Raw genomic sequence first — 72,089 nt, forward strand, 5'->3', positions numbered from 1 at the left:
GCTCATTCTCTCTGCCCACTGCAACAGATTCTCCCTCCGCACGCTGCTACTTGCTCGAGATGACGGTGTCAATCAATGAAGAAGTTATGATGGTGGTTGTTTGTGACAGGTTGGGCACGTTTAAGTGGGAGCAATGCCCTGCGCTCAAGCTCATTCCTTGCGAATTGCTTGTCTGGGATCATCCCATTGCCTCTATTCAAATTCTGGTTCTCTTGAAAATTTCTGAGCCTTCAATAAGGAAGCTCTGGCTGGCCCTTCAAGGATAGCTTCTCTGGCTCATTCCTTTCCATGGGAGGGCTCTGGGTCTGAGTCTGAATATTTTCGAGTGGGTTTGTTATTTTGTTTTCCCTGTCCTGGGCGCCAACTCTCATGGAATGAGTCTGCGTATTTCTCTTACTGCCTATGTCCCTTTGTTCCTCAACTCTGCCTTCTGTTTAGTCTTCAATTTGGGAGAGAGGGGGATTTGCCTGGGCAATCCATCTGGTATTCTCAAGCATTCTCTTGGGCCCACGCACATCAGCTGCTCTGAGCTCCAAGCGCGCTGCAACTTTACCATTACCCCCTCTTTAATGGCTCATTTACGACAGAGAATGGGGTGCCACAGAGGGCAACCCCGGCGCGCTCCAACTGGTTCCTCCTCGGACTCGCCCGCCCCCACTAGTGAAATCTTCACTAATCGTTATCCAGGAACCCGAAGTGGGCGAGGGAGAAGGCAGGCTTCCAGCCATTATCGTGGGCCTCCATCCTCGACAGGCTCAGCCATCTTCACATTCAATAGCTCCCTGCACCGGCCACGGATAACTGCTCATATTTCTGTGTTCTTTTATGAAACCACTCATCTGGAAGGCTCTGGCTCCCATCCGGAGGGCTTGGGAGCGGTTGCTGGTCCCTCCTCTACGATTCACTTTGGCATTGGAGTAGCGCCGCTGCAGGCGCAGGAAGACCCAGGATGCTGAGATGGTGCCAGCAGATCTCGGACACTCCAATCAGGTAGCTGCTCCTGTTGATGACGTGCCAGAGTTCGGTTGGTGCCAGATCATGGAGGAAACGCCTGCTGACTAGTTTGTTCTCACTGACGTGGGTTTGCCTTTTGGTTTTTGTAATGGTTCATTTCAGTCATGTTGACTACAATTCTGATGTAGAAAGGCAAAGGTTTGCCTATGTTTTTGCTGTTTTGGGTTCATGTGGTTTTCCAGATAAGCTGCATCCTGATCCCATGCGTGGGCTCTGCTACTGGTTTCACATCTGCTTTCTTGGAATTTTGGCTCTTTCCAGAGCTCTGTAATGACTACGGTCCCTATGTAAATATTTTTCTTTTTTTTTAATAGATTTAGGCTTACTCAGAAAAAAATATAAAAAATATAAAAATAAAAATAAAAATAAAATAAAATAAAATATTAATATTAATTAAATCTTATGATTAATATTAATATATAATAATAATAATTACTATTAAAGTTATTAATAATAATAATTATTACTATTATTATTAAAATTAATATTAATAAATGTTAATATTAAATAATTATTATTATTATTATTATTATTATTATTATTATTAAATATTAAATATTAAATATTAGTATACTCATAATATTAATATGTTAAGTATTATTATACTTTTTTATATAAATATTTATATACTAATACTTCATATTCGCATTTAATATATATTAGTATGTGAATATTAATAAATATTATATTAAACATTGATATATTGTATTAATATTCGCATTTAATATTTAATATATATTAGTATGTGAATATTAATAAATATTTAATATATATTATATTAAACATTAATATATTGTATTAATATTAAATAGTAAAAATATATTAATATTAATAATATAATTAATAATAATTATAATCTTTCATAGTGATATAATAATAATATAATAATATTATTATTATTATTGATGTTTATAATAAAGTTTAACAATTAAAATTTATATTAATTATTATTAAAATTAACAATAATAATAAAGTTATTAAGGTTAATGATAATAATATTAAAGATTAGAATGATCAAATATGATCAACCAATGTATTTTATGATTGAATGTGGTAAACCATTGTCAAAATGCACAATCATAATCTATGATAGAAAAGTATGGTGTGAAACAATGGGTAATTGTGTTTAGCCATGGAAAATGTAGGTCAACCATGGTCAATCAAGATCAATCATAGTCACACAATTGTCAACCATAGACATATAATTGTCAACCATACTTAAAACATAGTTTGTGATGTTTAGACCTGGTGAACATGGACAAATATAGTCAACTATGGTTAGCCATAGTGAAACAACAGGTTCATTATCCTTTCGATTTATAATACTAATCCCTTAGGTTTATTAATCTCTTGAATTTATAATATTATTAGTCCCTTGTGTTTACTAATATGTTAGGTTTAATATTCTCACGTTGGAATGGTACGAAATTTTATCCAATGTCATAGTCTCACAAACATCGTTGCAATAAGTCAAGCATAGTGACATGCATCATTGCAATAAGAAAATCACTCTCACAATCATTGTCACAATTATACATTAAATTGTAATTTATTCAATGTTGCATTGTGATGTTGAATAAATTAGGGTTTAATATTCTCATTTATAATATTTCATTTAAGGTTTATAATCTTAAGGTTTATAATATTATTCCTAGGGTTTTTAATCCATTGAATTTATAATATTTATCCTAGGAATTATAATCCCTTGGGTTTATAATGTAAAACATAGGGTTTTATATTATTCTCATGGCTTCATTATCCCTTGGGTTTATAATATTAATTTCTTGGTTTTATTAATCACTTGGGTTTAAAATATAAATAATCCCTTAAGTTTAATAATAAATAATCCTTTAGGTTTAATATTGTGATGTTGGAATGGTATGGAAATCTATCCAATGTCGCAGTGTGATAAGCATTGTCACAATGTGGCAATCATTGTTAGCAATTTATTCAATGTCACATTGCAACATTGAATAAATTACGGTTTAATATTCTCATTTATTATATTGGATTAAGGGATTAGGGTTTATTATGTTTTATAATATTGGTTTTAGGGTCTATAATATTAAGGTTTATAATATTATTTTTAGGGTTTCTAATCCCTTGGGTTTATAATATTAATCCTAGGGTTTATAATCCCTTAGATTTATGATATAAATCTTATGGTTTAATAGTATTCCCATGGTTTCATTATGCTTTGGGTTCATAATATTAATCCATTGGGTTTAAAGTTTATAATCTTAATGTTTATTATCATAAGGTTTATAATATTAATCCTAGGGTTTTTAATCCCTTGGGTTTATAATATTAACCCTGTGGTTTACAATCCCTTGGGTTTATAATATAAATCCTTGGTTTAATATTATTCCCATGGGTTCATTATCCTTTGGGTTTATAATATCAATCCTTTGTGTTTATTAATCCCCTAAGTTTATAATATTATTAGTCCCATGGGTTTATTAATTTGTTGGCTTTAAAATATCAATAATATCTTAGGTTTAATCATTTATAATCCCTGGGGTTTAATATTGTCACATCGGAATGGTACAAAAATCTATTGAACGTCACAATGTGACAAGCATCACCACAATGTGACAAACATTGTAGCACATTGTGACGTTTTTCATAATATTATTAGTCCCTTGGGTTTATTAATCCCATTGGTTTTAAAATATCAATAATCCATCAGGTTTAATAATCAATAATCCCTTAGGTTTAATATTGTGATGTTGGAATGGTACGAAAATCTATCCAACATCACAGTGGGACAAGTATCATCACAATGTGACAATGATCCAACGGCACAGTGGGACAAGTATCATCGCAATGTGACAATCATTATCAACAATTTATTCATTGGGTTTATATCATTAACACTTATCGATGTTTTTCAACCATATTTATTAATGTGGTTGGGTTTATAATATTAACAATCCCTAGGATTTATTAATCCCTTGGGGTTTATATACCTTGGGTTTATAATATTTATCTCTTGGGTTTAACATTATTCTCTTGTGTTTATAATCTTTTTGGTTTCTAATATTAAACGTTTTGGTTTATTATTCCCTTAGGTTTATAATATCAATCCCTTGGGTTTATTAATCTAAGGGTTGTTATCCCTGAGGTGTAATGTTATTCATATGATTTATAATATTAATCCTTGGGTATAATATAAATCCCCTTTGTTTATAATCATGGTCATCCATGGTCGAACATCACATTGTGACAACATTTTTCTCAATATGAAAAACAAACATGGTCCAATGTCGCATTATGGCAAAGATTGTCTCCATATGAAAATCATTCATGGTCAACCATGGTGCAACGTCACATTATGACAAATATTGTCTCAATATGCAAATCAACCATGGTCAACCATGGTCCAATGTCGCATTCTCACAAAGATTGTCTCAGTGCGAAATATTATTCATAGGGTTTATATTACTACTACTACGGTTTAATATAAATCCCTTAGGTTTATAATCATGGTCAACCATGTTCTAATGTCACATTATGAAAGAGTTTGTCTCAATATGAATATCAAATATTGTTAACCATTATCAACCATGGTTCAACATTGCATTGTGACAAAGATTGTTTCAATATGAAAATCAACCATAGTGAGCCATGATAATTCTAGGGTTTGCAATATTTATCTTAGGTTTTATATACCTTGGGTTTATAATATTAATCCATTGGGTGTAATATTATTCCCTTGGGTTTATAATCCCTTTGTTTTTTAGTATTAATCTCTTGGGTTTATTATTATCATGGGTTTATAATATCAATCCCTTGGGTTTATTAATTTACAAGTTCATATTCCTAGGGTGTAATATTATTCATAAGGTTTATTAATGCTTATTGATGCTTTTAGACTAGATTTAATAATGTGGTTGGGTTTATAATATTAACAATCCCTAGGGTTTATTAATCCTCGGGGTTTATATACCTTGTATTTGTAAGATTTATCCCTTTGATTTAATATTATTCCCTTGGGTTTATAATATTAGTCCCTTTGGTTTAATATTATTCCCTCAGGTTCATAATCCCTTGGGGTTTCAATGTTAATCACTTAGGTTTATAATATCAATCCCTTGGGTTTATTATTCCCTTAGGTTTACAATATCAATCATACTTAACCATTGTCAAATATAGCCAACCATGGTCAACCATGGTTGAATGTCACATTGTGACATGGAATGTTTCACCATGAAAATAAACCATGTTTATTTTAGTTTTTCTAATATCTATATTAGGGTTTACCAATGTTGGGTTTAAAATTATTCCCTTGGGTTCATAATCCCTTGGGGTTTTAGTATTAATCCCTTGGGTTTATTATTAGGTTGGGTTTATAATATCAATCATGACCAGCTTTATGAATCTCTTGTGTTTGTAATATCGATCCCTTATGCTTCTTGATCCCTTAGGTTTTTAATATTTATCCCTTGGGTTCACTAATTTGTTGGGTTTTTAATATTAAACGATTGGGTTTATTAGTTCCTTAGGTTTATAATATTAATAATCCCTTTGGTTTATTAATCCCTTGAGTTTAAAATATTAATTCTTAGGGTTTATTAATTCAACCATGTTTATTTTAGTATTTTTAATATTTATCTTAAGGTTTGTATACCTTGGATTTATAATATTAGTCTCTTTTGTTTAATATTATTCCCTTAGGTTCATAATCCCTTGGAGTTTTAGTATAAATCCCTTGGGTTTATTGTTTCTTTTTGTTTATAATCTCAAACAATTGGGTTTATTATTCCCCAGTCAACCATGGTTTATTATGATCTCAACCATGGTCCAACATGGAATTGTGATAAGGATTGTCTCAATATGAAAATCAATGATGGTCAATCATGTTTATTTTAGTGTTTATAATATTTATCTTAGGGTTTATATACATTGGGTTTATAATATTAGTCCCTTGGATTTAATATTATTCCCTTAGGTTCATAATCCCTTGGGGTTTTAGTATTAATCCCTTGGGTTTATTATTCCTTTGGGTTTCTAATATCAATCCCTTGGGTTTATTATTCCCTTAGGTTTATAACATCAATCATGGTCAATCATAGCCAACCATGGTCAACCATGGTTGAATGTCGCATTGTGACAAGGATTGTCTCACCATGAAAATAAACCATGTTTATTTTAGTGTTTGTAATATTTATATTTGGGTTTACCAATGTTGTGTTTGTAATATTAGTCCCTTGGGTTTAATATTATTCCCTTGGGTTCATAATCCCTTATGGTTTTAATATTAATCCCTTGGGTTTATTATTCATTTGGTTTTATAATATCAATCCCTTGGGTTTATTATTCCCTTAGGTTTATAATATCAATCATGGTCAACCATTGTCAATCATAGCTAGCCATGGTTGAATGTCGCATTGTGACAAGGATTGTCTCACCATGAAAATAAACCATGTTTATTTTAGTGTTTGTAGTATCTATATTTGGGTTTACCGATGTTGGGTTTAAAATATTAGGCCCTTGGCTTTAATATTACTCCCTTGGGTTCATAATCCCTTGGGGTTTTAGTATTAATCCCTTGGGTTTATTATTCCTTTGGGTTTATAATATCAGTCCCTTAGGTTTATTATTCCCTTACATTTATAATATCAATGATGGTCAACCATTGTCAATCATAGCCAACCATGGTCAACCATGGTTGAATTTCACATTGTGACAAGGATTGTCTCACCATGAAAATAAACCATGTTTATTTTAGTGTTTGTAATATTTATATTTTGGTTTAGCAATGTTGGGTTTTTAATATTAGTCCCTTGGGTTCATAATCCCTTGGGTTTTAGCACCCGGATGCGGGCGAAATTGAAGAACATTAATGGCGAGCCGACAGAATGACGGCACTCGGCCTAGCCAGATGGTGGCCAGCGCACCATCCCAAGTTCAGTTATGGCCTCCGCAGAATCACTTGAGGAGAGAGCAAGTCCGCCTACATGAAGCCTTTAATGGTCGCTCAGGCCGAGATACGAAAGCTATGTGATTTAACATGGCACCCATCAATCCCTCTATCTGCCCTCCCTCCTTCAGCATTTGCCCGCTCCATGTCAGAAACTCCTGCAATAGAACTATTAGAGGAAGACGATGTTGGCTTCTTTGTTGTATTGACTTTGGAAATGGGTATCATTACTCCCATTCTAGGAACTACCCTTTGAACCCTGTCCAGGAGCCCTCTGTGCATTCTTTTCTTTCCTTCTAGGTCCCCAATTCTCCTGAACTTCTCTCCCACCACATTGCTATGGTTCGTCACCGCATGAGGAGCCACAGAGGAGGTAACCGAGGTGGTAGCGCTCGCTCTCAGACAGCGCAAAGCTCTGAACCACCACCACCACCTACCTCTCCGCCTCCTCCTCAGGCCAATTCTCCCCCTCCCAGCTCACCTCGCAGACACTATCCTCACACTAGCAGTGGCAGAGGTTGTGTGCAGGCTTCAATGGCTGAGCATAGAGATTTTCGGCTTCACACTGAGACCTTCCCTCGGCATCCTAATCCGGCCTCCCACTCGACTCAATTCAGGTTCTAGAGCAACCTGAACCAGCCCATCATCACTGCTAATGTCACCATCGTTTTCTCAGAAGAAGAAGATCAGCACAGTGCTCTGGTGTGAAACTCTGCAGAGCAACCTCAGGACATTCGCAGAATGGATGTTAGTCGTGGCTCTGAGCAGCTCCTGACGGAAGAAGGCAGGGAAGCTAGGCGTGGCGGTTAGCATGCGGAAGGTGATAATGCAGGCGACACTCGGCATCCAGGTGGCAGCTCTCATGGAGCCACAATTTCGATGGCAATTGCTGGTAGCTCAAGCGGCACCCTTTAGGCGAGGGAACCTCTAAGGGGCAAGGCGGAAAGCGACGTGGTGAAGGAAGGTGAGATCTGGTATGGTAACGCATGCCCCCAATGTGATGCCTCGTGGACACCCGCGTGCCAGCTCAGGGTTCTGATGCTGACTGGTCCAGTCTTTTGTTGTTGTGTTTTTTCATTTACATGGTAGGCAATTCTGTCTTGTTTTACAACTGCTTCAGATGGTAATGTCTCAAGTCTTCACTCTAGTTTTATCGATGTTTTCCTGGTCTTCTGCATGGTTTTTTGTAATGTTAAATTGGTTTCCCCAAATATGGGGCAGTTATGATACTTAGAAGGAACTCCGTTGTTCTCGGCTGAGGCTACAGCCTCATTGTAATTTTATTTTTGTTTCCTTTTAATAGAATTAGCTTTACAGAGAAAAAAAAATCCCTTGGGTTTATGTTTCCCTTGGGTTCATAATATCAATTCCTCAGGTTTATTATTAACTTGAGTTTATAATATGAATCATGGTCAACCATAACCAACCATGGTCAATTATGATCAATCATGGCCCGATCTCACATTATGGAAAAAAATGTCTCCACTTAGGGTTAATATACCTTGGGTTTATAATATTATACCCTTGGGTTTAATATTACTCCCTTAGGTTCAAAATCCCTTGGTGTTTTAGTATTAATCCCTTGGGTTTATTGTTCCTTGGATTTATAATATTAATGATCACTTTGGTTTATTAATCCCTTGGGTTTATAATATTAGTCCCTTGGGTTTAATATTATTCCCTTGGGTTCATAATCCTTTGGGGTTTTAGCATTAATCTGTTGCGTTATTATTCCTTTGGGTTTCTGATATCAATCCCTTGGGTTTATTGTTCCCTTAAGTTTATAATACCAATCATGGTCAACCATTGTTAATCATAGCCAACCATGGTTGAATGTCGCATTTTGACGAGGATTATCTCGCAATGAAAATAAACCATGTTTATTTTAGTGTTTGTAATATTTATATTTGGGTTTCCTAATGTTGGCTTTATAATTTAGTCCCTTGGGTTTAATATTATTCCCTTGGGTCCATAATCCCTTGGGGTTTTAGTATTAATCCCTTGGGTTTATTATTCTTTTGGTTTTATAATATCAATCCCTTGAGTCTATTATTCCCTTAAGTTTATAATATCAATCATGGTCAACCATTGTCAATCATAGCCAACCATGGTCAACCATGTTTGAATGTCACAATGTGAGAAGGATTGTCTCACCATGTAAATAAACCATGTTTTTTTTAGTGTTTTTAATATTTATATTCAGGTTTACCAATGTTTTGTTTATAATATTAGTCCCTTGGGTTTAATATTATTCCCTTGGGTTCATAATCCCTTGTAGTTTTAGTATTAATGCCTTGGTTTTATTATTCCTTTGTGTTTATAATATCAATATCTTAGATTTATTATTCCCTTATGTTTATAATATCATTGACGGTCAACCATTGTCATCATAGCTAACCATGGTCAACCATGGTTTAATGTCGCATTGTGACAAAGATTGTCTCACCATGAAAATAAACCATGTTTATTTTAGTGTTTGTAATATTTATATTTGGGTTTACCAATGTTGTGTGTTTAATATAAGTCACTTGGGTTCATAATCTCTTGGGTTTATTATTAACTTGGGTTTATAATATCGATCATGGTCAACCATAACCATCCATGGTCAACTGTGGTCAATCATGGTCTGATCTCACATTACAAAACAAATTGTCTCCACTTAGGGTTTATATACCTTAGGCTTATAATATTATCCCCTTGGGTTTAATATTATTCCCTTATGTTCATAACCACTTGATTCCCTTAGGTTTATAATATCAATCATGGTCAACCATTGTCAATCATAGCCAACCATGGTCAACCATGTTTGAATATCGCATTGTGACAAGGATTGTCTTACCATGAAAATAAACCATGTTTATTTTAGCATTCATAATATTTGTATTTGGATTTACCAATGTTATTTTTATAATATTAGTCCCTTGAGTTTAATATTATTCCCTTGGATTCATAATCCCTTGGGGTTTTAGTATTAATCCCTTGCTTTTATTATTTGTTTGGGTTTATAATATCAATCCCTTGGGTTTATTATTCCCTTAGGTTTATAATATAAATGATGGTGAACCATTGTCAATCATAGCCAACCATGTTCAACCATGGTTTAGTGTTGCATTGTGGCAATGATTGTTTCACCATGAAAATAAACCATGTTTATTTTAGTGTTTGTAATATTTATATTTGGTTTTACAAATGATGGGTTTTTAATATTAGTCCCTTGGGTTTAATATTATTCTCTTTGGTTTATAATCTCTTGGGTTTATTATTAACTTGGGTTTATGATATCAATCATAGTCAACCATAACCAACCATGGTCAAGTGTGGTCAATCATGGTCTGATCTCACATTATGAAACAAATTGTTTCCACTTAGGGTTTATATACCTTGGGTTTATAATATTAGCCCCTTAGGTTTAATATTATTCCCTTAGGTTCATAACCCCTTTGGGTTTTAGTATTAATCCCTTGGGTTTATTGTTCCTTTAGGTTTATAATATCCATTTGTTAGGTTTGTTATTCTGCGGTAAACCATGGTTTATTACTAAGTTAACTATGGTAAACCCTGGTCCAACATGGAATTGTGATAAGGATTGTCTCAATATGAAAATGAACGATGGTCAGTCATGTTTATTTTAATGTTTATAATATTTATCTTAGGGTTTATAATATTAGTCCCTTAGGTTTAATATTATTCCCTTGGGCTTATAATATCAATCCCTTGGGTTTATTATTCCCTTAAGTTTATAATATCAATCATGGTCAACCATTGTCAATCATATCCAACCATGGTCAGCTATAGTTGAATGTCGCATTGTGACAAGGATTGTCTCACCATGAAAATAAACCATGTTTATTTTAGTGTTTCTATTATTTATATTAGGGTTTACCAATGTTGGGTTTATAATATTAGTCTCTTGGGTTTAATATTATTGCCTTGGGTTCATAATCACTTGGGGTTTTAAAATTAATCTCTTGGGTTTATAATATCAATCATGGTGAGCTTTATTAATCTCTTGTGTTTGTAATATCGATCCCTTGCACTTCATGATCCCTTGGATTTTTAATATTTATCCCTTGGCTTCACTAATTCATTGGGTTTATAATATTAAATAGTTGGGTTTATTAGTTCCTTGGGTTTATAATATTAATAATTCCTTTGGTTTATTATTCCCTTGATTTTAAAATATTAATTCTTAGGCTTTATTAATTCAACCATGTTTATTTTAGTATTTTTAATATTTATCTTAGGGTTTGTATACCTTGGGTTTATAATATTAGTCCCTTTTGTTTAATATTATTCCCTCAGGTTTTAGTATTAATCCCTTGGGTATTATTATTATTATTATTATAAATCTATAAATATATAATAATATTTTCAATGTGACTTTTTTTGAAAAAATATTTATGCATTATATATCGTTGCTATTATTTATATAGTTATTAATAATCATAAATAATTGGTGTTTAAAAAATATATATATAATAATTATTAATGTCACTGACATAAATCTATTAAAAATGTGATTGTATATATGCTTGATATACGCCTATCAACACATGTCAACCACATTGATAAATATGATTATGCTATAGTATCTCTTTTTGAAAAATCCTTTTTACCACACTTTTATAGTTTGATATAACTTTAAAGAACAAACTTGTGTAAACCTTCACGTGAACCTCTCAATTCTTGTTGTTTTATGAACCTTGAAACTTGATGTATTAACAAATCTCTCGTGATCACACAAAAATTGATTATTACAATGAACCCACTGAAAGGTATTTAAACATTTTCAGCTAGTGACTCCCCTAAAATAACTTGACATGTAACCACACACTAAATTCGACAATGAATTAACTCGACTTGACTCAACTAACTGACTCTCTAATTTCAGCCAACTCCTAAGACATGCCAGTAGCATCGAGGGAAATGAAAGAAACAATCATTACTCTTCCCTTTTAACCTCACTTAGGTACTCTAATGGACCTACAAAGTGTTTTATTGAAGAAATGTCAGTACCAACTTCTAAATAGTGATGAAGAACCACATAAATTCAAATTTCCCAAAATTTCTGCCAAATTTTAGCAAAAGTCATACTAAAATTTCCATTATTTTCCAACTACTTTTTTCAGAGAGAAAAAACCAGATAGATTATTTTCCAACTACTTTGTAACTTCCCTGGACTATTCTTTTCTATTCTTTTAATTTGTATGCAATTCATTTGATGTGAATCGACATTAGCTTGTTATACTGGCAACCATAAATAAAGGGAACAGACATAAATCGATACTGGTTATGCCTTACTGGCTTTGATACTTCCGATTCCAAGATTAGCCTATTACAATGTCATTCATTGTTTTCTTTAAATCACTCAGCTATTAATGAAACCATTCAAAGTAAATGGTGATCACCAGACCATGTGAATGCATGTTGGAATGGCATGATCATCCATGGGAAGGCAGATCTTTGATTTTGGAGATAAGCCACTTCAGGCACATTGAATAAATGGGCAATCAAGTAAAGGGAAGGAAGTGTGTCTTGACCACGCCACTTGCCACGACGCTCCTTGAACATTTTATTTTGAATTTTAAATTCTCAGCGCAAATTTTGAATTTCAAAATCTCTGCGCTCCATGAATATCTAGAAAAAGGAGAAGAAAGCATGGTTGACTACAATTTCATAAACAAACCAAATACTAAAGGGTAGAGAAACTAATAGAATTATGGTGAGCATTCATATTATGACATGCTTCACCCGACGGCGATTTTGGGTCTCAGTTCAAAGGCGATTAGAGTTAGAGGGATCCAACTGGGGTGTTGGACAGCCGGGAAGCAGACTCCTTGACTTGTTGCTTAAATTATAGGAAACTAACAAACCTGTGGTTCCCTCCCCAAATACTGGATTTGATTTTAAGCAGGTCGTATACACGCGAACGAATTTGAGTACCCCAAAAAATCATAGGCATCGTTGATATCTCCTTCCAGCAAGAAAAGTCGAGCAGATGATCTTTCTCGATCTCCCAAATGGAAATAGTCCTCACATCATGCCCATGCAACACATCTTTGACGGTTATGCTCGCCGCCACAAGAATCCGTGACTAGCATATTATTAAGCGAGTTGTGCATGCATTGTTCAGTAGTTTCGGTAACTCTACAAAAGGCCAAGGCGTTCCAACTTATGCGCTAAGCTTGAAACCCAAAATTCCCATGACGACCTCCTATATTGCATCACCAAACAGTAGTAGGTATCGTCCAAGAAAACCAAGTCATGCTTTATAGTATATACCCAACTCCCTTGGAAGATGTATTGCGATTCTCCATGACTTGGTACATGATTCGTAGATTTCCACCACTGATAATTGACCATCATCAAGCATCGCAATACCCACAGTCACAAATTTGTAGTAGTTTTCCCGTCTATTGCAGTCACTGCTACTTTGCACAATACCTTTGGCGACAAGATCGTTCATTATGAATGGCATGCAGAGAAGTTGGATGCGCGCCCCACTATAAGCGTTGTATATGTATGAAGGACAACAGCCTTTAGCGGGTAGCTTATCTACCAACAATAGGTTATATATGTATGAAGGACAACAGCCTTTAGCGGGTAGCTTATCTACCAACAATAGGTTTGTTTCCGATCAATGTTGAAAGATGTGAAACATTATTGGTCTCCTGGATAAGGAGAAGCGAGGCTTTCACGTCTTTTTTAGAAGAAATAAGCCATACAAGGAATAGCAGAGAAGATATCACACAAAATCAGTCATGGCTCCCTATTCACAAGACTTATAAATTTATTGAAAAGTAAGACTTTCCATGAAGTCGAGCCAATATCTCCCATTGCAAATCATCCTGCAACTTGCCCCATAACCCATAACCCCTCACTTAAATATGACCACTCCCAATGATCCACCATTTCCATTCCATTTCCACTCATCCTGCAACTTACTCCATAACCCCTCACTTAAATATGACCACTCCCCATGATCCACCACTTCCATTTCCACTACTAATGGTTTAGCATCATTTAAGTTGACCCTTTACCTTTCCTCAAATACCATGAGTTGATTCAAATGAATCCCACCTTCAAAAAAATTCTAAATGTACGTGTGAGTGCGTATCCAATCAGGTCGAAGGAAATATTTATATTGTTCCCCACTAACATGGACATGCAAGACTAACAGTTTGGAACAATAAAGTGAATATAAATAACATGCAAACCCCTTTTAATTTATGGGAAATTGATTAAATGCAATACAATTTTTTTTCATGATTATATAAATTTACAACTACTTTTTATTATCTCCGGATATCTTGCATGGATCTTTGTCGTTCGACTCAATTCAAGAGAAGTTAACGTGCACTCTAACAGTATTGATTTGTAACCATGCGGGAATAATATTTGAAAATGTAACCATGTGCGAATAGGATTTGAAAATGTAACTTATGCCTTTCACACGCATATTGAGCTAAGCTCGGAAGATTAAGATAGAAAATAGTGCAATCTAGCAAATACTGAGTGTTGCAGTAAGTGTTCATTTTACACTTTGAGGATTGTGATTGATATAATTGAGAAATCTATAATAACTAAAGCATGAGCTTTGTGTGTTAGATTATTATATGTATTTTTCCTTTTTGAAAAAAAAACGTCGTGAAAATTAGTATTTTAATTTTTATAGAGAAAATGAATGTATTTATATGATAAGTGTATTTGTATTTATATATTATATATTAAAAATTCAACTTGGACAAGAGTTTTATTAGATAATTATTATTATAATTTATTTAGATAGGAAAAAAATAAGTTTAAAAATTTAAAATATATATATATATATTTTTAATGTTTCAAAGAAATGTTTGATTTTTTTTCCTTTATAACTCTCAAACAAAATTTATTACTAATTGATCATATAAAGTCTATGGGATTAAAACAACTATATTTTTTAGTCAAAAATACTTAAAAATAATATTTAAAATTTATAGTTAAAATAACTAAGAACAAAAACAACAAATATGTTTTACAAGAATATCTTCCACTTACTTTTTATGTTACCACTAGACATTTGTGAAAAAATAGATTTCTTTTTAGTAATTTCAAAGCTAAAAACCTCATTTATAAATATAAAAAAATAAAAATAAAAATAAAAAATTGTTTGTGAGAATATCTTCTTTTTACTTAATAGTACCATTGGACTTTCTTAAATGGATAGGTTTCCTTTTAACAACTTTGGTGTCTTTATATTGAGATTTTTTTATATATATGAAAAATAATTACAAGGAACACATTTTTTATTTCATTAATTTTGCACATAATTGGAAAAGTATTAATTTTGTAGTTCATTTTCATTTTTACTCTTCCCCAATTAATTACTAACGTATAATCAGGCTCGCTTCGACCTGGTCTCTATTTCTCTCTTCCTTTTCTCCAAAATCCTGATCGTGTTTATGCAAGATTTCTTCCTGGACGATGGGTACTCCTTCCCTGTGCGAAATCTTTGGTTTTCTGCATATGTAATACTCTTCGTCGAACTGCCTTCCTTCGGGCCCCAGGGAGGCGTGTTATTTTCCTTAGACAGTTTATATGCCTCTCTTCATTTTGATTTGTTTTTCGGCGCACGATTTCTCCATTTTGAATGTAAATCATATGGGATCTCTGCGCTGGTTCATTGCCTTCCGGGCGCGCTTGACGGTGCTGATTTCTTTTACATTCAGCTGCGACTCCGTTCTGTCCCCTGCCTCATGGCAAAGAACGAGTCCTCTTGCAATGCATTGCATTTGCTTTGTAACTACATATTGTTTTTAATAGATGGTTTGCTTTTTTCTGTGGAAAAAAAATTACTAACCTATAATCTAATCTGTCTATTGGAAGATGAAAAGTTTCTTTTTCCAAAATAAATGCTAAAAATACCTATAAACCTTGACCACATCCTACCTTGAAAATAATGAAATATATTTCTACCATGTATAAATTATAATCTAGACCATATATCCATAGTAAACATTAAGGAATTTCATCAAATCATTGAAAGATTTATATCCACATTTTTTATCACTTTAATTAACCATAAATATAATGTTTATTCAATAATTAATCTATATTGACCAAACATGCTTTCCTTAAACATATTTTCATTCATTTTCCCTTTAATTTTTTATTTAACTATTTTTAAAACATTCATAATTATTTGTCTAGCGGAAGTGTTTTTATAATTTATTATTTCTAATGTTTCCATGTATACTTTGTGAAGAATAATCTTAAAATAAATGATAAATTTATTTTCTACTAAATACTGATACGAATGAATAATAAGTACCCAGGCACTTACTCTATAAGACATCTTTCTGAGATTAAAAAAAAAAGCTAAAAAACTTACTAAGTTATAACTTTATTATTATTATTATTATTATTATTATTAATTATAAAAATAATTAATATATGACTTAAATATAGAGACATTTTTAAAAATATGCAACAATATTCTCAATCATGGAGATTCACACCAACTTTATCATAAAAAATCTTAATTGTAAATGGCTTGTTAATATGACATGTCTCCATATGTCATTTTATTTATTTATTTAATTTGAGATAAATTAATTAAAAGAGCATAACTAAAGCTTAATCTTGATCTTTGAATACTACTATGAATATTCCAACATATTTCATGCAAGTTAAATCTTTATCATCTACTTAATAATTATAGATAATTAAAATTTTGGAAGGCATATTCTGAAATAGACACGTATCATCTTAAATATTTATCACTTTATTTGATCAAACTACTTAAAGAAATATTTTAGTTTTTAAAAATATTTTAATTTCTAAGTTAATTTTGACCATCATTAATTATTTTTCTACCTTTTATCCTAGCCTCATAACCTACTTTCAAATTGTACTTTCTCCCTCAAACATATAATTTGACCTACTACCTTTTTTAGCCTTATAAATATATGATTGAACTTAAAAATTGTTTCCATTTCAATGAGATCTCACCTTCCAAGTTTAATTAATTGTTGATTTCCACCCATAATCCCATACAATACTACATGTTTTTTTCTTCATGGAACTTATAATTTAAATCACTTCATTTTTTAGTCTTATAAAAAATTTCTTAAAGTTAAAGACATTGTGTCTTCATTTTAATAACATTTCATCGTACATGTTTAGTAAGTTGTTTATTTCCACCCCTAATTCTATCAAATACTATTTTCTTGATCTATACATATATATGCAATAAATATGCATATGGTGTCATGCTTGTTGATACATCTCATCCCATGACCTTTCATTATGCTTAATTTTATCATTCTCCATATCTTTCATGCCAACCAGTTTGCTATTAAGAAAAATGTTTTTATTGATGCATTCCTCATCATCAAAGCATCTCCAAAGGCCTTCTCTACTTTATTATCCATTCCCCATAGACTCCAGTGTTATGTACTTTTCATTTATCGTTTTCCCCATATAATTTCATCTTATAATAATACGCAAAAACATTTTACAGTAAGCTCATGATCGCATGTGTATATTATTTGAACATCACCCTCTACTATCTTCAGTTTTAGTCATTTTTTCACTCTTCAAAAAATAAAGAATGGATAAGTATATAATTCTTCGTCTACTTTGAAATTTTATAGGTGCAGAGATTGGATTTATTGAACTATAGGGCCCATTGTATGGATGGTTTCTGTTTTGGTGGATTAAGGAAACAAGCATGAGTTTGTTTTTAATCACATATCAGAAAAAGAAGAAAAATGGTTAATTTAGTCTTGTGAGTTCATTTCTACATATGTGTGACTTCCATATATGGACACTTCCATATCTATGTGCATATACAGAAGATGTCTTATGTATATATTTAACTTCTGTATATGCGCAACCTCTGTATATGTCCATATATGGAAGGTGGCTTTTGTATATGTGTAACTTTCATATATATGTTTTTCATATGCATAAATTCTGTATATATGCACACATACGGAAGATGGTTTCCATATATGCACAACATGTGTATATGTGCGCATATACGGAAGCCATCTTTCGTATATATGCACATATATGTGCAACTTCTAGATAGATGTGCATATATAGAAGTCATGTTCTATATGTATGTGCATATACAAAAGATGGTTTCTGTATATATGTGTATATATGAAATATGACTCCCATATAGGCACAACTTCCATATATATATGCATATACAAAAGATAAATTTCGTATATGGGCAACTTCTTTATATATGTGCATATACGGAATATGGCTTTTGTATATGCGTGACATATATGTGGAATCCATCTTTCATATATGCACAACATATATGTTCTTATATATATCGATTTCATATATGCGCAACTTCTATATATATACACAAATTTCATATATATGCACATATATTTGCATATACGGAAGTCACACATATGTGAAAATAGATTCACGAGATTAAAATTAACCATTTTTTCTTCCTTTTTTATATGTGATTAAAAACAAACTCATTCTTATTCTTGCAATTGCATCCGCACTCAAACATCACATACTCCCTTGGGTATCACAAGGGAACACATAGTAACACATATGTGGGAGTCATATTTTGTATATTCACTTGCATTTCCACATATCTGTGACTTTTGTATATGCACACTTCAATATATATGTGTATATATGAAAGTTATGCATATACAGAAGTTTCACATATATGAAAGTTGCATATATATGGATATTTCTAGAGTTTGTCTATAATCATGCAAGTAGTTTATGTTATTTCCAATTAGCATATTTGCCTAAGATAATAATAAAACCCTCAAAATGGCTTTTTTTTAATCAATATCAAACAAAAAAGAAAAAATGGTTAATTTTAATCCTGTGAATGTATTTCTGCATATGTGTGACTTTTGTATATGCACACTTCCATATCTATCTGCATATACATAAGTTTCACATATATGGAAGTCACCTTTTGTAATATATGCACATATATAAGAAATTTGCGTATATATGTGAATATATATGGAATTTCACATATACGAAATTCATCTTTCATATATGCACATATATGTTGTGAATATACAAAAGATGGATTCTATATATATGTCGAACATATATGGAAGTCCTCTTTCGTATATTCACATACATAGAAAAGTTGTGCATATACAAAAGTCGTGTTCCATATATGTACAAATATATGGAAGTTGTGCATATATGGAAGACATATTACATATATATATTATAAATTATTGAAATAAACCTCTTTAATGCAATGAATCTATCCTGAAACAACCGTCCCTTTATGATTGATTAAGGAGATGGAGACAGTAATAGCAAGCAGATGATTATCGGTGACAATGATTACAAGATAGTGTAGTGATCTCCGATGGGCATCAACTTAGCTCCAGTATAATTTTCAAGAATATTTGATAGCATTCCATCTACAATACAATTAAGCGATCAACAGGATAACTTAATTATTTTTCATTATAATAATACATTTTAAACTAAATTTGGGTGCCAACATGTTCAATATGATAATATTCATTAAGCATAGTATAAATCATTATGTTACAAAATCATATTATCTTATATGACCATGATCATTAAACTTATTACAAAAGATAACCCAAACTAATAATAATACTTTTATATGGTGCATGGAAGTTCATTTTGCAAACTATTTCAATGTTCTAGTATGACAACCATATGGCTTCCTTTCATAAAGTCATCTCATGGAAAACGTTCATGCTCACATGAAAAAAAGTTGGCCCACATGAAAGAGAATTGGCTCACAACTCAACTAAGGTTGCTAAGATGATGGAGTTTGAGATTGTTTATTTATTCCTTAATATGTTAAAGTTGGAGAGTTTTTATTTTTATTTCTATTTTACATAAATGAGTAATATTTGTATTATGTCTACAACTAGAGGCAACAAAGTACATAGGAAATGATTACAGTTAGCTCCCAAATGTCGATTCTTCAAAAAATTACGTTAGAGGAGATCCAAAATTTCCATCTAGGAAACTTCTACTGACATACATACAACCAACCAAACTACAGCTATAAACCTTGTAGATTTGACTAGACAAAAATATAATTGTGAGAAAAGAGATCATTTCTCGGGTAGAGAATCAAGAGACATGTTATCAAACTGACTTCTAGACATGTTTTTTTAAATGCGTTGTGTTGATCAACAGTGTTCCTCTGAGTTTGGTACTTTGTCAATTAGCTTCAAAAGGCCCTAATTTTTTCATCATGTCTTCTCATTTGAGATTTTAGACATTGTAATTATTCAGTCAAAATTAAGATGGTTTTGGATTGATGCTCCAGTTTTTATTGAAGATCCACAATTAAAAATTGGATGTAAATTGGAGGGTGCAAACAACTATGGTAGGTATTAGCCCATCCAAAAGTGTCAAGGGAATATAGATACCCTAAATCCTTCAAGTAATATTGTTGCACATCCTTCATACCACCATATGCGTACCACCAAATACTAGAATCGTTACTTAGATTGTGGAGAAATGAAGAAGCATCTACCAATAAAGAGACATTGAAACCTTCAGGGAAAATAGATGCATAACCCTTAAGGGTATTAGAGATACCAAAACTTAAGAGTTGTTGAACCCACATCAAACTCCTAACTGAACTAAATCCATGTAATTCACCACTCATTGAAATTTTTGTCTCTATTTCAACTTGGCACATCGTTAGAATTCTAGGGAGGGCCTCTAAAATAGCACAAGGCCATAGCCTCTAGCTACTCTATAGCACAATACTTTGACTCCTTTTCTTATAGACCACGAAAACTCCTCCTCAATAAGTGAAATTAAGTAAGCGCTCAATGAAATCAAGTTAATTTAGAGGTATATTTTGAGAAACCCTTAAATCTGATATTATGAAGATCCTAAAATTTCCTACTCCTTTCCATAACTAAGTTATGATCAATAAAATGATGATATTGGTGAAAAAATTACATGAGAATAAATTAAATTAGTTTTGCAATCAGTTAAGAAAGGAAAATTATAAGCTTGGATGGTTGGGTAGTTCTATTTTATTGGAATTCGAAGATTTTTTAGGAGTTTTTCCTAGATTTCTTGGTGTATCCCACTAATCCTAAATGAAAAAGGAGCAATTTATGCCAAAAGAGAAATTTGACTTTCTACACAATAGAAAATCCATGAGGCAATTGAATAGTGCAAGAAGAATTACATACAATCAAGGATACGAAATTTCCTTCTATGATGATCAAATTAGATTTGTATAAGGCATATAACATAGTCAAGTAGATATATTTCAAATTGATTTTGATTCAAATAGACATAAGAGCCTTAGTGGTAAATTGAATAATGGTTGTATGTCCTTCATTGCAGATATGATAGATGGAGCAACCTCCAAACTCTTATAAACTATGAGGGGTTTTACATATGAGTTCCTAATGTACCCCTTTCCATTTCTATTGGTTCATGAAGGGCTAAATAAGATGACAACAAAAAACAAATATATGATTTGATAAAGGCCATTAATATGGGAAGCTTAATATGTTCACCTCATTTACTATTTCATGACAATTTATTTTTTTGGCCCAGGGTATTTAGGAAAGTAGTGAGCTAGAAGCAAATTTTGGACTATATTATGATGCTATAGGAATGAAAGTGAATCCACTAGTATGGTTACTAAAATTGGAGAACTTGAAACATAATGTTTTAAATGATTGTCCTTTACTGCTATGCCTTTTAATAGTTGTTTATGATACCTTGGATTTTGTCTAAATCATAATGATAATAGAGTTAGGGATTGGTATTATATCTGTGAAAAAAATAAAGGGTAACTAAGGGGTGCTAGATGTAGTTTTCCATTGGAGTTGGGTTGAATTTAGTAAAATGTACATAAAACAATGATATACTTACTAGTGTCTTTAGCAATCATTCACTAGAATGGAACATGGAAGAAAACTAGTGCCATGTGGATAGGAAAAATATAAAATCAAGGCATACCTTTTTTTGCGATCTACATACTATTGTGAATGCTACATTAGAACAATTCATCACAACATATCTTAAAGTATTTTTCTATTCCCATTATGTTGTGTTTTAATTTATATTTCAATTTTAATGTTACTAATTGAGTGCATAAAATATTGAAATAAACTAAAGTTAAAATAAGAAAATGTAAGAAAATAAAAAGCCATCATTACATTGAACATATGCTCCATTAAAAATATCCATATATGAAGAACCTAGCTAGAAGGTGAGACCTATGTGTTTTCTCTTTTCTTCTTATTCATGAAATGCATATACAAAGAAAGTGCACTCTCTATTGACTTTCCATGGAAACTATGGCTTGAATTCTTGCTGTAGTATTTTTTACCCTTTATATTATTCTTTAATATCACACTCCTAGATGCTTTTCTTATTTATGGAAAAATAACAATACAATTAGAAGGAAATTGTTTATTTCTTACTGGCCCACTATTTGACATGGTCTAATAGACATCTAGGGTTAGGTTTAGGATTTTTTTCATGTCCCGACTACCAATCTAGGATAATTTTTTGTATTCTATAGACCTTTTTTAAATATTACACATGAGTACCTCCACATGTATAGCTAATGGGTTTTGACAAGGCCTCCACATGGTATCATCGTGGTAAACAAGATGGGTAAAATTGGGAGGCATAACATCTTCATATGAACTCAAATTTAGGTGGTATTTGTGGAATTAACATCTCTATGTGTAGAAAAACATTGGGAGGATGAGAAATTATTTCACAAAGTTTTAAATCCAAAAATGATTATTTAAGGCCTCAAATAGGGTTTATAATTTCATGGACCTTAATCCACCAAAATGGGAACCCTCCATATAATGGGCCTTGCAATTCAATAGCTCAAATCTCTTCACCTATAGAATTTCAAAGTAGATGAATAATTATAAACTTATCTATTTGTTATTACTTTAAGAGTGAAAAAATGGTAAAAACTGAAGATACTAGAGGATGATGTTCAAATAACATACACATGTGATCATGAGCTTACTACAAAAAGTTTTTGGGAATTATTATAAGATGAAATTATATCGGGAAAAATGATAAATCAAAAGTACATGAGACTTGAGTCTATGGGGGAATGGATAATAAAGTGGAGAAGGCCTTTGGAGATGCATTGATGATGAGTCTTAATAGCTAACTAGTTGGCATGGAAGATAGGGAGAGGGATAAAATTTAACATAATGAAAGGTCACGTGATGAGATGTATAAACAAGAATGATACCATATGGATATTTATGGCATATATATGTATAGATCAATAAAATAGTATTTTGTAGAATTAGGGGTGGAAATAAACAACTAACTAAACATGTATGATGAAATGTCACTGGAATGATGACAAAATTTCTATAACTTTAAGAAAAAAATTATAAGGCTAGAAAAGAAAGTGCTTTAAATTATATGTTCCATGAAGAAAAACTCATGTAGTATTCTATGAAATTATGGGTGGAAATCAACAATTAATTAAACCTTGAAGGTGAGACCTCATTGAAATGGAAACAAATTTTCTTTAACTTCATTCATATATTTATAAGGTTAAAAAAGGTAGTAGGTCAAATTATATGGTTGAGGGAGAAAGTATCATGAAAGTACAATTTGAAAGTAGGTTATAAGGCTAGGATAAAGGGTGGAAAAAGAATTAATGATGGTCAAAATTAACTTAGAAATCAAATTGTTTTTAAAAACTAAATTATTTTATTAATTAGCTTTATCAAATAAAGTGATAAATATTTAATATGATAGGAATGTCTATTTCATAATACACTTTCCAAAATTTTAATTCAGTTATCTATAATTATTAGGAAGATGGTAAATATTTAACTTCCATGAAATATGTTGGAATATTAATAGTAATATTCAAAGATCAAGGGTTAAGCTTTATCACCAAGTTAGCTATGTTCTTTTAATTAATTTATCTCAAATTAATTAGATAAAGAAAATGACATATCAACACATGCCATATTGGGTATGTGGTATTGTAATCCATGGTATTGGCACATGGTATAGTAACAAGTTATTTACAATTAAGAATTTTTATGATAAAGTTGGTTTGAATCTCCATGATTAAGAATATTGTTGCATATTTTAAAAAATGTCTATATATTTAAGTCATATATTAATTATTTTTATAATTAATAATAATAATAATTTAAAATAAAGTTATAATTTAGTAAATTTTACGGTTCTTTTTTAATCTAAGAAAGATGTCTTATGGGGTAAGTGTCTTGATACTTATCATGGATTGATTTCTATCAGCATTCTTTTTTTTGTAAGTAAACATGTCTAAATTATATTATATAAGTCACATTTACAACCATGAATTTTGTCTCTACCTCAAAGTAAGGAAACCAAAGAGATGTGACAATTGTACTCTACCCCTGGAGGGAGAAACCGGAGCTTACATTGTTTCTCAAAAATATGGAACCATATGAGTTGCACAAGAGGGCAAGGTCGTGCAGTTCCTGGACAATGGACTGATGAAAGATGTCAGTTTCACGTTGAGGCAGAGCAAAAATATCCTCAGTCTCCAAATTGGCACTCTTACGCCTAGCTACAATGGCGTTATCGCATTAGAAATTTCCAAAGCAAAAAGATATTTTGTGGTCCATTGACAAAAAGGAGAGAAAAGTTGACTTGGATTTGCTCAAGATGTTAGCAGTTGACGTGAATTGTTGTGAAGCCAGACAAAAGCCAATCTGGAGCCACCATGTGCCTGAGATATTCCTCGACGCTACATCAAGTTGATCTCCTCCAAGACGAGCACTCACGACGCAATTCCTCTTCCTCCATGGCCATGAAATTCCTACGGATACACTCTGGAATGCAATGGTCAAACAAGGTGGCAATGGAATTGTCATCTAGGGTGGTTGGGGGCCTGCCTTGACATCATCCATGCTCTCGGTGATGGCCTTTCCCTATGTCACCACTCATGATTGGAATGAAAGTGCAAGAGGGCATAGAAACAAGGTCGGGAGGAGTGGAGTTGAGAAGAAGGGCAAGCATTCATAGAAGGAATGGTAGGGAGGACAGGTCACAGTGGGGTAAAAAGCCTAGATAAGAAGCAAGGTGGTCCTCTCAAACCGAGGTGATGGGATTCATGGAGTAATTAGGCCAGGAAAGTGTCATGTGAAGTTGAATTCCATCCACATGTTGGAAACCATTAGTTGGATAGGGAAATCACCCTCTAGTCACCCGGATGTGGGGATCAAAGGTCTCGTTGAGCCAGGCCTAAGAATTGGGGGAACTAGTCTGGGAGGTTCTCCATTGTAGGTGACCAAACATGCCAGCAGTTGATGATCTTCAATGCTTTGTTGGCTAGAAAGTCAGCAACTGTGTTGACTGTGCGCTTGACATGAAAAAAAATGATGGCCTCATTTTGAGTCAAAGTGCGGGCTAGATGTTGAAAGTGGTAGTCGATCCACCAGTCCAAATCCTACCTAATAGGAGGAGATCCATTATTGATTATTTTTTTCATGTTGATAATGATATGGGAGCCTCCTACAGAAATGAGAGGAAGAAGGTTATTGTTATGAGTGGTTTTGATTACTGCAATGAGTGCCTTGATCTCAACTACGTTGTTGCTTTCATGAATAATGTGACACATGTATATATGAATAACCTGTTCTATATGATCTCTGATAACACATCCAAAGCTTTCTTCCCCCGAATTACCATAAGAGGCTACATCAAAGTTGAGTTTGAAATTGTGGTGGGGGGGGGGGGAGACCAAGAGGAGGGGGAGGGTTGGATCTGGGTAGGAATTCTTAAGGGAGCTAGATAGGGGGGGTTTGAGGCTCCACCAATTGAGAATGTATTTTTCTGCAGGAAGGACTTGAAATTCCTGGGTGGTCCATTTGTTGAGAGCTTCTAATTCCTCCAAGTGCTTGTGTATGAGCAACCAAACTTCCTCTGGTGGCTCATGAGAGTTGGTAAATATCCTCTGCCTGCACTCTTTCAAAATTTCCCACACCAGGAAGAGAAGAGCCACGATCCAAATGTAATATAGGATGGATTTGGCAATGGCATCATTTTCCTCGATGGATGTTAGGAAATTGTGCTCTAATTTATGCCATAAGGATTTGGAAAAAGGACAGGAAAGGGAAAGGTGGTCTAGATTTTCTTGCTAATCTTTGCATAAAACACACGAGACAAAATCCTATTAGCATTGAATAGAAAATAAATTTATCATTTATTTTAATATTATTCTTCACAAACTATACATGGAAACATTAGAAATAATAAATTGTAAAAAGACTTCTGCTAGACAAAGAATTATGAATGTTTTAAAAGTGGTTAACTAAAAAATTAATGAGAGATCATACAACATTATCTTGTACCATAATTTAAGGGTTTTTCTTAGAGATGAATGAAAAAATGTTTAAGAAAAGCATGTCTTATCAATATATGTTAATTATTGAATAAACATTATATTTATGGTTAAAAAAGTCATCTTACGATGGATAAGAAATTTAAAGTGATAAAAAATGTGGATATAAATCTTTCAATGATTGGATGAAATTCCTCAATGTTCATTATGGATAGATGATCTAGGTCATAATTTATACATGGTAGAAACACATAATTTCATTATTTTCAAGGTAAGATATGGTCAAGGTTTGTAGGTATTTTAGCATTTATTTTGGAAAAATAAAACTTCTCATTTTCAAATATTTGAGAGATTCTAAGTTAGTAATTGATTGGGGAACCGTAAAAATGAACTACATAATTGTTATTTTTCCAATTATGAGCAAAATTAATGAAATAAAAAATGTGTTCTTTGTAATTATTTTTCACATATATACAAAGATCTCAATGTGGAGGCACACAAGTGTTTAAAAGAACACCTATCCATTTAAGAAAGTACATTGGTATTATTAAGTAAAAAGAATATAATATTAAGTAAAACGAAGATATTTTGATGGAAAAGTTTAATTTTTTTTTATAAATGAGGTTTTTAGCTTTGATGTTACTAAAAGGAAATCTAATTGTTCACAAAAGTCTATTGGTAAAGTAAAAGTTGCTAGAAAATATTCTTATAAAAAAGATTTGTTGTTTGTGTTTTTACTTATGGTAACTATAGATTTTAAATATTTTTTAACTAAATATAGTTATGTAGATTATCTTCTGGATACATGGCATTAGGTTTTTTTTTTGTCGACGTTTCGAACCAGCAATAGTGGTTCATAACTTTTAATTGTGAGTTATGAAAGAAAATAAATATTTCAAATTCTTCTTTAAAATATTAAATACATATTTTTTCCTTAAAAAAAATAAAATTTGTAATGATTTAATATTTTTTTTGTATTATTAAACATGCTTGTTTCTCTCTCTAAATAAATCATAATAATAATTATCTAATAAAACTCTTCTACTAGTTGAATTTTTAATATTTATAATTATAATTTATAAATAATTACACATATTTAATATTCAAATGCATATTATTATTTAATGAAACTCATTTTATAATTGAGCTTTTAATATTCATGACTATTATTTATAATATATAAATATAAATACACTTATCATATAAATACAATAATTTATTTTATACCCTAGGTATATTTCTTCATCCATAAGAATTAAAATACCAATTTTCACATAAAACTGGAGTTTTTTTTTCAAAGGAGAAAAATAACACATAACACTCTAACACATAATTGTCTAGTTATTTTTATATCAAAATATTCCTCATTAAAATTCTTTCTTAGATTCTTTCATATTCAAGATTCATATAACAACTCTACTTGTTTGATTTCTAATGCTTTTATAGTCTCTGAAGGCATCCTTCTTCTTAAGAGATTGCAAAGGAAAAAATAACTTCTTGACATATATACAATATTGTTCGCCTCAAACGTTACATGTTACATGGATTCTTTCTTAAATTCTTTCCTATTAAAATTTTGATTCATAAAACAAGTCTAATTGTTTAATTTCTTATGTTTTTTAAGTTTCTGAAGCCAACTGGATTCTTTCTTAAATTCTTTCATATTAAAATTTCGATTCATAGAACAATTCTATTTGTTTAATTTATTATGTTTTTTAGTCAAGCCAACTTTCTGAATTTCTACGTATTAAATTTGATCAAAGTATTGTCCCATATTATGAGTCTTTGTGAATCGATTGAGACTTTGTTGGAGATTGCAGAAACTTTTACTGGCGAACTTGAAGTCCCAAATTCATTTTTTAAGGTAAAGTTTATTCTTACATTATTAATGACATGCTATATATGATGACCATGTAAATTATGATTATTATTTAAAGAGAGGATTGGTGTTCTACTGCAAACGCATGTGCAGGTCAACACAAGAACAAGCAGTAACAAGCAGGTGAACAAGCAATAACAAAACCCAGAGTTGAGTTTCATATCTTACAATGCATTCTCCAACATAAAAATTGCTCCTTGCGATCCTCACCTTCGTTCAGTTCACCCGTCGATCCTCACTTCCTATCAGTTCGTCTACCAATAGTAAGTGTTGGATAGGTGTAATTAGTTATAACATTTCAATTTAATTCACAGAGCAACTGCCATTAGATTTTATTTACAACTCGTGAGGTGGGTTGCATTTGGTTGGAATTTGGAAATCGCTTTCAAAGTGTCAACCATCATTTTTTTTCACCTGAAACCTATCTTGTTATTTGACCTATCTTCTGAACAGGTAGTGAATGTTTTTGGGTTGTTTATGGAGGCTATAAATTTTCTCAGAGAGTTATTTTTCTCGGGAATCTAGTAATTTTTTTCAAAAAAATTAATCATAAAAGTGTTTGAATTGTTTTTTTTTATGGTGGAAATGGATTCAACAACATCAAAAACTCCTCGGTACCCAAACCTCGAGGGACTCCATGCTTATTAAAAACTTAAACTTATGATTTTTAAAAATATATACTGAGTTTTGAACAAAATTGATTAAGAAAAAAATGGTCGGAAAATGACCGTTTAGTCTACTATACATTTCCAAAATATTGAAAAACTATGAAAGTGATAGTCGTGAGTGTCATGTATGCACTTTAAATATGGGAAAGGAAGCACATGTTAACCTCCCTTTTGGTAATTGGTATTGGAAAGACATAGAAGCCAAAACACAAATTCGCACAAAACACATGAGTTGTGGCTCTTCTATTGATCACACGAAACTTGATTATTACAATGAACCTAGTGAAGGGTATTTAAACATTTTTGACTAGCGACTCGCCTAAAATAACTTGACATGCAACCCCACACTAAATTCAACTAAATTTGACTATGAATTAACTTGACTTAACTCAACGCTCGGTGAACTGACTCTCTAATTTTAGCCAACTCCTCATGTGGGAGTAATTAGATTATTTTAACACTCCCCCTTAATTACGACCGCAAAGCTAAGACATGACTCATGACAACTCAAACATGCCTCCTGGTCTATGTCTCAACTAGGCTTACAAACCCAAGTTTCTTTTGTGAAACTCAAACACATCTTTTGCTAATGGCTTCGTAAATATATCAGACAATTGATCACTAAATTTACAAGGCTTCAAGTGAACTTCTCCATTGCTCACCATTTCTCTAATAAAGTGATATCTAGTATCAACATGCTTGTTATTTTGATGATACACACTATTCTTGGATAATGCAATCACTGAGGTGTTATCACAATATATTGTTGTTGATCCTTCTTGCACTACAACAAAACCAGCGATTTGCGCCAGATTTAGCGCCAGATTTTAGTGCAATTTTTTTGTAATTGTGATGAGCAACCTGGCGCTAAATCTGGCTCTATTGTACAATTTTTAAAGCGTTCTTTTTTGCACCTGATTTTGCATGCTTTTTCACGCTAGATTTTGCATCATTTTTTACACCAAACTATGCATCATCTTTTGCATCAAATTTTGAACCAATATTTGCATCTTATTTTATGACAGGTTTTGCTTCTAGTTTTGTGTTATTTTTTGCATCTATTTTTCATTCTCTTTTGCTTCCTATTTTGTGTCATTCTTTGCTTCCATTTTTGCGCCATCATTCGCATCAAGTTTACACTGTATTTTGAATCCAATTTAACGTCTTTTTATGCATCCATTTTGTGTCAGTTTTTGCATCTAGTCTTACGCCAGATTTTGTATCTAAGCTTACACTAGTTTTTGCTTCTATTTTTGCACCAGATTTGGTGCCTATCTTTGCACCATTTGTTGAATTTGATTTAGCACCAAATTTTACATCCATTTTTGTGCCCATTTTTGCATCTTTTTTTGGACCATTTTTTACATCCACATTTACGTTTGTTTTGTCTCCATTTTTCCCATCTCATTTTGCACCATATTTTGCGTCATTTGTTTCATCCAATTTTGCATCATTTTTAACACCATCTCTTGCATCTAATGTTACATCATTTTGAGCATCCAAATTTGCATTTATATTTGCATCTTATGTTGAGTCATGTGTTGTGTCCACCTTTGCATCTTATTTTGTGTCTAATGGTACATTCAATTTAGAGCCATTTTTTACGTCTACTTTTGTATTTGTTTTTGCACCAAGTTTTGCATCCAATTTTAAGCTATTTTATGCCCCTTTTTGCACCATTTTTTGTGTCTACTTGTGTCCAATGTTGCACCATTATTTACACCCACTTTTTCATCCAATTTTGCATTTTTTTGGTGTCTAGTTTTACATCGTTTTCACCATCCAAATTTGCGTCTTTTTTTGCCTCATTTTGTGTCCACATTTGCATATAATTTTGTGTCTGAGTTTGAGCCTAAATTTGCATTTGATTAGGAATCATTTTTTACATCGAATATGGCATCCTTGGTTTCACCTTTTTTCAGCCCCATTTTGCATCTTGTTTTATGTCTTTTCTTACATCTTTTTTTTTCCTTTTTTGCGCCCAAGTTTGCATCCCAAATTTACACCATTATTTGCATCATCATTTGGCATATTAATTTGTAACGTTTTTTGCTTCTTTTTAACACTCAACTTTGCATCTTATTTTACATCTAGTTGTTGTCTTTTTTTGCATCTAATTTGGTGCCCATTTATGTGTCCTTGTTTTTGCCCAATTTGATATCCTTTTGTATGCCATTTTTTGTTCCCTTCTTTGTGTCAACTATTGCACAATTTTTCACTTCTAATTTAAAACGCTTTGTATGTCAATTGTTTGCATTTTGTATTAATTCCTAGTTTAACATCCAATTTTACTTTCAATTTTGCATCCATGGTTACATCCGCATTTGACTTCTTATATAGAGTATATTTTTCTTTACATATATGACCCCCTTTATAGATTCATAGTGAAATATATGATAGTTTCTAAATATCATTAAAGCAGATATCACAATTCAAAATCATTTGTAAAGAAATTTAAGAGAAATTGACAACATCCATCCAAAAAAATAACAATGTGTCATTAACAATTTTCAAAACATGTATACTAGCTATTGTCCCAAAAGGTACAAAGAGAGGCCGATAGGATTATTAAATTGGAATTGTTGAACTTTTATAGAAGAGTTAATTGGTTTGTGGAAAACCTTGTTTTCTTGCACTGGATCATTGTGCAATTACTTTTTTTTAGATGTTTTGTTTATATCTATATTACAAAGAACACATTGAATGTCTTATTTCATTTTAGAGTAAGTTAATTACCCAAAATCAAGAAACCTCTATAGATAGCCAAGCATATACGAAGCTTGCTAGTGACCAAGGCAATAACCACCATGACTATCCCCTACCAATATATTTCATTGAAAACCATAATTGTATATTGCATTTAGAAAGTCAAAACATAACATTAGAAAACATGTTGATATATTGCCATTAAAAAGTTAATTCCATTAGAAACCATGATATTATTATTATATTTTATAAAGAATAATATACATATATAGAATGATACTACATTGAAAACCATAATCGTATATTGCGATTAGAAAGTCAAAATATAATATTCGAAACCATGCTAAATATGACATTACAAACCTTAAATGTCAAAGGGAGAACTTAGAAGTTGGAAATTAAATGACCACAGCCATTCCGAAGACCATGTCTATAGAGACGTTAAAAAACCATGGTCAATGCCAAATTAGGAGGCCGGAAGGCAAAAACAAAAATAAGAAAATACCAAATCGTTGCTAACATTACATGTAGCAAGAATAAAAGAAGCACTTCTTCCCCATAGATGCCTTACAAAACGATGCGTGATACTATAATTTAAATGTGCAGATTAGCTGGGCTTCGCTTCCTCTCAAACAACCTGAAATTCGAGATTTTGCCTAAAATAAGACATTCAAATCCAAAATTTGAAAAATGTTCTATCAGTTTAGTTCAAATACGATAAGAAGACTAAATATGGAACACTCATCCCATAAAAGTATCCAAACTGGAATTCATCAGAAACAAAGCATATTATAAATAGAGACTTTAGGATATAAGTATTTTTAATGAGGCTTTCTGACAAAGTTATCCAAGGGAATTGCTTCCTTGCAATAGTTGCAATCATGAAATTGTAATTCCAAAGGGAAATGTAATATGATAAAAGATCATGAGTAACATTTTTTAAATTGTTGTCTAGCCTTTAGTGACTTTGAAGTATAAATCTCAAGATGAAGGTTGGAAATCAGAAAAAGAATATTTTGAATAAAATACTTGGTCTGTGTCCATGAGAGCATGGTTTACCATGTATAAAGCCTCAAATAGGAAATGCAGTCAGCGCTTATATATTAAATGGGCAAGTGGCCTGTAATGCCTTTTGGGAGGAACCTCATTATGGTTAAAGTGGCTTTAAACATGGTCAATTTGGAGACAATTTCAAGCAAATGAATGTGAACAGGGAATCTCCGTTATAGCTTAAACAATGTTTTATAGCATTACTAACGTGTTATTAATAATAATTATAAATACGTTCATACAAGTGAATGTGAACATGCAATCTGTACTATAGCTTAATGAGTATAAATACAATAGATGATACATACTGACAAGCTAGGCATAATGTTTTTCGATTGTGTTTCTCTATGATTACCCATGCAATGATTATAATAAATTAAGACTGAGATTTGTATACCCAACAACATGCTATGCTTAAAACTTGCATCATTTTTGGCATACATAACAAAAAAATCCGATGTTTACTCAAACTCAATGTTACAATAAACAGCTTATTGTTCTTGGTCTTTAGAACTATTACAAGAACGGTGCAATACCTTTTGATTGTGAAGAATAATGAATACAAACACTCAAATTGTACAGAACAGGCAAAAAAACAAGGACGCATTCTCTGGTACAATGTCCTAAAGAGTAAAAAGGAAAATGTCAATACCAGGTAGATGAGATGCTATTTGAACTTGAATTTTAGACAAAAACACCCCAGCTGGCTTTGCCCTCGAGGAAAAATAATTTTCAAGCAATAATCTTCAATTTGTCAAGAATGCTCGCAATCGTAGATAGAAAAGCAATACTAAGAGCTAGTTCTGACGAGTTGCTCCAACCATGTAGCCACATATGACATGGTTGGTCTTTCGTTTGGGTCTTGCCTCACAAAAAGCTATGCAATATCAGCCATTCTGAGCAAAGGTTACACATTTTGTGGTAAATCCACACTACGGTCTAGGATGATTGTTGCCTTTCCCTGGCTGATCACGGGTGCTGCCCATTCGACAATATTGGGTGGATCAAAATCTATATCATGTGCTTTTCTCCCACTCAGAATCTCTAACAAAACCACACCAAAGTTGTATACGTCACTCTTCTCTGTAAAATTCTGAGACTTGTAGTAATCTGGATCAACATAGACAACATCCCCTTTCTGGATAGGGGAAGGAAGACCTCTTTCTCCAGATATAGTTAACCCAAAATCTGCAACCCTGGCTCCCCATTCTCCATCCAAAAGAATATTGGAGGCCTTAATATCTTTATGGATGATCAGAGGCGATGAATTTTTGTGAATGTACTCAATGCCTCGTGTTGCTTGCATGGAGATTCTCAACCTCAATGTCCAACTGAGAGGAGAGAGATCTCCATGCAAATGATCGTGAAGAGTTCCATGAGGCATGAATTCATACACAAGAAGCCTTTCCCCCATCTCCTCACAATAGCCCAACAAATTAACCAAGTTGCCGTGGCGGAGTTTGCATATAATTTCAAGCTCTATTTCAAAATCTCTACTATTGCTATGGATTCTTCGAGCTGCATTAGCTCTTTTAACAGCAGCCTGTCTTCCATCTGGAAGAACAGCTTTATAGACAAATCCATAGCTTCATCGACCCAATTCGTTGAACTCTTTGAACCCATTTGTAGCATCTCGAAGCTCTGCAAGACGGAAGGCTTGCATCCGTATTAAGTCATTTGCAGTAGGCCAAGAAGTGGTAATTCCAGACGAAGGTGTTTGGACATTAAGATTTGGCTGATTTTCAGTATCTGGTTGCCCTATGCAAAAGGCACATTCACTTTGCCCCCTTTTTCTCCTTATTATCAAACAGAGAACAAAGCCTCCAATGAAAGCTAAAACAAACCCACAGGAAATTGACACCCCTAGAATAGTAACAAGATCCATATGCCGCTTCCTTTGCTTTGCAATACTTATTTGTTGTTGCTCAGTTAAACTAGATGGAGAGACTGCAGAGACAGGTCCATGAAACCCATCTCCACAAGCTTCTTGACAAGAACTATTTCGACATAGAGAGCATGCTGTGCAGACAAGATCAGCGTTCTCAGAACAAAGATCTGAGAGAAAAAATCCATTTGGGAAATTCTCCACACGAGGGGAACAGATATGCTCTTCTTTCTGAAGGCACAAACTCATCAAATCAGGCAATCCCATACCGCTAGCATTGAAGAAAAACTCCCCACTATGACAAGGCTCCCTGCTGCACAATCCTGGGCTGAAAAGCTGCAAAGGAGGATTATAACCCGATCCATTTCCCCAACAATCCACGATCAAGTTATCTTCCCTAATGCCACAAGTCACGATATTTGTGGAAGCTATGCCCAGAAACCCGACATCTTTTGGAATTGAAGACTGATTGAAACTTCCCCAGCATTCCATGCAATGATTATCTTGGCGGATACCACAAGAATGTTTTGAGCCTCCTGCGAGGGCTATAAATCAAGTTTTCTCTGGTGGGCTTCCCTAGTTCATGGAATTATCCCCCCAGCATTTGACTTCTGAAGTTGTTTTCACAATTCCGCAGACATGATTTCCTCCAGATACAAGGTTTTGAAATTTGTAGGGGGGAGGGGTAGTGATATTGAACTGTGGAGATGGCGATCCCCAACAGAATGCCATTATGTCCTGGTCTAATCCACATGTGAGATCATCGCCTGCAACAATGGATTGCAGGGCGATATTGGGATGCGGCCAGAGTGATCGGTATAAGGATCGTTGTTTTGTTGTATTTTTCATAGACCAACAGTCCATCATACCGGGATATTGATCCAAATGACTACGGATTCCACAAGCATGGTTTTGCCCAGATTCAATATTTGAATAACGCCTGTTTTGGTTACTTGGGGGCACAAGATTAGTACCTGTTTCGTTGTTCATCCAGTAAAATGGTCTGAAAGTGTTAGCCTGCAGTCCACAAAGGAATCCACCTCCACCGGAGAGTGCAGCCAGAGATGGGCTTGAAGTAGCATCGGTAGCTGGTGAAGTGTTGTTTCTCCCCCAGCATGTTATATGCTGCTTCCCACTTGCATCAATGGTACAGAACACGTTCTCGTCTCCGAAGGATGCTGCTATGGGAGACATGGCTCCATTTCCACACACGCCGTCAATGCAAATGAGCAGAAAACAGATCAATACTGGTCCATAGATACTGCTACATGACCACCCACATGACTGAAATTGCCCTGATAGGCCGAGCGATCGCTCAAAAAGAATGGGAAACAGCAGTAAAAATATGTTGCCATGCTAAGAGATGCTAAGAGGGCAACTCAATCGATATTTGGAAAAAGCAGTCACACTTCAAAATCAACGGTGGAAAGTGTCTCCCCTGATCCAACGGAGCAGGGTAAAAGTGTTTTATATTGATAATGTGTTTTGGCAGTGTTTCAACAGGAAAAAGCTGTAAAAATATCTTGCCATGCCACAGAGGTGAAAAGCAACTCAACTGATATTTGGAAAAAGCAGTGACACTTCAAATCAACGGTTGAAAGTGTCTCACTTGATCGAACGGAGGAGGGTAAAAGTGTTGACAATTGTTGATGCATAAGAAAGGCCTATCGGCCTAAAAATAGCAACATAATACTAATAAAATCAGTATTATTTTTAATCAAAACAACTAAAATTCAAATATGATTAACAAATCAAAATATTTCATGAATATCATTATTCTACGATAAATTAACAACATACATAAATCAAACTCATCGTATGATTACAAAATCAAAATGTCTCATTGATATAGGGTAAATTCACAACACCCATCTAAACATAACAATGTCATTCTACACAATAATTTATTCATAAAAAATAATGCATGTGCATGCCTAGCTACCACCACCAAGATCATCCTCATGATCATCTTGACCATCCTCATTACTCTGATCCACATCATCACCAACACCGCAACTATCATCATCATCTCCTCCTTCACCACCATCATCCTCATCCTCATCCTCATCATCTCCTGATATATGTTGAACATAATTTGGATCATCGTCTTGGCAATCATTACCTATAGCATTCTGACAAAAAAAATCAATATTACATGTTAGTATTAATTACATAACACAACGCATGTTTTTGTTATACAATGTTAACCATAAAATGAGGTAAGATATACTAGCAATTGTCCCAAAAGGTACAAAGAGAGGCCGATAGAATTATTAAATTGGAATTGTTGAATTTTTCTAGAAGAGTTAATTGGTTTGTGGAAAACCTTGTTTTCTTGAACTAGATCATTGTGCAATTACTTTTCAGGAACACATTGAATGTCTTATTTCATTTTAGAGTAAGTTAATTACCCAAAATCAAGAGGTTAAGTTAATTACCCAAAATCAAGAAATCTGATGTGTAGAGATGATGACGCTATCATTTGACAATCACAACGTTGGGAGAATACGGTTGGATTTGGTTTCATGAATGAGTTTCAGATTGATATTAATATTTTGATCTCACATTGCTTTGGTACTCTAGAGTCTACACTGCTGGTAATTGTAGTGAGTTGTGTCTCTGTGTATCTGCGAAAGCCTGCATGCATTTGAGATTGGAATTAACTTTTACTGGGTGCTGCCTATTCTAAGTGAATTAATTTCTAATCATTTTTCAGTTTTATAGGATGAGTCACATGACATGACCTTGTAATTGGGATTTTTAATTCTCAGCACTCTGTTTATACTATATGACTCAGTACTAAATATAACCGAACAACTCTAACTGTAATTTCATGCAGACGGTATCAGCAGAGGCTCATGAAATGTATGATACAGCATTGGCAGGATTGACATATTGGTGCCCCGATATGAATATATATCATGATCCCAGATACGTCAACCGAGGAAGACACTCAAATCAGTTAGGCTTAGAAAATAGTTCTAGAATTGACTACATAAAATTTGAGAGGAAGAGTACAGGGCAGTAATCAATTTGTATCTCTTTGGAGATATATTTCTAATATTATGTGTAAATTGAATATACTATAAGGCAGTAATATATATTATTTTTGATATATATTTCTAGTATTATGTGTAAATTGAATATATCATAAGGCAATAATATATATTATTTTTGCGATACATTTCTAATATTATGTGTAAATTGAATATACTAAAATGCAGGAAAAAAAAAATTATAAAAAGATTTAGTAATTCACATAAGTACTTTAAAAAGTATTACCACACAATTACAAGCAACCAAGAAACTTGTTAAAAATTAAATTTCATAAATAATAAAATACTCCTCCGGAGATATTACTGCATGGCAGTAATCAATTTGCATCTATTTTGCGATATATTTATAATGTTACGTATAAATTGAATATTTTGAGGGAACTCTCATCTATTATGCGAATCTTTGCAATTACAAATTTTTTAAATGGGTTAATAAAATCAAGATTAAAACAAATCTATGCGTACCTAGAGTTGTAGAGTTGTAACTTGGGGGTAGAGATTGAGCTGTAGAAACATCAGGCGGAATAGAACAGAGCTCACGTCACAAAACAATATATGCGGCTGTGAATTCTTGATAGCAAAGTCCAAGGACATACACTTCAAAGCACATTGGAATGCTGGACTGGGTTCTAATAACAAAGCAGAGGCTATGGTTTTTCTGGATGATGTGGTTTATATAATTTCTCAATATCTCAAAGATCCATATTTATGGGATACAAGATTATTCTGGATCATATAAAAAGCAAGGCTCAGATTAATCAACCTGCATTTCTTGGTTGGTTAAACAAAATTAGTTGGTTAAAAAAAATTCAATGCTTCTGGACTTAACCAGAGAATACCCAAACAATCATACTGGCAGAGAACACAACCAGATTGCAGACAAGCTCTAAAAAGAAATCTGCTAAATATCATGGGAGAAGTGCAGCTGGATATAATCATGGAAAACAAGAATATTGGCACAGTGGAGTGTACGTTTCCTACATAGTCAATTCATATCGTCTATAATCCCCTCTTTTTAACAACAGTTTTGGTTTTTTTTGGTATGCTACAGGATGTCGACATCAGATGGAGTCTTAAATATTACAAGTACTCTATGCATATGGGTTATTATGATTTCAACATTAGTTTAGCAATGGAGTTTAGTTGTTTGGAATTATCTTTTACTCACCTGCTACTCACTCTCATGCAGCTCTTATGTGGTTTATTTACAGCGTTATGTACATGACTGTATTTGTTCTTTCATAAGGAACTGGCTGAACTTACATTCAGGATTATCTGGGTTTATTCTGATAATTCTGGTATATATAATGCCATGATGTACATGGTCTATGTGATTAATACATATATAGCTTTCTTCATGCTGGAGAAAAAGAACATAGCTCACGTCTATGACTGTAAGAGAAATCGCAACCTACATTATCACAAACAAGAAACGGGAAACTAAAGGACAAGATGATAAAAAAAAACATTAAAATTACTTTAAGAACTCATTTACCAGAATACCAAGTATTCCAAACCGATTCTTCTTCCTAGCAATTTTATTATATTCATGAAAAGTCAACAATATATTAATGAACTATTGGCTTTAGCATGCAACAAAACAACAACAACAAATTAACAATTTAATGAAAGTGTTGACAATTGTTGATGCATAGGAAAGGCCTATCGGCCTAAATATCTAATAGCACTAAAAAATAAAATGAAAATATGGTTCAAAAGTATATTGGAAATCCAACTAAGATTACATACCATAGAGTCCATCCAAACAACAAATTCAACCCATCTCTTTTGCTGCAGCACCTCCTTTTCCAAATGATTTGGAGGTCTTCCATATTTTAGTTCCTATCAATCAGTAAATAGGGAGAAATTAGATAACAATGACTTTCTTCTAGTACAAAATTTATTAAAAAAATATCACATGTTTAATATACTTACAAAGGTTGTTATCAGTGCTTTTAAACCTTTTTGGCCACTACGATGAGTGACTTTTGTCTTGGTTAACCTCGCCTTGGATGCCTTGTCCTTAAACATAAACCAATTCAATTTATTTTCACACAAATACATGTCTAAGATACTTATAAGTATTAATACATTCTAAATAATGTTTAATGAAAAATTCAATACCTGAATGCTCTCATTGCCGGCTTTTCTTTGTGCATCTAACTTCTCATATGATTTTACAAGTTCTTTCCATACTTTAAAAGGTATGTCAATAGGTCTTTGTTTCAGTCTTTGATCTTGAGGCATTTTTTTAATTTTTCTTGTTTGGTTGCAACGAAACCTCTTACAATTGAGCGACATTTACAATTTTATCTTCTTAACCGACCAAACGGTACCAAATTCATTCTCTATGTCTTGTACCACCATCTTTTTTAGGTGAAGTGGAATCTTGGAGAATGTGAGGTGAAGATGATCTCTAAATCGTTGAAGGCAGGAGTCCTTTAGCCTATTTAAGAATTGTTTTCTTGCATCTGTCCTTCTTATCTCCCCTAAGACAGGGTCATACTCTATCTTGGTACCTAAACTACCAATAGATGATGCATAAGTTGAGGATGAACAAGAATTTGCAGTCCCAGGAGTTGCCATCACACAAGATGTTTCAACACAATGTTCTTCATTATTGGTGTTTGATGTCAATAACACTTTTTTCGATTTTTTTCTTGATCCAAGAGAGGATGGGGAACTAATGGATTCTCGTAAAGCTTGTTGATTACCTGGACCTAGTTGATTAGCTTCAGGGGATTTTGTCTTAAGAAAATGGATTAGGGATTCAGCATCCAAAGCTTGAAGTTTTTTGAGTCCTTCTATCCCAAAAACATCTTCAAGCAAGGACTCCATTATCAGATTCTTTCCCTGTCCAAATTTCAATGATTTACCACAAAGTATAATTATAAAATTATAATTCTAACTTCAAACCTTAAACAAAAAATAAAACATATTATATTATGCAATTATTCTATAAAAACAAAGTAAGCTTACCTTTTCCGATCCACTTGCACCTCCTTCTCCACTTGCCATATCCTCAAAGTAGAAGAGATCGATAGAAAAGGATGTTCTCCCTTAAAAAACAAAGGATTGAAGGTGAATAATCTCAAAATGGCTCTCTAGGGCGGAATTTGCAAACAACTTAGTTAAAAATCCAAGTGACAATTTCTATTTTGACAATTTCTTCCTTTCTTGGAATCAGATTCTCCAGTGCTAAATGATAAAATGGTTCAGCTCTTATGCTGTCATGTATATAAAAGACCTCATGCCATTGTTCCCCCCTTCATGTTTTTTCCTAAAAAAACATTACCCTTTTTACATAATTACAAAATATAAAAAGCAGCTGATTTTTACATACTTACATAATACAAACAGCAGATTTTTAGCAATTAGAAATTAGATTTACCAAATTTCCAAATGTTTTTTATCTAATTACAGAACATAAACAGCATCAGATTTTTACATAATTACATAATACAAATAGCAGCAGAATTTTACCAATTAGAAATTTCTAAAGATCTACAGATCTACACAAATAGTAGGCGATATTCTAAAGATCTACACAAATTTATATATGCAAACAACATGGTTTTTCTACCACCTGATCATAAGTTCAGAAGCCGCCTAAAGAATCAATTTGATGGAAAAATTGAAAATAAACCTCCTCCCAAGGTTATGGGTCCAGCTGATTGGCTTAAAATGTATGGAGATGATGAATCAAAAGCTTGGAACCATTTTTTTCGTCATGATCATTCAATTGAGGAACCAGAACAAGTTATGGTTGAAATGCCAAAAGGAATGAAAAGGAAATCCATATTTTATGATCTCCCTTACTGGAAGGATCTATTAATACCTCATTTACTAGATCCTATGCATGTTTTCAAAAATGTCCCTGATTCTATTTTTCGACATATATCTAGCAAAGATAAAGACACTTTATCATCAAGGAGGGATATTGCTCTTTCACGTACCAAATTTGATAGAAGACACTTGTGGCCAAGTAAGGAAAATGAATCATATGCAGAAGCTCCATGGATACTAAAAAGGAAAGAGTTAGATCAACTAAAAAATGTGATTTGTTCAATAAGAACACCCACTGGATATGGATCATCATTGAATAAAGCTTTTACAGTAGAGGGACATATCACAGGATTCAAAACACATGATTATCACAATTTTATGAAGGTATTAACATCAATTAATTGTTATTCTTATCATTTACTTACTAAAACTTATTTTGATATATTATGATAAATCAATACTAGTGAACTATAATAATTTGGTTTGATAGCATATCATGCCACTAGCAATAAGAGGGGATTCATGCCTTACAACTGACTTAAGGAATGCCATATGTCGATTGTCAGCCTTTACGAGGTATGTGGTCGCTTGATATTTACAAGGTTTTACATGGTATGAAATGTTCCTCTATATGATACAATGATATATTATATCTCATTCTAAATGTCACTAAAAATTCATACTAACTTAATGACAATATCTAATTAGGTGGGTGACCTCTAAAGAGATCCATGAGTCTGAAGTGCCAAGATGGAAGAAAGAAATCACAGAAATTATATGTGTATTTGAAAAGGAGCTCCCTACAAGTTTCATGGACCTACAGGTCCATTTACTTATACATCTAGTTGATGACATTGAAATGGCAGGTATCATTTCAACAAGATGGATGTTTTTCTTTGAGAGATACATGAAAACCCTAAAAAGATATGTCCGACAGAAGGCACATCCAGAGGGTTGCATGGCTGAAGGGTATGTACTAAATGAAGCATTTTTCTTCCTATGTGAATTCCTTGGTAAAGATTTTGAAGATGGTGCACAATTTTGGGATCAAGAACGTGCATCTGATATTATAGATGGAGAAAAGCCTCAAACTAATGGTGTTCAAGAAGTAATTGGTATGTAAAATATTCATTATTATAGTTATTTTAGAATCATTTACTATATCATTTTGGGCTTCCTGAATTGAAAGAATAATATTTTAAGTTTGAATTATAAATGTTGATTTTTAATAGGTGTTGATGAAAGTGTTGTGCTCAACAAATTTGTCCTCTACCAAATGGAATTCATGAATAAATGGATTGATATGTATGATATAAAAAGGAAAGAAGTGTTAGAAGCAAGGAAACAATTTAAGATATCAAACCCAAGGAATACCCCACTTCCCACTAATATTTCTGGTCAATGGGGAAAAGAATGCACAATAGAATGGGTTTCTAAACAAATTCAAAACCAAATAGATGAGGAAGGAATAGATGCAAACATAATAGAAGATGAGATCAACATGTGCAGAAGATGTGAAAAAAGGTAAATTTTGAATTATTACAAAATGTTGCTTGAATACATTAATCACATTGTTAACTATTTAACTATGCACAATCATATTTAATTTCACTCAAGTAAATGGCTTGTCACAGGTGAGGAAGTATCCTACAATGTGGGCATACGGTCATGATTATCGTGTAGAAAGAGTAGATGCAAAAAGATGATCCTTCGATTGTGGGGTCATGGTTGATTTCGAGCAATCAAGTCGAGCAAGTTCAAAAGATAAAAATGTTATTGAAGGGAATCTTCAATACGTTGGAAAAATACAAGAAATTATTGAGTTAGATTACCGCTCTTTCAAATGTATTATTTTTAAATGTAAATGGTATGAAGCATTTGACAGGACACGGAGTCATGATATCCATAGTGGATTGTTTTCTATAGATTCATCAAAATACCTACCACTGGATAAGGAGCCCTATGTTCTACCAATTCATTGTGAGCAGGTATTTTTTCACTAAAAAAATATAAGAAATATAAGAAATAATGGTTGTATGTAATTTTGTAATTCATTTTTTATTGTGGATATATACATTCTCATTGATAATAAAATTTGATACCACTGGAGATCTAATATATTTATCTTCTTCACATGTAGGTTTTTTTCTATGAAGATATTTTGGATCCAAAATGGATATTTGTCATTCATTATGATCCAAGATTAAGGCATATATTCGAAGATGCCTCAATCAATACAGAGAAAAGTAATGATGACCAACCAAATATAGTTCAAGAATCGGGGAACATAGAACAAATTGGCATCAATGATGATGTTCAAGACGATGATGTTCAACCAGAGGACTGTGAACTAGATGATGGTGACAACATTCCTTTAGCAGTATGGAGAAGCAGGGCTAGAGGTGTATTTTCACAAAATGATAAATTAGATGAGGCAATTCACCATGACAACCATCAATTTCCAAAGGCAAATGATCTTATAGAAGAAGGCAATATTGATGATATACAATATGAAGATCAAATTAATAGATCTGGTAACACTGATATTTTTTATCTAGAAACAACTTTTATTGATACAAAATATGACGAAGGTGAAGATGAGGATGATCACAATATGACTTTAGCAGAATGGTTTAGGAAGAGTAATATTAATTTCTTGCAAGAACATATGAACATTGACAAGGAAGCATTGGAAGACATCGATGCAGATGATAACATAAATGAAGACTTCTAGATAATTTACAGGGTATGTAATTCATGTTTAAATAAGGACAATTATTATGTCCCATTTTGAAATGATTCATTGTTATTTGGTTGTAATAGTCATTTAATTACCATGTTTAGAACTCATAATCTAAATTGGTGTTTTGAATATTCTTATAGGTATACTCATTACTTGATGCAATTAATGTCATTAAAATGTATGTTAGTTAATATGGTTTGTTGGTTGGAAATAACAAGCTCAGTTAGTTATATAAAAGTTACTATGGTTAGTTTCATCTATTAGTTGAAAATGGTTAGAAATGATATGAAGTTATCACTGAGACAAAATGAAAATAATTTATGTGATTATAAATTGTCACATATTGTGAATATAGACAAATATAGCTTAACACACAAATATAACTTGTTAAGTTGAATTTATGGAATTAATTAACACAAATATATTAAACTACACTACAAAAAAAAATTGAATTATTAAGGATATTTGGATGGGTAATGAAGGTGATTCAAATTGTCTACTGAGTTTATTCATTTTTGTGATCAATAATAACTTTCCCACACGCAGGTAATATTTTCCCCATATAGGGAATCCCTAATGGCATAGGGTCCCTATCATTGTATTGTTGTCATCGTTATCATCATTTAATTATCATCCTCATTGCCATTGTCATCGTCATCATATTCACCATCGCTACCACTATCATAGGTCATTTTTGATGACGATTATCATCATATCTTCCTTGGTTTCTAATATATATATGTATATGATGATGGTGAGAAAAAAAAAATCATTGGTCATAAAAGGTTACCATACTAGACTATCTTTAAAGGTAGATCAAATTATTTTTTTGCACACTTCCAAAACATATGGTTTCTATTCCGAGGTAGATCTTGAACACATTGATGAAGGCAACTTTGTCTTGGATGTATCATCCAAGCATTCTGTATATTTACAAGTTCACTTGTCATTTTCATTGTTTTTTAAAATGTTAAATATTTTCACGCATGATATACTGAATAGTTAATGGACACTACAAATAGTTTCCACGGTTGATATTATTCTACTTATATGCTCTTTGTAACTGAACAAAATTATTAATTTTGTCTTGAAAATTAGACTTGTAGCACAAAGAAAATGGTTGGGAATTATTTAATGACTATATCAATTCACAACTACTAACAATTGTTTTTGCTTTCTCCTTAAGTTTTGCAACCCAATTTGACTTAAATTTGCTTAACAGTGAAAAACCATTTGTCAATACTTCAGGTTTTACAAAATTCCTATAAACAACTATATCTACTTGGTAATCTAAAAAATATCAACAAATTCACAATCTCATATATTAGTCAGAAGAGGCCATCGTCAAAGTGAATCAAATACCAAGAATGATCTATGCCTGCTAAAACCTATAATCACATTGTTTCCCTAATAGCAACTAAAAACTTCTATACCCAGTTGTTGAACTTTTGCAACCAATTATAAACCTTCAACAAGAAGTAGTTTTCTAACGAGAATTATTGCCATATCTTCCTTGGTTTTACGAGGAAAAAGAATTAAAATTTCATTTGTTATCAAAGGTAAACCAAATTCATTATTTGCATACTTCCAAACCTAGGGTTTCGTATCCAAAGTAGATCCTAACCACATCAATGAAACAAACTTTGTTTTTATGTATCATCCAAACATTATGTACAATTACAGACTCACCTCTAATCCATTGTTTATAAAAATGTTGAATATTTTCATACATGATATACTGAACAGTTGGACAATGAAAATAGTTGTCATCGCTATTCTTCCATTTATATGCTTTTTGCAACTTATTTGAAAGAGCAATTTTGTCCCAACAATTAGACTTGTAGCATAAAGAACATGGTTAATACATATGATTAGACCAAAAACTAGTTACTACCAAAATTCAACCAAAAAAAATATTACTGCATAAAAATAGAATTAAAAACAAAAAATATAAAAGCAAAAAATTCCCAAATTAAAAATAAATAAATGATAAACTTTTTTTTACCAAAATTTAGTGATTTTTTTGGTGCTAATACTAACATCACCATTACAACAAGATATTTTTCTAGTGCTAATACTGCCATTACAACAAGATATAAGACGGATATAATGCAAAAAGTTTAATAATAATATGTATGTAGAAGATGGTCTTCAGACTGGTGAATTCATGATAATCAATGGGACTACAGTCAAAATAATTGGATGTTATATACTTTTTTACATAGATTGTCAAAATAATTGCATAAATCGGTTTTTTTAACCAAAATTTAACAAAAACTTTGCTAGTGCTAACATTAGAACCACCATTACAACAAGATATCTTTCTAGTGTTGACAACACCATTATAGTAAGATACCTCAAGAGAGACAGAAAATCTAAAAAGTATGATAGTAATACGTATCCAGAAGATGGTATTGAAACTAGTAATTGTTCACGAATCCATAAGATTGTAAGGTCATTCTCATTATCATAATCATTGTCATCATCATCACATCCTTGTCATTGTTATTGCCATCATTACATTATCATCATAATCACCATTCATGCCATCATCATCATCATTATGGACATTGTTTGCAATTGTTCATAATTGTAGATGTTGTAAGAAATATCATCAACCCAAAAAATGTGATCAGTGCTAGAAAAGGGTTGTTTAGGACACATTGATATACGTAAGAGAAATAACAACTCTATTTTGAGAGATGATCGATGATGATCATCATCACCATTATCATCGTCATTGTCATTTTTATCATCCCCATCATCATCATTAATGTAATTTCTATCGACATTGTTGTAATCATCATCATCATTCATGCCATTATAGTTTTTGATGATGACCTAGATGAAAATGATGATGATGACACCAAAGATAATGCTTATGATTATGACAATGACAACATCTAAAATTGGGAAGATTCGCCAACGTCATTAGCATCGTCATCATCATAATCATTGCCATCATCATCATTGTCATTGTAACCACTATCGTCTTTATCATCATAATCACAATTCATGTCATCGCCATCATCTTCATTTTCATCATTGTCAATATTATTGACATTGTCATCAATTGTTCATAATTGTCAATGCCATAAGGAATATCATCAATGCAGAAAATATGATGAGTGTTGGAAAAGGGATGCAAAAGCGAACATAGAAATGGGGGCAACAATAGAAGTAAAATTGGATGAAAAGTGGATACAACATAAGTAGATGCACACCAACATGAAAAACCTGACACAAAAGTGGAGGCAAAAGTGGAAGCAAACATGGGTCCAATGGTAGGTGTAAAACTTGGCACAAATTGTGGTGAAACAAATGTGGATGCAACAACGGACAAAAAAGTAGATGCAAAAATGGATGAAACAAAAGTGGATGCAATAGGGGATGCAAATGTGGAAGCAAATGTTGTTGCAATGGTAGGCGCAAAATATGGTGCAACAAAAATGGATGTAACAATAGACAAAAAATATGCAAAATAAGATGCAAAAATGGATGTAAAAGTGGAAGCAAACATTGATGCAACAGGCAAAACAAAATTGGATGCAAAAATGGATACAATGTAAGTAGATGCAAAAGTAGATACAAAACGAGATGCAAAACCCAATGCATAAACCTGACACAAAAGTGGATGCAAAAATAGATGCAATATTTGATGCAAAAGAGGATGTGAACATGGATGCAAAATTGGAAGCAAACGTGGATACAACAGTGAGTTCAAAACATGGTGCAAATTGTGGCATAACAAAAGTGGATGTAATGATAGATGCAAAAAAAGAATCAAAGTATGATGCAAAAAGTGAAATTTAAAATGGGTGCAACAGTGGATGCAAAATTGTGTGCAAAAGTGGATGCAATAGAAGTCGATGCAAAAGTAGATGCAAAACGAGACACAAAACCCGATGCAAATCCTGGTCCAAAATTGGATACAAAAATGGATGCAAAAATAGATGTAGTAGTTGATGAAAACCTAGATGCAAATGAGGATGCAAACGTGGATGCAAAATTATAATCAAAAGTGGGTGCAAAAGGAGGTGCCAAACTAGGCGCTAATTGTAGCACAAAAATATTAGATGCAATAGTGGGTACAATAATAGATGCAAAAGAGGATGTAAATATGGATGCCAAACAAGATGGAAAAGTGGATGCAACAAAAGTAGTTTCAAAATTATATGCAAAACTAGACACAAAACTCGATGTAAAACTTGGCGCAAAAGGGATGCACAAATGGATGAAAAAATGGATGCAAAAAATGATTTAAAAAAGGATGCAAAAAAGGATGCAAAAGTCGATGCAAAAGTTGATGCAAGTGTAGGTGCAAAAAGTGGATGCAAATGAGGATGCAAAAGTATGTCAAACAAAATTAGGTGCCAAACTTGATGCAAAACCTGGAACAAAACATGGTGTAAAGGATGACACAAAACTTGGCATAAAATTTGGTGCAAAACGTGGTGCAAAACCTATTGCAATACCTGGTGCTAAACTTGGTGTAAGATTTGGTGCAAAACTTGATGCAAATTTTGTGTCATGTTTTGCACCATATTTGATAAATGGATGCAAATAGCACCAAAAATGGGCTCTAGATGCAAAAAAAGAAGTAAAAATGGATGCTAATCGTTGGTTTTGTTGTAGTGTTGTTTCGACTTGATTCCATCAAATACTCTTCTTAAACACACTGCTTGACATGTTGCTAATGTTGTTGCTACATATTTTGCTTCTGCTGACGAAAGTGTCACAATAGGTTTCTTCTTGGATGCCCATGTTCTCACACTTGAAACAAGATGGAACACATAACTAGAAGGGTTCTTCCTATCATCCAAACAAACTAAAAAATCACTGTTGGTGTATCCAATAAAATCCTTATTTTCTGTGCTTGCATACATGTTATATGGAATTTGCATCTACTGATAAACACATTTTCCCTAGGTGGGTAACTACACCTAGAACAACAAAAAGAAAGTAGTTTAACCTTTTCCTATAGTAGATGGATGAGATGAAGGAACTTACTTGTAGTATTTCGCTTCCTTAATCCCCTTTGAATTGCTCTTGTCACTCCCACTTGAACTAAACCTGCTCAATTAGTACCTATATCAAGAGAAATAGAAACAACAAACGATCAAAGCATACATGATCTATCTACTATAATCCAATGGAATCGAATACATTGAAACAAATAATCATCATAGATATGCACAATAATATGAGAACAGGAATAAAATCTTTATTAATGTAGAATGAAGAGTATCACCCAATACAGTTCGATCCTGTGCCACTCCTCCAGCGTCGGTCCAACCCTCGCCACATCAAAACCACACCAATCCAGCAGCATAACATTGCTTGATATGAACTCAATTCTCAAACCAACAGAATTTCCTTGCAAACTTCAGACTCTAGCCCCTTGATCACTATGATGAGTGCTCAATTTATAAGAAATGGAGGTGGTTTTGTCATAAATGAGGGTATTGAATGGCCTTCCAAACTTGGAGTTAGTTTCCATGGAGCAAGGGATGAGAGGATAGGAGGTTAATGGATCTTTATACTATCCAATTTTGAGCTCATAGGAGGAGATAAGAGATGGGATCCTTCTATAATCATCTAGAGTTAAGGAATATTCCCAGAACCCTATGCAAATTTCGCTCAATCTCGCCCAGCACAGGTCAAAGAGGAACTAAGTGCACTGCAGTGCAAGCCAGAATGGACCTACCTGCTCTGTAGTGCATTTACTCCTGACTAAGGTTGTGCTGGTGTCCCAAGGAGGCATTGCAGCAAGGCTTTAGGCCAGCAAAATTTCATGGAAGGAAGCATTCAATGTGATGACTTGTCTAGGGCATGTAACAACTAAATTAGGGTTTGATGCGCCCTAATCGTACTGATCTGAATGTCGGGAATGATGTGCCAAAATAGACCTGTAACAGTTTCCCCCTAAAGCATGAAGTAGAAAATGATAATTTCGAGTTATAAGATTTACGATGTGATGGAGAGGATCTGAAGTGGACAGTGACCTCCATCAATTACAATACATAACATCATGATATTTTGAATCTTTTCATGAATTACTGAGGGAAGGCATGCCCATACTCAGCATATAAACTTTCATTACATGTACATAGATAGTCATCTACAGATATAGACCCATGATAGGATGACCATCCATGTAAATCCATTGTATAGATGATTTAGTACTCTCCTGAAATCGCAGCCCGGATGGATGAAACTAGATCCAAGGTTTTCTGTCTAGTCCAATCGTTCGCTCAAGCACAAGTCTAACCATGTGAATATGTGATCTAAATTCAAACATGGGAAGACACCGTATGATTACCAGCCGATGATGTAATCCATTAACAAACACGAGAGAGATCACCGATAATGATAATGATTCTCAAGATACTGCAGTACATTTTGCATGATGTGAATAAATTTTTGATGTCAAACACCATACAAATTCTTCCAGTCGAAGGCTAGTGATGTCAACCTATCGTCAGAAGCGAGAAACTTGCCATTGATGTATGCAAGCCTCAAGGTACTGGAAGGGTGTTTCTAAGTCAACTTCTTGGATAATGTGTTGATGTCGACAAGAAGCGACTCATCACAGGAGGGCCTTGATGTATCCCCCATCAACAACATGAAACGAGTGTAATGATTTTGAAGACAAAATATGACTGAAAACACAAGGTTTGGGAATGGTGGTCATGAAAATGAAGGTTTATGAGTATTGCAAAGGATGAGTTTTACTGAGTGTCTTCTCTTGAACATTTCAATGACACTGAATGAATTGGAAGCATTGACCCAAAACCAAAGTGATGGATGGTGTGATAGACCATAGGTATGATAAACATCAAGTAGATAACCCAACCCAAATAGTCACAGAGATGAAGTTAAAGTGTCATGTTCAAGAGCGACTTGCTACCATAAAGTGATTTATCCATTTTCCCATTTTCCCCAGTCATTGCTGACTAGTACCTCTTTATTTTTTAACAAACTTGAGGAGGATAACATATTCTTGTAGTATAATTCCACCCTTTGAGTCAATCCATCGCTATGTGATGTTTTAATGAGTCTATGAAGGTAAAACTTAGTCTTGTCATGATGGACAATTTTGTCACTATTTGATGTTTAATGAGTTTAACGACAATGAGAACTCAGTCCTTTTCATGTTTAGAGAATTTAAAAAGGACAAAAAGAAAAATCCACCGGTTCTTTTTCATAAATTTGTCTCTCAAGTCTGAAAAAGCGTAAATTAATACAAGAGAGAACCTATTGACCATGTTCGAATCAACGTATTCCTTTTTCATAAATAATCTATCTCAGTCTGGAAAATGGTTAAACTTATACTACGTAGATGCCATTTCCAATCCGTTAACAAGCTGAAAAGGACAAGCGCTCGGCAATCTTTTCATATTTCGATAGTCTAAAAAGAGATTAAAGAGGACTCCAATTAGAGGAACGAGTGGTGTCTAGGATAGCAACTGGTTCTGCTGATGTTGGAACTTCTCAAGACATGTTGATTTATGTGAAGAGGCTAGCTAATAAGACCACTCATTGTAGCTGTTCCTCAAAAATGGTAAAACAACCAAGTGAAAGACTATGATCGGCCAAGCAGATAGTGATAATGGAAGGATAAAAACCAAGGCTTATCTAACGGAAGAGACTGATATAATGGAAATCACGAGGGTTAAAATGGAGATGGGTTCACTTTTACACAAGCTTGAACCATAGGGAACTATGCTTGGATTCAATTTCATGTTTACACAAGCTTGACATGAAAAATTATGCTTGGATTCAGTTTCATTTTTACACAAGCTTGAAATGAAAAAGTGTGCTTGGGGTTGGGTACATGCCCCCAGCATGATGACTTGATTATAGGTGCATGCCCCCTAAGCTTCATTACATTCACCTAAGTAGACTACTCGTGGCTATCAGGTGGATGGAATGAAGGTTCATTTATGAAATCAAGTGAAAGACTCGACTGGGAGTTTACGAGATCTAATCAAAGACTCGAATTAGAACTTTTCTCCAGGGGACCTTGTTTCATTTTTTAATGAGCTTGACACAAGACAAGGAATTATGCTCATATTCCTTGTTTCATTTTTTAATGAGATTGACACAAGAGAAGGAATTATGCTCATATTCCTTGTTTCATTTTTTAACAATCTTGACACAAGACAAGGAACTATGCTCATACCCTTTGTTTCATTTTTTAATGAGGTTGACACATGACCAAGAATTATCCTCATACCCTTTTTTTCACTTTTTAATGAGGTTGACACAAGACCATTAACTATCCTCATGATTCCTTGATCACGACCCATAAGAAGTCATGACTTCAAAGAGGTTCTCATCAGATGGGAGAACAATGCTCTGGAAGGGATACATAGCAAGGAATCCATTAGAGAGATATGGTTCCAATGCCCCTAGTACATAATGCACAAAATCACATAATTGATCGTCATTTGATGTAGGCATGGTACAGGTTGACACATAATTGAGCCGTGGCGGGGAATATAACATTGGGAAAAAAGAACCATTTAGGGAAGATGGTTGACTAGTAGCCATATTTGGACCGGGAAATGAAAGATGGTAAACGTTGAAAATTCTGCCTTCATGTGGGAAACACATCACTCGAAAGAGTATTGAAACAATAGCTCCCATGTCATAAACATAGTTGTGCCCAAGAAGTAAATTGTAATCTAAAGGGCCTAGGACTACCATCACATTAAGATAAGCATATTTTCCTCCCAAAGTAATAGGCAGCTGAGGAAGGATCCCTAATGGTTGATTGGTTCCTCTATTAAAAGCACAGGGGCTTCACTGGGGGAGCAATACCATACCACGTGCATTCATATTGGGGGATTTATATTGAGTAAAAAATTACATAATATATTGAGCATATAATAGAGGGTAAAGGGTTTTTATATTGGCAGGTATAAAATATGGAGTTCAAAGTTAATGAAAAAATATAAAGGGGTATAAAAAATTATTAACGAAAAAATGGATACCTACAATATCTAGTGAAATAGGGTTTTTTAAATTGGGAAGGTGTATTGGGTTTGTATTGGTAGGGGGTTAATTAATGTGATTTTGAGGTATTTTCCAATATGTAATCAAATTAAGGTTATTGTTTAGTATGTCATGAACGCACGCGCTATGTCAGAGGTTCATTGAGTCAAGCCCCCGTGGTTAAAAGCTAACAGATTCTAGGTAACAGGAACAAGTGGCGGTGAACCAAGCACCTGCCAAGCAGTGGATGAAAGGATACTCATAGATGCACCTTCATCTATAATAGTGCCAGATACAATCATATTATAAACATGTACTATGATCTAGAAAGGCACATAAGAAGGAAGACAACATCCTGTCAGTCGATTCCAATCAAAGGAAGTGACCAGACTACTTGGACAGGGTATCGTAAGAACGGGAGAATTACCCCCTTGAGTTACGAGAACGGGAGGATTTTCCTGTTGTCTTGATGGAACAGGAGGGTTGCCTCCAAGCTTATTGGAATATGAAGAAACAAAAATAACCTAAGTGGTATCATACTCACTCTCTACGGGAAAGGTATGATTAACTGAAGGTGAAATCAAGTCAACTGTTTCCTCGACCTATGATTGGTCAGGTATAGACTCATGGGATTCACATTTAGAGAGAGTGGGTTTGATTAACGGTTGATTTGGGTCAGTCATTTCATCAACTAGTGAAGGATTAAGGGAGAGTCTCCTGTAACCAGATGGAAGTCATTGTGGAGAAGCAGGATGATTATCCAACACTTTTTTGGGTTCATCCAAATAGGGACAAAGGTGAATGGGGTGATTCCCTTCGCATAACTTACAGTGAAACTTAAATTTACCCTTCTTTCCATGAACTTTACTACCACTAGTTGATGGTGTGTCACCAGCATGATCTCCAGAAGTTGATGACACAGGATGATGTGAACGAGAAGACCATTCTTCTAAGATATGAGGAATACGAGAACAATTTCGAAGAAGATGGTCCCTCGTACAAATTTTGCAAGGACATCGAATTTTGTGAGGCTTATCAGACGGTTTCTCATCAGAAGTTGTGTTCGTAGAAATGGTTTCATGGTTGCCCCCCCCCCCGGTGAATTTTCTTCTTCTTCTTCTTCTTCTTCTTCTTCCCTTTCTTCTTCTTCTTCTTATCCACCTGGTTACTAGTGTCAATACCTTCACCAGGCGAAGAGGAAGAAGGGGAGGAAGAAACAACCAACGAATAAGGCAAAGGGCCAACTTTAGGATCAACTGGAGGTTGATTTTTTTCGCTTGTAGAAATATTTAGTTACGAGGCCAAGGAGGTTGAGAACAACCATACTGGCAAGCCAATGGTAAATACCATAAGGGATAATGTAGCCATCTATGGAGCACCAATATTTCTGAAAGGAGGAAAACGACTAGGATTCCCATCAAAAGGAATTCCTTGACCAGTGGACTCCGGAGTTGTTGCCATATGTCTCAACCAAAGATCAACTAAGGAGTGATGTGGAGGATGTTATCCATGGTCAATTAATTTTATTTTAATCAAAATAACATAATAAAACTAAAGAGGGATAATCTAGGCAAAAGGATTACCAAGTAATTGTGAACTGCAATATACTGCCACAGTAAACCAAGGACTTAACATACGTGCAGGCAATCTCCCCGAATGTTGTTTTTGGTGTATCACAATATACAAGGCGGCCAACTTGGTTACCTATGGATGGATAGCAACCTAATGTAGTCCTCCCAAATAAACCCGAAAGTACGTGGAGGCTCAATCTGTGTTAGCGATGTCTAATGTGAAACCACATAGTGAGAGCATTCCTTTCTACTTTTCATACTATAACACCGCCCTATATACTCGAAAGTACGTGGACGAGCTACAATATACTTACGTATGTGGAATGAGGTATTGCACTCAGAATGTTTCACAGACCATTAGCGACAGATGCTATGTTTAACGACGTCGAAACATGTCTCTAACCTATACCTCTAAATATTATGTTTTAAGTTACAATGCTCCATTAGGTTAATTGAGATAAATTTTAGTTGATCTTGTTTAAAAGTTTGCCTTTCAGGTTTATCGCATGATGTGTTTGAAATTCCTAGAATGAAACTATGATGAGAAACATTCTTTTCATTTTATTTTGAGCAATGAAAACATTAACTATAAGGGATATATTAATCAGAATGTTTGATCAAAGAGCTAAGAGCACATCTAATGCAACTTTCCCTATACTATTCCTACAATCACACACAAACCTCTAAATGCATAATGCAAGTTTTCCTTTTCATTTTCCTTAATGTTTAGATGAAAAAAAGGAAACTAAATGCACATGCAATCAATCAATACTTTTCACAAGAAACGAAGGCATTACGACAGTTCCTTTTTCAAAGAAATGAAGACTTTACGACACTTTTTCATAAAAGACTAATCAATTGTAAGCTAACTTTGACAATGAATTTATAATGATAAAGAAATCATTTAAGTAACACTAAAAAATCAAGGCAAAATTAGGGCTAGGAGGAGCAATACAAATTGATTTTAGAACCATAAGAAACATTGATCTTTCAGCAAACAAAAACATAAGCAACTTTGGAAAAATCAAGCCAAATATGGGTTTTTTAGCCTAAGAGGGATCAGCGCAGGCCAGAGTGGGAGATAGTGCACTGCAGTGCACTGTCTCTAATCTAGGGGCTACTCTACAGCACACTGTGTCAAGACCAACACTGCGCTAGTGCCAGAGAGTCAAATCAAGAGACATTCAAGCATAAATTTTGACCAAAAACACTTCAAAATGACTGAAATAATATCAACGAAATCAAGCAAAGTCTACTAGGGTGTAATGTGATGAGGGTAAGCCACCAAAGATGACAGTCGATCCCTAGTGGAGTCGCCAATTTGTTATATGGAATTTTCATCTACGGATAAACACATTTTCCCTAGGTGGGTAGCTACACCTAGAACAACAGAAAGAAAGTAGTTTAACCTTTTCCTATAGTAGATGGATAAGATGAAGGAACTTACTTGTAGTCTTTCGCTTCCTTAATCCCCTTTGAATTGCTCCCATCTCTCCCACTTGAACTAAACCCACTCAATTGGTACTTGTATCAAAAGAAACATAAACAACAAACGATCAAATCATACATGATCTATATACTATAATCCAATGGAATTGAAGACATTGAGACACATAATCATCATAGATATGAACAATAATATGAGAAAAGGAATAAACTCTTTATTAATGTAGAAGGAAGAGTATCACCCAATACAGTTCGATCCTGTGCCACTCCTCCAGCTTTAGTCCAACCCTCGCCACATCAAAAGCATACCAATCCTATAGCATAACATTGCTTGACATGAACTCAATTCTCAAACCAACAAAATTTCCTTGCAAACTTCAGATTCTAACCCCCTCATCACTATGATGAGTGCTCAATTTATAGGAAATGGAGGTGGTTTTGTCATAAATGAGGGAATTAAATGTCCTTCCAAACTTGGAGTTAGTTTCCATGGAGCAAGGGATGAGAGGGTAGGAGGTTAATGGATCCTTAGTCTATCCAATTTCAATTACATAGGAGGAGATAAGAGATGGGGTCCTTCTAGAATCATCTAGAGTCAAGGAATATTCCCAGAACCCTATGCAAATTTACTCAATCTTGCCCAGTGCAAATCAAAGAGGGCCTAAGTGTACTACAGTGCAAGCCAAAATGGGCCTGCCTACTCTGTAGCACATTTACCCCTTACCAAGGCTACATTGGTGTCCTAAGGAGGCATTTTAGTAAGGCTTCAGGCCATGAAATTTTGATGGAAGGAAGCATTTAATATGATGACTTGTCTAGGGCATGTAACAACTGAATTAGGGTTTGATGAGCCCTAATTGTACTGATCTGGATGTCAGGAGTGATGTGGCCAAATATACTTGTAACAATACATTATGCCACAATCTCTAGTTCTTGTTATGTGTCGCATAATTCTTTTTTCTTCTCTCCAATGTGTGTCTTTTGGAGTCTCCATAATTCTGGAAATCAAACTCACTCCTTGCATAATATCTGGTCTTGTAGTTGTGAGATACACGAGGCTTTCAACCAATCTTTTGAATAGAGTTGGGTTGACATTTGTTCCTTCATCATCCTTACTTAACTTTATACCTGTTACAACTAGTGTAGAGACAATTTTTCAATTATCCATCTTGAATATTTTCAGCAAATCTTTGGCACATTTATTTTGACAAATAAAAAATATTTTTTTAGATTGCTTAACTTCTATGCTAAGAAAATATTTCATAAGACCAAGATATGTCATCTCAAATTATTTCATCATGGCTACTTTAAATTCATCTAACTCAAAATCACATCTATAAACCATGTCTTCAACATATAAGAAAACAATCAAAATCTTTCCATGCTCATTTACCTTTTTGTACAAGGTAGGCTCAATGTTGCTTCTGCAAAATCCATTCTTAATCATCTAGTTATTGATTCTGCTATACCAAGCTCTAGGTGCTTTCTTCAGTCCATAGAGAGATTTCTTCAACCTATACACTTTATCTTCTTTACCTTCAAATTTGTATCCTCGAGATTGTTTCAAATAAATTTCTTCTTCTAGAATTCCATTCAAGAAGGTTGATTTCACATTCATCTGATATATTTTCTACTTGTTCTGATATGTTTTGGCTATAACTTCTTTTACAGTATCCAATCTAGCTACCGGAGCAAACGTTTCTCCAAAATCTTTCCTTGCTGCTACGAGAATACTTTTTCTACAAGTCTTGCTTTAAATCTGTCAATTTCACATTTCTCATTCATCTTTGTCTTGTGCACCCACTTCACACCAATGAGATTTGTTTCCTTTGGAAAATCAACCAAATCCCATGTATCATTCTTTTCAATAACTTCAATTTCTTCATCCATGGCTTGCACCCAATTTTCATCTCTGATTACTTCTTCAAATGAAGATGTTGGAATGGAAACAATGTGAAATTTGAACTAACATCCAAATCATGATAAATATCTTTCAGACTTCTCATATTTCTCTTACCATTTCTTGATTCATCACCTGATTGATTATTAGGATAATTCTAGTCTGTTGATTTGCATGAATATCCATGTTGCTCTAAAAATAGTGGAGCCCTTATTATTGTGTCTCTGTTTGGTGTCTTCATGTGTGATTCTTGTTGCTCCTTTTCTACTACATCATATTCTTCCATCAATGGTGCTTGTGCAACTATTTTGTCTACAGTCCCATTCCATGACTCTTGTTATTTGAACACATCTCTGCTAATTATGGTCTTCTTGGTGACAGGGTTATACAATTTGTAAGATTTTGATTGCTCACTATAACCAGTAAATCTGTATTTTTCACTTTTATCATCCAATTTGCCTCTTCACTCCTTAGGAACATGTACATAAGCTACATATCCAAATACTTTAAGATGATATACGCTACAAGATCTAGCTGACCATGATTATTCTAGTAATTTTTTCATCACACTCTTTGTAGGAGATCTCTTGATCACATAAATAGCACATGCAACTACTTCTGGCCAATGTTCATTAGAAAATTTTCTTCCTTTCAACATGCTTCTTGCCATGTTCATAATTTTCCTGTTCTTTCTCTCTACTACACCATTCTGCTGCGATATGCACCTAGTTGTAAACTATCTTCTGATTCCATGTTGTTTGCAATAATCATGGAATTCCTTTGAGTCATATTCTCCACCACGATCTAACCTCAATACCTTAATGTGTCGATCACTTTGGTTCTCTACTAAAGCTTTGAATTCTTTGAACTTTGCAAATATTTCAAACTTCTGCTTCAAGAAGTAAACCCAAGCCTTTCTACTATAGTCATCAATAAAATTGAGGAAGTAAAAACTTCCACCAATCGATTATGTCCTCATAGGTCCACACAAGTCTGTATGCACTAGCTCAAGAGGTTTCTTTGCTCTGTATGAAAATCCCTTTGGAAAACTTTTACGGTGTTGCTTTCCCAAATGAAACAATCACAAGTACTAGCTGGTTCTTTGATGAGAGGTAATCCTCTGACCATTTGTTTCTACTACAACAATCTAAAACCAGAAAAATGCAATTTTTCAAACCGAAATTACCATAACTAATAATCATTAGAACTTGCAACTGTAAAAGAACTAACCTGATCAATGTAATTCATAACTGAAGGAAATAGTGTGTTCCTTGTCATCTCCACCTTTGCTATCAACTTCTTGCTTGGGGGCTTGTCATATATAACACAATCTTGTCCTTGAAAGATAACTTTGTATCCTTTCTGTGTCAATTTACCAACACTTATCAAATTATGTTTGAGAATAGGAACATAATATACCTCTGAGATTGTCTGTGTCTCCCTCTCCTTGGTCAGAATGTTGACCACTCCTTTGCCATATACATCCATAATCTTGTCAGTCCCCAATTTTACCTTCGTCTTCACAAATTGATCCAAATTTGCAACCAAATTTTTGTTTCCTGTCATGTGGTTACTGTAGCCACTACCTAATAGCCACACATAATCAAAAGGTTCATGCATGGTATGGCAAGCTAGGAACATGGAGTTAGTACTCTCTATAGTGACATTAGCTCTCTAATTCCCTTGATCAACTAACCTCTTCCTACTATCATGGGCATAATGACCAAATTTATTGCAAGAATAACATATCACCTTTGATTTGTCAAATATTTGATTATTTCTAAAGCTTCTGCAGTTGCTTCCACTTTTTTCATGCTCTTCTCGGCCATCTCTCTGACCACCATGGCATCTACCTCGTCCTATGCCTCTCGATCTACTTCTGCCTCAACCTCTATCTCTTGAAATATAAACATGACGTTTAAAAATGATCTCTAAAGTGGAATATTATTTCTATCTATCCTTGCCTCATGTGATAGAAGTGATCCCATCAACTCATCAACTATCAGTGCTATCAAATCCTTGGCTTCTTCTATAGCTAACACCACAGCATCAAATTTTGTAGACAAATATATGAGGACCTTCTCAACCATTGTTTGATATTTAATTTCTTCACCATAAATTTTTAACCGATTTATGACAGTCATGACCCGATTCATGAAAGAATCGATGTACTCTACCTCCTTCATCTGCAGACTTTCAAAATCTCTCCTAATATTCTGCAACTTAACAATATTGACTTTGGTCATACCTTTATATCTTGTCACCAAGGTCTCCCATGTTGTCTTTGTTGAAGACATAATCATAATCTTCTGAAACACTGCTCGGTCCACTCTCGGTTGTATAAGTTGCAACGCTTGTGCATTCTTATTTCCGTCTTTCTTCCATAGTTACCTCTATGCATTAGTGAGGGCTAGTTTTTATTCTTCAGTTTAGATTTTGAAAACCCAAACTAGACATAATCCCAAACATCATGAGCCTACAACATGGTCGCCATCTTAATGGCCCACACATAATAATCCTTCCCTGTAAACAGTGGGAACTAAGACTGGAAATTTGAGAAAACCATCTTCTTCAAAAATCCCCTTTTTAAATATAACCCTTTTCTTCAATCTTTTAATCTTTGCTAACTTTAAACAAAACCCTTAATTATTTTTTAATATAAAAATTATTTAAAAAAAAAATCTTTATAATAAACCCCTTTTAATAATATATCTCTTTTTGAAAAATCCTTTTTACCACACCTTTATATAACTTTAAAAAACAAACTTGTGCAAATCTTCACGTGAACCTCTCAATTCTCGTTGTTATATGAACCTTGAAACTTGACATATTAACAAGCCTCTCGTGATGATGGGCTATGTGTTAACGCCCTATACGTGAATGTTACTCGCGTTACTGATAACATGCCTCTCATGATAATGGGTTGTGTTAACGCCCTGTATGTGAATGTTTCTCGCGTTAGTGAGCTAACGCTACCCACCAGGTTTGGAATTTGGATTTCTCTTTACCCGTCATACAATTTTTTTTTGACGTTTTGGGTATTTAGGCTTCCCGTCAATAAACGTTATGTTGAAAATTTTTCCCTTCAAGAGTGACGTTCTCATAATAAATTAACCCTTCACCAATAAATGTTTGATTAAAAAATTACCCTTCAATAACATAATTATGTTTAAAAATTTCATATATTTATCCCTTCAAAAAACCAAAATATGAAAAAACTAAATTGTGGAGGTTTCAACAAAAAAGTGTTAAACATTTGAAATTTGTTGATTGAAAGTATATAATTAGTCCTAACTAAAATACAAGATGGTTATCCATTGTATATATCTAAATTATCATTTAAAACCAACAATTTGTAACTCACTTGTAGAAGTTTCAACAAAAAAAATGTTAAGCATTTGAAATTTGCTTAGTAACGTCGGAGGAATTGCTCGAACAGCCAAAAGTGGCCAGAATCTGGGCAAAAAAATTTCAAAAGATCTTGTAGAGGCAGTGTTTGAATCTTGTTTTTGATGGTGGAAATGGATTCAGCACCATCAAAAACATCTAGGACACCTAAAATTTTGAAGTTTAACAACTATAACTTGGATTTACAAAAATCCTTGCCGGATTTTTTCTAAATATAACCGGAATTTCCATAACTTTCCAGGCAATTCCTCCCGCTAATTAGACTACGCTGTATATAATTAGTCCTAAGTAAAATACAAAATGGTTATCCATTGCATATATCTAAATTATCATTTAAAACCAACCATTTATATTATGCAACCTGAATATTTAGATGCCTAATCTTTAAATTATCATTTAAAATCAACCAGATTTCTAATAAAACTAACTTGCATATAAATTCAGAGATAATTTCTGACATTATCTAATATAAAGTTTGATACAAAATACCCGGTGGGCAGGTTGACGAGGAAGGTGAGCAGCATCTTGAACTTACTTCCCGTCATAGGCCAATCCGGCATGCATCTCCACAGTGATGGCGTCAACCAACTGCCTCAAACGATACAAAGGAGTAGAGCATCCCTCCTCGAAATCTCGCAAAATGCCCAACACACGGTTCCACTTGCCTTGACTCCTCACCGGCCTCGCCGCCAGCAAAAAGGCAACCTTGCACAACACTGCAATGCAAGCCACAGCCAGTCCCAACGCTGCCTTACTGTTAACCCCCGCTCCAATACCACCTCCATGCAAATCTACCACAAACACCGGAAATAGACATAAATTCTCATCAATTACCCCCACAGCAGTAGAAGGCGTTCACTAACCCAATCCATCGCTCAAATAGAACCCAAGAATCCAAATCCAACAGAAATTTGCTTCTTTGAGTTCCTTCCTTCGACCCAGAAGAGTCAAACCAACCAAGCAATCGAATCAACTGTCATATCCTATGAAAATGCCTTTCGCGATTCAAAGAATCCCCCGCGCTCCCCCACCGGATGAATTCCTTTGTCCGTCCTCTCAAGACGGGTGCGTATTCCCGAGGACCATACGGGCGCCTGGCTGGCTGGCAGGTCAAATGCATTAAAATCCTTCAAACAAGAATACTCGGAAAAACGCAAGAAACCGCCATAAAATCATCGGCAAGCGCTCAAATTTGCAAGCAAATTACTTGACGAAATGTTTGCACTGCGATGACACAATTTCCCAGCGTTTGATTTAAATTATTATTTTCTGCTCTACGCAAGGGAAAGGACAAGGGCAGTTGAGGGGGCCCTTGGCAGCGATGAATCTGCACCCATCTTTCATCACATCAATCCCATTCAAACCAGAAAAAATACCCAAATATTTTAAAGCCCAAATTTTGCAAAAAGAAAAAATAAATAAAAACAAAAAGAAACTCTTGGTAGTTTTTTGGGCTTTCTATATACCATCTGGAAAGTTACCGTTCCTACTCTGTATCTAGATAATGCGATCCATAATTTAATATGCTTATTGGTTACCGACGTTGAATAGAATTTAGCATATTTTCAGTGAAAAAAACTTACCCAAAAATTACTCTATTATATGAAAAATAAAAAGGCGTAAGAACGTTTTGGAAAAAATTCCAAACGTCAAAAATACATTTTTTACTCTTCCGGGCAAGTCACTCAAAACGGGCATTGACAAATTCCAGCCGTCAAATACGTTCAAAAAGCCTTATGACGAGCAAAATGCCCATCAAATTCCATCCCTGCTGCCCACGTCAAAGGAAACCGTTTGTTGTCGAATCTCAGTAAGTTCACCTCTTGTAACGCAGTGCTTGCTGACACCGGTGTGCATTATACTGCCTGTATACAATTTACAAAGTGTGTTATAGCATTAACCATAAGGAAAAATATATTTCTCTCCTCTCACATGGACGGTTGCTAATCCTTTCTACCTGACTCTTTGTAACCTCACTCTAATACCAATTTGTTGGAAAGGCAAAGTAGCCAAAACACAAATTCACACAAAACGCATGATCTGGGGCTCTTCTATTGATGACACAAAACTTGATTATTACAATGAACCCGGTGAAGGGTATTTAAACATTTTCGACTAGTAACTTGCCTAAAATAACTTGACATGCAACCACATACTAAATTCTACTATGACTTAACTCAACTTGACTCAACGCTTAGTTAACTAACTCTCTAATTTTAGTATTTTAACAATCTTATGATAGTTTTGGTGCAAAACATGCCATTAGCATCAAGGGAAATGAAATAAACAGTCATTACTCTTCCCTTTCAACCTCACTTAGGTACTCTGATGGACCTACAAAGTGGTTTATTGAAGAATTGTCAGTACCAATTTCCAAGTAGCGATAAAGAACCATATGAATTCGAATTTCCCAAAATTTCCGTCAGATTTTAGCAAAAATCATACTAGAATTTCCATTATTGTCCAAGAAATTTGTAACCTCCATAGACTACTCTTTTATTTGGTATCCAATTCATTTGATGTGAATCGACGTTACCTTATTATACTGACAACAATAAATGAAGGGAACAGACATGACTCGATACTGGTTGTGCCTTTATGGCTTTGATACTTCCAATTCCAAGATTAGCCTGCTACCAGGTCATTCATTTTCTTCTTCAAATCACTCAGTTATTAATGAAATAATTTAAAGTAAAGATTATTGTAGTGTTTCAATGTATGGAAGAATTATTAAACAGGACAGATCTTTGAAAAGGCAAAGATTAAATTCACTAAGCCAATCATTGGTTTCTTAGTGCATGGCATAGCAATGCTGGAATGGTATGGCCATAAAATTTGTCAAAACTTCCTGGTGATCACCAAACCTTGTGAATGCATGTTGGAATGGCATGATCATCCATGGGAAGGAAGATCTTTGATTTTGGTGATAAGAGTTTCGGCGACTTTGAGTTCCCCGCTACTTCAGGTATGTTGAATTAACGGGAAATCAAGTAAAGGGAAGGAAGTGTGTATTGACCACGCCACTTGCCATGACGCTCCCTAAAATTTTTATTTTGAATTTTAAATTCTCAGCGCAAATTTTGAATTTCAAAATCTTCACGCTCCTTGAATATATAGTAAAACAGGAAGAAAACATGGTTGACTACAATTTCGTAAACAAACCAAATACTAAAGGGTAGAGAAACTAATAGACTTATGGTGAGCATTCATATTATGACATGCTTCACCCGACGGCGATGTTGGGTCTCAGTTCAAAGGCCATCATAGTTAGAGGGCTCCACTGGAGTGTTGGACTGCCGGGAAATTATAGGAAACTAACAAAACTGTGGTTCGCTCCCCAAATACTGGATTTGATTTTAAGCCGGTTGTATGCATGCGAACGAATTTGAGTGCCCCAAAAAATCTTGGTATAATGATGCACGCATCGTTGATATCTACTTCCAGCAAGCAAAGTCGAGCAGATGATCTTTCTCGATCTCCCAAATGGGAATAGTCCTCACATCCTGCCCATGCAACACATCTTCGACGGTTATGCTCGCCGCCGCTAGAATTCGTGACTCGCATATGATTAAGCAAGTTGTGCACGTATGAAGGACAACAACCTTTAGTGGGTAGCTTGTCTACCAACAATAGGTTATATATGTATAAAGGACAACAGCCTTTAGCGGGTAGCTTATCTACCAACAATAGGTTTGTTTCCGATCAATGTTGTAAGAGGTGAAACATTATTGGTCTCCTGGATAAGGAGAAGTGGGACTTTCAAAGTCTTTTTTTAAGAAGAAATAAGCCATACAAAAAATAGGAGAGAAGATAGCACACAAAATCACTCATGGCTCCCTATTCACAAGACTTATAAATTTATTGAAAAGTAAGACCTTCCATGAAGCCAAGCCAATATCTCCCATTGCAAATCATCCTGCAACTTACTCCATAACCCCTCACTTAAATATGACCACTCCCCATGATCCACCATTTCCATTTCCACTACTGATTGTTTAGCTTCATTTAAGTTGACCCTTTACCTTTCCTGAAAGACCATGAGTTGATTCAAACGAATCCCACCTTAAAAAAATTCTAAATGTCTGTGCGAGTGCATATCCAATCAAGTTGAAGGAAATATTTATATTGTTCACCACTAACATGGACATGCAAGGCTAATAGTTTGGAACAATAAAGTGAATATAAATAACATGCAAACCCCTTTTAATTTATGGGAAATTGATTAAATGCAATACAATTTTTTCATGATTATATAAATTTACAACTACTTTTTATCGATTTGTAACCATCCGGGAATAATATTTGAAAATGTGACCATGTGAGAATAGGATTTGAAAATGTAACTTATGCCTTTCACATGCATATTGAACTAAGCTGGGAAGATTAAGATAGAAAATAGTGCAATCTAGCACATACTGAGTGTTGCAATAAGTGATCATTTTACACTTTGAGGATTGTGATGGATATAATTGAGAAATCTATTTAAGTGTTCATTTTACATTTTGAGGATTGTGATTGATATAATTGAGAAATTTATAATAATTAGAACATTGTGTGTTAGATTATTATGTGGTTTTTTTTTAAACCTCCAATTTTATGTGAAAATTAGTATTTTAATTTTTATAGACGAAATGAATGTATTTATATGATAAGTGTATTTATATTTATATATTATAAATAATAGTCATAAATATTAAAAGCTCAATTATGAAATGAATTTCATTAAATCATAATATGCATTTGAAAATTAAATGCATGTGAAATTATTTATAAATTATAATTATAAATATTAAAAATTCAACTTTGGAGAAGAGTTTTATTAAATAATTATTATTATAATTTATTTAGAGAAAAAAAATAGGTTTAATCATATATATATATATATATATATATATATATATATATAATCATTTTAAATTTTATTTGTTTAAAAAATTATGTATTTAATGTTTCAAATCAACGTTTGAATTTTTTTTCTTTTATAACTTGCAAACAAAATTTATTAATAATGGATCATATAAAGTTTTTGAGATTAAAACAACTACATTTTAGTAAAAAATAATTTAAAAAAAATATCTAAAATCTATAGTTAAAATAACTAAGAACAAAAACAATAAATATGTTTTACAAGAATATTTTCCATTTACTTTTTAGGTTACCACTAGACTTTTGTGAGAAATTAGATTTCTTTTTAGTAATTTCAAAGCTAAAAAAAAAAAAAAAATGTTTGTTAGAATATCTTCTTTTTACTTAATACTACCACTGGACTTTCTTAAATGGATAGGTTTTCTTTTAACAAATTGTGTGCCTTCATATTCAGATTTTTGTATATATGTGAAAAATAATTACAAAGAACACATTTTTTATTTCATTAATTTTGCTCATAATTGGAAAAATATTAATTATGTAGTTCATTTTCATTTTTACTCTTCCCCTATTAATTACTAACTTATAATTTGTCTATTGGAAGATGAAAAGTTTCTTTTTCCAAAATAAATGATAAAAATACCTATAAACCTTGACCACATGCTACCTTGAAAATAATGAAATGTATTTCTACCATGTATAAATTATAATCTAGACGATTGAGGAATTTCATCAAATCATTGAAAGATCTATATCCACATTTTTTATCACTTTAAATTTCTTATCCAACATATGATGACTTATTTAACCATAAATATAATGTTTATTCAATAATTAATCTATATTGACCAAACATGCTTTCTTTAAACATATTTTCATTCATTTTCTCATTAATTTTTTATTTAACTATTTTTAAAACATTCATAATTATTTGCCTAGAGGAAGTTTTTTTGTAATTTCTTATTTCTAATGTTTCCATATATACTTTGTGAAGAATAATCTTAAAATAAATGATAAATTTATTTTCTATTGAATACTGATAGGAATCAATAATAAATACCAAGGAACTTACTCTATAAGACATATTTCTAAGATTAAAAAAAAAAACTATAAAACTTACTAAATTATAATTTTATTTAAAAATTTTATTATTATTAATTATAAAATTAATTAATATATGACTTAAATATATAGACATTTTTAAAAATATGCAACAATATTCTTAATCATGGAGATTCACACCAACTTTACCAAAAAAATTCTTAATTGTAAATGGTTTGTTAATATGACATGTCTCGATATGTCATTTTATTTATTTAATTAATTTGAGATAAATTAATTAAAAGAGCATAACTAACTTGGCAATAAAGCTTAACCTTGATCTTTGAATACTACTATGAATATTCCAACATATTTCATGGAAGTTAAATCTCTATCATCTACTTAATAATTATATATAACTTAATTAAAATTTCGGAAGGCCTATTCTGAAATAGACAGGCTTATCATCTTAAATATTTATCACTTTACTTGATCAAACTAATTAAAGAAATATTTTAGTTTTTAAAAATATTTTAATTTCTAAGTTAATTTTGACCATCATTAATTATTTTTCCACCATTTATCCTAGCCTCATAACCTACTTTCAAATTGTATTTTCTCCTTCAACCATATAATTTGACCTACTACCTTTTTTAGCCTTATAAATATATGATTGAGCTTAAGGAAAATTTGTTTCCATTTCAATGAGATCTCACCTTCCAAGTTTAATTATTTGTTGATTTCCACCCATAATCCCATACAATACTACATGTTTTTTTCTTCATGACACATATAATTTAAATCAATTCCTTTTTCAGCCTTATAAAAATATTCTTAAAGTTAAAGACATTGTGTCATCATTTTAGTAACATTCCATCATACATGTTTAGTAAGTTTTTTATTTCCACCCATAATTATATCAAATACTGTTTTCTTGATCTATACATATATATGCAATAAATATGCATATGGTGTCATGCTTGTTTATACATCTCATCCCATGACCTTTCATTATGTTTAACTTCATCCTTCCCCTTATCTTCCATGCTAACCAGTTTTCTATTAAGAAAAATGTTTTTATTGACGCATTCCTCATCATCAATGCATCTCCAAAGACCTTCTCTACTTTATTATCCATTCCCCCATAGACTCAAGTGTTATGTACTTTTCATTTATCATTTTCCCCATATAATTTCATCCTATAATAATACCCAAAAACATTTTGCAGTAAGCTCATGATCGCATGTGTATATTATTTGAACATCACCCTCTACTAGCCATTTTTTCATTCTTCAAATAATAAAAAATGGATAAGTGTATAATTCTTCGTCTACTTTGAAATTTTATAGGTGCAGATATTGGAGCTATTGAACTATAGGGCCCATTGTATGGAGGGTTCCCATTTTGGTGGATTAAGGAAACAAGCAACAGATATGATAGTAGAAGAGAAGAAGACCTCAACGAGCACCTACATTGAGAAGGCCATTCTCTCCAAGAGAGGATTGTTGTAGATCTATCAAATTCCAAAGGAATCAAAGTCCTTTGTTCCTTTGATGCATGAGGTAGAGTGTTACAATTGTCACAAGTTTGGAAATGTTGCAAAAATTGTAAGAGAAGAGTATATAGATCTAGTCAGTAGAGATTGCAGAATTATGAGCAACCAAGGAGATTGGCCATCAAGTATAATTGTACTTTTAATGGTTATTGTTACTCATGTAACCTATTTCTCCACAAGGAAATTGACTACAGATCTAGCCCTTGGAGGAGAGACACATGTCTTATATGAGGTATAGATTTAGCATGAGCAGTGGGAAATTTTATCCTCTTGCTTCTTATCTGGGCCATGTGGAGTATTATACATGCCACAACTTTAGCCATATTACGAGAGACTACATGTTGCCTAGTTCTTCAAGGAAAATCTGGCAAGAGTGGTAGATTCATAGAGGAACAAATAGAAACCATAGAAGAATGAAAAGAAGCATCCTAAGACTTTATAGAGAAAGAAGGACCAACAACCTGTGAATTATATAGATCAACCCCCTTTGTAGTCCATGATTATCTCTTTCATATTCATAGATGACTATAAAACTTTATGAGAGGTGCATAACCTTAGGGGGAGCGTAGGGCAGAAGTATGGCAACATGATTAGTTTATGGAGATGAGTAGTCGTAGCATGGTATGCTTATGATCCTTATTTCTTATTTAGGTCTACAAGATCAACCTTCCTATTGGAGGTATAATGAGCTCAGGGGGAGGGGGAGTTATCCATGGTATAGAGTTTCATGGCTTGTTTTTCATTTTCATTTGATTTTTACTCATGTATTTGTAGCAGCCTCATATATCTCTTCATGAGTAGAAAAAGTGCATTTTTCAGCCATATATATGCTCTTGGTCTTCACTAGCAATTGGTTGAAGAGTTCATGTACAACCATGTATAGAAGGAGATCATTGATTCATCCATATGTAGAGAAGATCATTGATATTATTGTTGAAATGACCTATGTACATGCATACTAATTGGCTCATTTTTCAGTAGCACTTGATGTTGGCATGTTTTAGGAAAATACATCATTTTGGACATGCATGTCCTTTCTCATTTGGCTTGGTGGACTAGCACTTGTAGCAATCATGTATCTTATTGCATAACATTGTTGATTGAGGAGTTATAGTGGATATTTCAGCCACGTGTATGTACTTTTAATTATTGGCATGATGGCTAAGTAATCATGTTTATGGCATGCATTGTACTGAGTTTTTTCTTCATCCATGTATGCACTCATGTGTGTAAGTTCAACTTTGTAATCTCTCATGTATTGGTGCATTGGCTGAGTGATTCATAACTTAGAGAGAGTTAGGAGTCTTGATCATGCATTGGAGAGAGTTTTGGGCATGATGTAACAACCATATATGTCACATTGTACATCATTACTTTCATCCATGTGCTCTCATATGAATCCTTATAATATATTGGTCCATCATTTGGTTGTTGGCAGATATGGTCTAGAGTCAAGAGGAAGAGTCATGTGAGGGAATATTTGAGGCAATAGGGAAATTCAAGCACAACATATGTGGCATGTAAATTGAAAATTGATTAGATTTTCTAACATTGCCCTATAATTTTGACTTTGTCCCCACCACCAATCATCAAGTTCTAAATTAGATATATGTTTGGTCGTGCCCATAGAAAAATGCAAGGAGAGAAAATGTGGAGGATACAGTCAACACATATATCCCTTGACCCCCCTCAAAAGCATTTTTGGATGACAAGTTTCAAGTGGAACCTAGGAGGGGTGCCACACCCAAAAGGATTCCTTTGGCATAATTAAATAGAAATATTTATATAGACAATATTAACTAAATTGATAAAAAAAAAATATTTTTAACAATAATTATGCCATAATTTTGATGCTAAATTGAGACAATCGTAACGTTAACTTGATGCAAAATGTGTCTTCTATGATGATAAAAGTATGTCAATATGAAGAAAAATGAATAAAGCAATGCAAGATTGATACTACACAATACATGATTGATGTAATATGAAAGTAATATGACTCAAAAAACTTGCAATAATAATGAAAGTATACATGATGCCACTTGATGCATTAATTTTTTAAATCAATTCTAATAAAACACAAATGTGACATAAAATGGACTAAGAATCTTTGTACTTTGAAGCTATGACAACTCTAGTACAATTCACATTTGCACAATAATGACAACCCATATGAAATAATAACGCTAATACGATGCTATGTACACGTGTGATGTTAAGCCAATGGAAAAGTGACTCTATAAGTGTTCTTTATAATAATAGGTGATGAAAACATCACTCCTACAATGAAGGAAAAATTTATCCATTGTATCCTTCATTGGAAAGATGGTGTCTCATAGATTTCCTATGTTAACATAAGTAACATGGATTTGATCCAAATTTCATGCAAAGAACATTGCCCCTTTTATAATTTTGTTTTTCATAATCCAAACTTGAATTTTTTTCTCAAATATTGCATTAGGTGACAATGTTGATGATGACAGAACAACCTTGCGTTATAGTAATCAGTGAAACAAGGAAAATCAAGTAAGGATTTCAATGTCAAGGTCTCTCACCTCCACAAGTTGAGATCAAGGGAGCCATTGTTTCGAAACAAAGACATACTAATTCCATAATTGAGAATCATATATAACAAATCAATCATTGAAATCAAATAGTTATCACATAATTGGATCATTCAATGCCACTACTTTTCAAAGGAAGTATAAGTTCTCACCTCCCATAGTGTCAATGAGTCCAAGATGGTTGTAAGAATTCAACAAAATGCATATAAATAAAATAGCTTTTGTATATTTGCAACTTCCATATATATGTGTATGTATGGAAGATGGCTTTCGTATATGTACAAATTTCGTATATATGCACAGCTTTCATATATATGTGCATATACAAAAAATGGTTTATGTATATGTGCAACAAACATATAGGGAAGACATCTTCCATTTATATGCACATATATGTGAAAGTTTCATATATACGTCCATATACAGAAGCCATCTTCCGTATATATTTGTATATATGTAAGATGAATTTTGTATATGCTCAAATTTTTGTATATATGTTTATATATGGAAGATGGATTGATTTCGTATATGTAAAACTTCTATATATATGCACATATATGTGAAACTTCTATATATATGTACATATATGTGCTTCTGTATATGTGCATATACAGAATATGACTTTTGTATATGCACATATATTCCCATGTGCATATACGAAAGTTACGCATATA

General features: G+C 33.4%; 1 protein-coding gene and 1 pseudogene across 2 annotated transcripts; both read right to left on the reverse strand.

Moving 5' to 3' along the window:
• Nucleotides 1-33,154: 33,154 nt before the first annotated feature.
• On the reverse strand, nucleotides 33,155-35,835 carry LOC149154170 (serine/threonine-protein kinase-like protein CCR1 pseudogene; annotated as a pseudogene).
• Nucleotides 35,836-36,206: 371 nt separating this feature from the next.
• LOC149154171 (uncharacterized) lies at nucleotides 36,207-40,843 on the reverse strand. 2 transcript variants are annotated; one of them, XM_089445209.1, is made up of 3 exons: nucleotides 40,515-40,843; nucleotides 39,285-39,377; nucleotides 36,207-36,611 (listed from the first exon to the last, which is right to left on the reverse strand). In XM_089445209.1, exons 1-3 carry the CDS (start codon nucleotides 40,551-40,553, stop codon nucleotides 36,414-36,416), a joined length of 330 nt encoding a protein of 109 aa, XP_089301335.1. In that variant the 5' UTR covers nucleotides 40,554-40,843; the 3' UTR covers nucleotides 36,207-36,413. The 2 variants fall into 2 exon arrangements, with proteins under 2 accessions (XP_089301335.1, XP_089301334.1); XM_089445208.1 differs by lacking the exon at nucleotides 40,515-40,843 and adding an exon at nucleotides 39,471-39,681.
• Nucleotides 40,844-72,089: the final 31,246 nt, after the last annotated feature.

Source organism: Pinus tabuliformis, chromosome 9 (assembly GCF_031772625.1).
Source record: "Pinus tabuliformis cultivar Carrire ecotype Pingquan chromosome 9, CPIR1, whole genome shotgun sequence".
NCBI lineage: Eukaryota > Viridiplantae > Streptophyta > Pinopsida > Pinales > Pinaceae > Pinus > Pinus tabuliformis.

Bases quoted from the DNA above. Each gene is read 5' to 3' on its own strand.
- LOC149154171 (XM_089445208.1), bottom strand. From the start codon at position 39,599: ATGTATTTGTGTGAAAATAAATTGAATTGGTTTATGTTTAAGGACAAG. The intron at 39,378-39,470 runs GTAAGTATATTA...ACTGATTGATAG, and splicing joins AAGCACTGATAACAACCTTT to GAACTAAAATATGGAAGACC. The intron at 36,612-39,284 runs GTATGTAATCTT...TTTTTTTGTCAG, and splicing joins TTGTTTGGATGGACTCTATG to AATGCTATAGGTAATGATTG.